This window comes from Propithecus coquereli, unplaced genomic scaffold (assembly GCF_000956105.1).
Source record: "Propithecus coquereli isolate 6110/MARCELLA unplaced genomic scaffold, Pcoq_1.0 Scaffold171, whole genome shotgun sequence".
Lineage (NCBI taxonomy): Eukaryota > Metazoa > Chordata > Mammalia > Primates > Indriidae > Propithecus > Propithecus coquereli.
Genome location: NW_012141747.1, coordinates 6736824 through 6793081, shown reverse-complemented (window position 1 = coordinate 6793081; position 56258 = coordinate 6736824). Strand labels below are relative to the sequence as shown.

Below are 56258 nucleotides of genomic sequence, written 5' to 3'. Positions count from 1 at the left end.
GACCGGGCAGCTTAAACAACTGACATTTATTTCTCATGGTTCTGGAGGGTACGAAGTCAAAGATCAAGATGACAGCAGATTTGCTTCCTGGTGAGGACTCTTTTCCTGGCTTGCAGGCAGTCACCTTCCCACTGTGTCCTCACATGGTACAGAGAAAGGGAGCTCTGGTCTCTTCTTAAAAGGGCACTAATCCCATCCTGGGAGTCCCATCCTCATGACCTCATCTAAACTTGATTACCTCCCAAAGGCCCCACCTCCAAATACTATCACTCTGGGGGTTAGGGCTTCTACATATGCATTTGGGAGAACACAATTCAGTCCATAGCACTTTGATAGCTGAAGGCCTTGCGGAAGACAATTGTGGGGTGAGGGTGCCCAGGCAAGGGATGAAGAAGAGAGAGCAGGAGCATGTACAGAAGGCTGCCCAAGCCACGGGAGAGCTTCCTCCATTTAGGAAATAGTCCTCTGTGAATCCACACAGCTGCATTTGGCTCCCACTGCAGGCAAAGCTGTGTCTCAAATGAGTTTCTCTGATCTGTGCTCTGAGGCGCCCACTGGCCAGAGGCTTATGGAGGAGCTCACAGGAGAAGCAGGATTAGAGGGGTGGAGAGAAGGGGCGGTCCTGGCAGGGCTCCTGAAAGGCCCAGGGTAGGAATGCTGGCTGGGGCGGATTACACAGAGAGAGGAGAGAGGGGAAACCCTTCCCAATCATAACTAATGCTGAGGCTGTCCTTTCTTAGCCACTCATGGGACGTGTTCAGGATAGGAGGGGCTCCTTTAACCCCCAACAAGCCCCTGGGGAGGTACCACTAGGATGCCTGCTTCACACGTGAGCAGCCTGGGACTTCGGGTGTGAAATGGCTTGCCACAGCCTCCAGGTGACAGAGACCGACTGGAGCTCATGCTGTGGGACCCAGCACCCAGCAGGCCTCACAGGGCCCACTGAGGGCCCATTCCTCAGGCCCCTGTTGTTCCTGCCCTCTAAATGCCACTCCACCCACCGTCGGGAGGCCACTGGAACAGGCTTCCCATCCAATGCTGTCGGAGCCTGCGGAGCTGCAGGGCCGGGGCCCACCTCTCCCTCCTCCCCAGTCAGTCAGTCTTGCTGCAGGCTTGCTGTGGACAGAGGGCCAGAGGGGCCTAGTCGCCAGCAGCCCAGCCCAGTGCAGGCCGGCGGTGGCCTGCCCTGTTCCAGCAGCAGAGTGATGAAAGCCCAGATTACATCCCAGGGTTTCTCCCAGGCTATAAAACCTGGAGCCCGCTGGCAGCCCCACCCCGTGTGTACCCAGCTGCCTGCATACCTCCAGCTCCAGCACTTGGGGGCCGTGAGGGCGAGAGGCCTTCTGTGCCTTGGGCCTTGTAGTGGGGGATATGAAATGATGGGGTCGTCTGTGACTTTCTCAAAGTCCTTAGGCTTGACTCCGGGATGCCATCAGCAGCTCTGTCTTCTCCTTTTCCTCCAGCCAATGGTGGTCAATTTGAAAAGAGGCCATCTGACCAGGAGGTGGGTCACACAGAGGGGCTGGCATCAGCAGTCAAGGGCTGCCCTGTGCCAGGCATCACATGCCTCCTTCTCAACTCTTGTGACCCCATTTTACAGATTAGGGGACTGAGGCTCGGGGATGAAGTAATAGCCCAGGCTGCCACGGAGGTAACTGCCCAAGGCATTGGACACCCAGGATGGTGATCAGAAGGAAAAGCAGGCTCTGCATTCCAGGACGGACCCGGGCTCAATCAGGCTCCCCCATTTCTTTGCTGTGTGGGCTTGGGGAAGTCACTGAGCCTCTTTGGGCATCACTTTCTCTGTTTATAAGGATGGCTGTGAGGTTTAGAGATATGGGCAAAAAGCCCTTGGCACTTAATACATGCTCAATAAATGGCCACTTCTATCCTCTAATCCTCAGAAAGGCAGGTGGGGCTTAGAGGACAGAAGCGCCCATCAGATGTCTCCAGCCACCAACTGGAAACCTGGCAAAGAGCTCCTAGTACCAGCGACCTTGTATGGAAGTCACGGGTTGAAAGGAAAAGCCCCCAAGCCCCAACCAGCCATAGGTGAGTTATCTTCGGCCCTGGGACAGGCTGCCATCCTTTACAGGGGCTCCCTTATCTTCCAGGTGCAGTGGCCCCTGGTGGCCCAGGTCACGGGTACTAGCACCTTGGCCTTTTGGTGATGCGGGAAAGTGAATCCCGATGCTGGCAGCCACTTGAAGTCCAGGTGGGTCCTTGGCTTCACTCAAGAAAGAATTCAGGAGCAAGCCAACAAAATAAAGTGAAAGCAAGATTTATTCAGAAACTGTAGAAAGTTAGAAAGGCCACTTCACAGACAGGGCAGAGGGAAGTTCTCTCTGCAGAAGGGAACCAGCCCCCTGCAGAAACTCTAGAAAGTCTACTCCCCAGACAGAGTAGAGGCTGGCACTTCCTGCAGAAGAGAACTGCCCCCTGGTTCCTGTTGCCTTTCTATTTAAGCAGCGGGCCAAACAAGGGGAGGAATACTCATGGGAGGGGCGGTGTTCCTCCACCATCTTGATTCTAACCAGCTGGAACTTACCCTGCTTCCATCCTGATTTGATCAGGGCAGTTAGAAGTTTTGTTTGAGACTTCCTGACTCAGTAAGGCAAAGCTGCAGCAATGGCCAAAGCAATGCCTAAGGTATCGCCCACACCAGTGCCGGACCCAAAGCAGTACCTGCCAGTTCCCTGTCTCCAGGGTGGTCAGCAGTTAGACCATTCCTTAGGTTTTTAAGTCATTGGTGACAACAGCAGAGGGGACAGATGCTCTCCTCTCCTACAGCTTCCTCTTGTCTGGCTACCAAGTACGAGTCCTTGACTCTGACCTCCCCTGCTGCCATAGTGGCCCATGACCCGCCTCAGCCCTGCTGACCTCCAGTCCCTGTCAGAGGTGGGATGTCCCTCCTGAGAGGACCATGCTCTGGCTCTCTGGGGCTGGCCAGCCCCTTGGTGGACTCCTCTCCCCAGTACTCTCTGATGAGACAATGGGGCTTGTATTTTTTGTATCAAACACACGAGACATGCCGAGACAGAGGGAACCCCTGTTCTATGCTCCTTGGCGCTGTGGAGCTAGGGCCCCTGATGTGCACAGAATCGTGCAGTACGAGCAGTGGCCCAGGCTGCATCCGAGTGCAAGGACCATAATCCCAGCCCGAGTGGCCTAAAAAACAAGGAACTTGGTGCCGTATCTCACATAGCAGAAAGGCTGGAGGCACAGCACACCCAGGGCTGATTGATTCAGTAGCTCAACCCTAGTCAAGGCCTGAATCTGCTTCTCTGTCCTTTCTATCGCTTTTCTCTCACTGTCTCAGGAAGGCTGCCACAGCTCCAAGTATCACATCTTCACACAGTAAAGCCCAAGGACATTAAAAAGCCACATTCCAAGAGCACCCTCTGTGGTATAAGACCTAAAACTAATATTAATATTATGTGCTGCCTTGACATCTGGTGAAATCAGGAGGGCCTCCAACGGCCTGTCCACAAGTTCCCCTCCCCCACCGCCACCCTCACTAACAAGGAGCAGGCACGGTTCCTGCCTATCGCTGAGTAGCGGGCTCAGTTCCCTGCCAGCCCACAGAATTATTCAAACAAGCCAATCCCATCGTCAGGTGGGAATCAGGGCATCCCACCCTCTTACTACTGCAAAGCCTCCCCAGGCCCTGGTGGCTCGCTCCCAAGTGCCACACCCGTGTGGCCGAGTCCTCCTCTTCCAAGCTGTGAGTATATGTGATTAATAAACTGTTGTCCATCTCGTCTGTCCAGTGTGTCCATGGTCGTGTGTTGGGCCATCCCCATGACCCTGGGGTGAGAACCCTCCCTCACTGTCTGGGTGAGTGGGAGGCGATTAGCCGACCACGGCAGCCCTCTCCCACCAGAGCATAAGCTCCATGGGGAAGGGCCTTTGTTCTGTTCAGTGGGAACTTCCCTGCACCCACAATGGTGCCTAGTACAGAGTAGGTGCTCATATAAGTGGAATAAATGCATGAATGAAAACCGAACAAATGCATTCTGTCATCGACTAGGGTTGTGTTGCATGCCCGTGCCTGAACTAACACTGGCAGGGGGCGTAGCGTCTCCACGATTGACCTGGACCCGGCATTTCGTCTGCCACGTGGGACTGAGCAGGTCCCAGGGTGCTGAGATGTTGCTACCCCAGGCCTGGAAGAGGCCCCCGTCACCTGCACCCGTTATAATATAATTTAAAACAATAATACTGTCTTGATCCAGTTTTGAGTCTCTGGTTAGAGGCCAGTTAGTTTGCTTTCTTGAGCAGTTAAGTCCATGCCCCAACCACTTCTTCTATGGGGCTGTCACTGCGATAGTCTCTCTAGACCACTACGCACCAGCCCCGATTGCCTGAGGTCAAGCAAGTGTCAGACTGCTAGGGACAGCGCCTCTCCTCCTGAGCCTGCAAAATTATTTCAATTAATGGATTCACAGGGAGCCCATGAAACCTAGCTAAGCCCACCCCACTGGCCATACACAAGCTGCCCTGGCAGCTCCAGTGCGCTGGCATGCTGTCCCGGGGTGCAACCCCCTGCGTGGCCCTGCCTGGCAGCCTGCTCCCCTTTGGCGCTGTAAGTAACAAAGAGTTCTGCCTTTCATCTCTCTGAGTGTCTTTGTGTTGTGTTCCCCATCAAAAGAACCTTTAAATCTTATAAAATAATCAGTGCTGTGAGCAGGATGGCATGGCTGTGGCCACTGACTCTTGCACAGCTTGTCTAGGGACTGCGCTTGGCCTAGCAGTTGGTTCCAGACCACTGCCAGCAGGGTGGGGAACAGAACTTGAACTTGCACTTTAGCCTCGCTGCCTACTGCTGTGTCTGCCAGTGATTGCCACGTCTCTCCCCACCCAAATTTCCTCGGCACAGTAATATTCGAAGTGAACAGTGCTAATCGGTTTAACTCCGGCCTAGACACCAGCCCAGGTGGGGGCCCACCTTAGGGCAAGAGGCGTGCTGGGTCGCTGGAGCGGCACTTCCCGGGCAAGGCATTCGGTATGTTGCTGGCCACAGCCCGCGTTTGGCAGAGGCCCGTTCCGCGGGCTCATCACTTCTTCAGCACCAATAAGTGTTTCTCTATTATTATTTGGGGCCGGACCCTGGTTTACCTGTGTCTTTTGAGTCACCCCTATGGAGGAAGGTGTTTGGGTCCCCTCCAGGGCAGAGAAATGACACCTGGCCTCATTGTCACTGCTCAGGTGGGGTAGCTGCCTGCCTGTCTCCTTTGCTGCTGCATCCCTTGCTGCTGTCACCAGCAAACTGCACGTCACACAGCGCACTCCAGATCCCTGTCACTACTCCGTTAGTGCCCTCAGAGACTCCTTCACTGTACGTACTTTGGCAACCTCCTCAAGCCTCCTGGCCATTCGCCCACCAGCTTCTGATGCAAAATCTGCCCCTCCTGGCTCAACGCTATATACCATTAGAGAAAAAAAATTGCTGGCCGCATACGGGGCCCTCCTGAAAATAGAGGCTCTCACAGACCCCGAACCTGCGAGACTCCACACCAGCTGCCGTTATTCTTCGGGTCATGAAAGCAGCACCCCCACAAGCTCGGCACAGCTGCCAAGGATGGAGCCAAGCCCAGGACCCCCGGTGCATTCCAGCTACTGGAGGGGGTGGCCTCCCTACCCTCAGTTCCTTGCTATACGACAGGATGCTGGAGGAGGCCCCGCTCCCCCAGATCCCTTGAGACTAGCCCAGTGAATAGCAGTAAGAGTTCCTAGACTGTATAGATGGCACTGGCCACCCTCATAAAAATGACGGACCTCAGTGGGCTGCGGCTGCTTTCCATCCCTTGGCCAGGATGTCCCTAATGGAGAACAGGACCCAAGGGTCAGCACAGTTGGCCAAGCTTCAGGCAGTTGTCTTCGCACGGGATGCCCTCACCAGCCAGTGGCCCATCTGCACATGTTTACAAACTGTTGGGCTATCTCCAAGAGTCGTCCCCTTCAGGGCGAAAACTCTGGGGACCTCTTGCCTCACAGATAAGCAGCATACAAATCAAGGTCGCACATGCTCCATATGTACTAAGGCCACGATAGGAGGCCTTGCTAGGACACCACTTGTTCCCGTCCAAGGCTTAGGCACTACTGATAGTAACCAAGACACACATTTCACTCCCGGGACCTACGATGCTGGGCTCTGTAAAAACGTGTTCGGTAGAACTCTCATTTACCCCCAGGCCCCAGGCAGCCGGTTTAACTGAGAGGCCTAAGGGGCTCGTCAAAGAAGTCCTTTCTAAATCAATGACAAATAAACTCCCAAATGTGTCTCTCTCTATCTTGCCCCACGGCTTAATCTCTCTTATTTCAAGGCCCCTGGCCGACTCACACCTCACACTGACTTTTTAAAACCTTCCCATCACTCTTATCTATATTTAAAGGCCTGTGTATTAAAGGCTGCCATGTATCTGACGATTCATTATATGTGAAGCCCTTTAAAAATGTCACCCCTTGTTTTTATGGACTTTTGACCTGTCCCCATCTGATAAGGGCTAGAGTCCTGACAGAGGGCACCTACTCTCCAGAGACCCGCTAGACACAGACAGCTGCCCATCTGGAATGAATGGGACTCCTCTGAGCCTAGATTTCAACCACACAAAAACCCTTCCTCGATATTTGGGGTATAAAGGGTGGATAAGTCATCCAGATTCCCCCTCTGATGCCCTCCAGGGAATTAGAATTAGTTCCTCAGGGCCATTCCCCTAGACAGGAGGACTACTAGCAACAGAGATTTTAAAAACTCCCCTTTGTAAGTAAAACTCACATTCCGGGATAACACCATATCCCATAATGATAAAACCAGACAACCCCTCCTTGGCCATAATATATGCCAGAGGAAAATCAACACCAGACAACAAGAGCCCGACAGGTGCAGCTACACTCCATTAGTGTCAACTGTTGGTCTTGCTCCTGAAATCACCAGCCTGGAGGCACCCACGGGCCACCTCTCCCAAAGTGTAGACGAGCTGGACCCAGGACATTTATTGCTCTTCTTCCTTTGTTACTAGGGATTCTATTATGTTTCCTAAGCTTGCTGCTTGCTTAGCCCGTGACCCTGTGACATTCTTTGCTCTCTCCCAAAACGTACATTTCCACACTCGGCCTAAAGAGAAGTCTTGTAGGTGTTACCACTGTGAGTCTGTGACCACGGCCACCACTACCAGCCCGTTTCCCTCGGTTACTAACAAATATCACTAATCATAGACCTCACTAGCCCATCCGGCCATACCTTCCAACAAGGTCACTGCTAGATTTGCCACCTTGACCCAAGAAATATACCTGGGCATTATTGTCATAAAAGTATAACTCATACTTTTAACACAATTTACATTTCCACCAAGATATTATTAGAGACCACAAAACTTTTATATTCATTTTCTTGGCTAATACCTCATAAATGGGAAGCTTGGTCATGGGCTGGTCTACAAGGACTCCTTATACTTCTACTTGCTTTTTTCCCCTTTAACACTTACAATGAAATGTTTCTGATGAAATTTTTCTCTAAAAGTCTCTTTTACTGTTTGGGCCAATCAAATAATCAAGCTCAAAACTGATGTCAAGACATCCAGGGATCAATTTTAATAGAGGCTTTTTTGTTTTGCGTTAACACTGGCTTGACCTCGTTTTGAGGCCCTGGCTAGAGGCCTGTCAGTTTACCTTCTTGAGCAATTAACGAAGTCCACACCCAACCACTTCCCTTCTGGGGCTCCCACACTCTGGACAACCATGCATCAGCCCTAGTCGCCCGGGGCCAGGTACCAGACAACGAGGGACAATCCTATGCCCCAGGGTTTACAATGCAAAAGCATTCGAGTTATCCAGTCCCCAGGGAGCCTATGAAACGTAGCTAAGCCCACCCACTGGCCATACACAAGCTGCCCTGACAGCTCCAGTGCACTGTACACTGTCCCCAGGTGCAACTCCCTGTGTGGCCCTGCCTGGCAGCCTGCTCCCCTGTGGAGCTGTAAGTAACAAAGAGTTCTGGCATCCATCTGAGTGTCTGTGTGTCCACCATGAAAAGAACCTTTAAATCTCATACAAGAACACTTTCTGACTCGGGAAGGTTGGGAAGCACTGGGCCTGGGAAGGAAGGTGCCATGGAGCTTATGGGGGCCCAGGACCTGACCAAAATCCTGATCTTGACCAAGAAAGAAGGCTAGGTGGGGATGGATGTCTGCAAGGTCAGCCAGTTGTTGTTGCCAGCTCACGTCTGTCCCCTGTGTGTCCTGTGCCAGAACCATCGTATAGGCACCGTGACAGCCAGGAAGGATGGATCATTCACTTACACCCTCACTCAGTCACGCACTCACCTTCACTCGCCCATTCACTTGCTCGCTCATTCACATACTCATTCATTCATTCGCCGGCTCAGTCATGCATTCATTCACTCACGCACTCGCTCACTCATTCACTCACTCACTTATTCTCTTACTCATTTATTCATTCACTCATTTCTTCCTTCACTCCCTCTCTCATTCACACACTCAGTCATTCACTTATTCACTTATTTATCAGACATGCATGCTCTAGGCCTTAAGGATAAAAAGATGACCAAGATTGTGCTTTCCTTGAAACTTAAGGATAAAAAGATGACAAAGATTGTGCTTTCCCTGAAAATCTCCCATGCTTTTTCCATGGGAAAATACATCATTACTTCAGGAGAAGTGTTGTGTCAATGAAGTGCCACAGAGGCCTGGGAAGGAGCCGACCGGGGGGCGCAGGAAGAAGAGGCTGCGGGGCCCTGGAGTGCAGGTGTGTGAGTGGAGAGGGCGAAAGGCATTCTAGGAAGGGGGTCCAGGGCACACAAATGCACAGCCGCAGAGAAGGGCAAGGAAGGGGCTGGTCACCGAGCAGAGGACCGTGGGTGCCACATCAGACAAGTTGTAGGGCAAAATGAGAAGCACGGAGGGAATTCTGACTGTTCTCCATAGGGAAGGAAAGGAGCGCTGGTAGAGAAAGAGACGATGTTGAGCAGGGATTTAAGAAAGTGGGGCAGCCTCGTGGAAGAAGCATGGCTCACGCACCAGGCCCAGCTCTAAGTTCTTACTACACACGAAAAGGTACCTATGTGTGGTGATGGATGTGTTAATTAGCTTGATTGTGGTGATTATTTCACAATGTATACATATATCAAATCATCATGTTGTACACCTTAAATACATATAATTTTTATTTGTCAGTTACACCCTAATAAAGCTGGAGGGAAAAAAAATAAAACGAACAGTTGGGGCAGATGGAAATGTGGTTGTGGGGATGGTTTTGCGGTGTATGCTATGACATACCACTCATCAAGTTACACACTTTAAATTGTCCAGTGCAGTATACACCAGTTATATCTCAATGAAGTGGTAAAATTAAGAAAAGAAAAAGGAGCCACCACCACCAAGAAAGATTCAGGGGAGCATGTGTGAAGTCAGTTGTTCTATCAGGAGTAGCCTGACGGCTCCCCAGGGGGTCCTCTTTGTACTTGAGCCAATCTGTTCGCTCATCCCCATAAATGTACTCCTCACCACTCCCTCCCTAACTCGGAAAGAACAGAAAGAACCGAGCCCCCAAATTAGTACAGCGGGTCCAATGCATGGGTGTGACACCTGCCACCACGGAGCCAGGTGATTCAGGTTGGAAGTGCCCTTGGCAATACGTAGCACCAAATTGTGGTGAGAGCACTATTCCCTTTTTAATTTTTTACATAAAGCATTCTTTTTATTTTATTAATTAGTTAAAATAAAACTAAAAAGCTACAAATGGGTATATGGGGAAAAATAAATTTTCTTTCCCTCCCTCTCCCCCAACCACCCATCTGCCCTCCCAGGGGACAACCGTTGCTACCAGGTCTCTGTGTGTCCAAAATATCCCAGGCATCTAGTAGCAGGTGCCAGGACACTGGGGTAAGACCGGAAAATTCAGCAACTGCTGCTGGGAAAATTGGCCAAGCACATTAAAAAAATAAAGTTGGATCTTTACCCCTCACCATACACAAGGATCAATTCCAAACGGATTAAGTCCTAAGTGAGAAAATAAAAACCACGATCTTAGGATAGGGGTGAATTTCGTAAAACACACACTAATGATGAAGAAGCCTGACAAATTCTACTCCAGTCCTCCTTGGGTATGCTGGGGGATTGGTTCCGGGACCCCCCACGGATACCCAAGCCCCAGGATGCTCGAGTCCCTCACTTGGCCCAGTATCCAAGGGTTCCACAGCCACAGATATGAAGGGCCAAGGGTACGTTAAAAAACGAAAGCAAACAAACCTCAAAACTTCTGTTCCTCCAATGACAAGTCACAGAGTGGGAAAAAACATTTGCAAAGGATAAAACGATTATAGGACTAGTACCTGAAAATATAAAGAACACACACAAATACCACCTCAGACCCCTCGGATTGGCAAACCTTAAAGAACTTGACGAGACCAGCATTGGAGACATGTGGAGTGACAGGGCCCCTTTCTGGGGAGGGAGAGTCGGTCCCCACCACCTCCTGAGATCAGCAAACCAGGCTGCAGCCACCTCATGCTGTTGTTGGGGCCACATCTCCACACTTTCTCAGGTCCCCACAGAGACCCTGGGTTGGCCCCAGAATCTTCTAGAATGTAACCCTGTTGTTTGGTTTTCATGGTATCTGTTTTCAGAGTTTCTTTCTATATATGGCAAATGATGCTGGTTTTCCTTTTAGAATAGTGACAATGTTTCTACCGAAAACGGGCAGTTGTTAGGCAATTAAATGAGAGAGCGTGTAAAACAGCGAACCCATGGAAACGCCTGAGCAAACCGGAGCTGTTGTTCGAGTAACTGGCAACGAGCCCTCCCACCCACACTGCGCCACCAGAAGGCAGACGGAAGCCCATTTTGTGCACCCTAAGAGATCTGGGAGACGGAAAGAGTTTGTGTCTGAGCTGGTTGGGGACTGACAGCAGAGGAGGCACCCACAGATGGTAACAGAGCCGGGGGCCATGGCAGTGCGGTGTGGGCAGGATGGGGGAGCAGAGGGGTGAGGGGCAGTTTATCCCCCCTCCCAGGGCTGGGGCTCAGTGGGCAAGAGCACCCATCCCTCTGGGCCGGCGGTGCCAGAGCAAGAGCCAGAGGTAACCAGAGAGGCAAGATGGAGCCTTCTGGGCCTGAAGCCAGACTCTCAGGACCCCTGAGCCAGGCCCGACCCGAGGGGGTGCCAGTAAGTGGCAAGCCTGTCGTCCCATACATCCCAGCTGGGTGGGCCCCCGTCCACCCTCCCAGGCCCAAGAGGCCACTCGGAGGTGAAACCTCCAGAGCCAGCTCACGGGGGGCCTAAGGTCTGGTGAGGCAGAGAGGATGCATCCAGCTGCCACCCTAGGTGTGTGGCCTGGTCCACACATGCCAGACGTGGTGCCGCCAGGCGGTGCAGTGGGAGCCACAGCGAGGAGGCCTAGAAGCAGTGCGTCCACCAAGCACTGGGTTTCCACTGGGCCTGAGAGACTTTTATTTGCTGATGAAAACTCTAGGACCCTCTGAATGTGTTTTCCTTCCCTAGCATAGCAGGGCCACAGTGACCCCTTAGAAGAGTTCAAAGTTAAGAAACGCTGACACCCACAGTGTCGTCCTTTGGTTTTGTTGTGGGCTCAGCCGCCGGCTGTGGGGCTGGCTCACGTGGCCTTCCCATCTGCTTTGCAAGAATCGGCGGTGTGGTGGCCCATGCAGTGACCAGAACAGCAACTTCTGTGTGTGGGAACCAAAATGTTCTCTAAGGGAAGCTTCATCCAAATAGGGGAGGACACTTTTCTTCTGAGAGTGAAGGTGTGTGACAGGGCCGCACACGTGTGACAGTGGAGAGCCCCAGGGGATTGTGAGCCTCTATTGGTGCCAATGCCAGCTTCCTCTTCTTGAAGTTTACCTCATGCCAGGCACCGTGAGGGGCATTCAACACATGCCATCTCGTTACCTCCACGGGTAGCCCCGTGAGAGAGAGATTACTATCTCCGTTGTATAGACAAGGAAACTGAAGCACCGAGAGGTCAAGTGATTTGTCTGAAGGTGCACAGCAAGTAAACAGCAGAAGGGAGATTTTAATCCAGGTCCCAAGCTCCCGCTGTCATCTGAGGGCTCTCTGAGGGCTCGCAGAGTGAATGAATGTCTGTTGTACATTCAACATGGGACCAGAGGGAAGGCAATGGTTGTGAGAAAACAGCAGCGTAGTCCCGATCCAGCGTGTGGCTGTCTTCGGGAAGGTGAAATACAGAAGAGAAAGCCAGAGGCCAAAAGTCAGAACTGCCAGGCACCTAAATGGTCAATTCCTTCTTGTGGGAAGGAAAGCTAAGGCACAGGGCGGTAACAAGACGATGGCCTGGGGCAGCCCAAGCAAGCAAAGAGCTCAGAGTGGTCACCAGCCAGGGGCCACCTGGGGACCGTAGGCGTGCCTCCCGTCCCAGCCTCAGGTGTGCAACCACCTCTGTCCATCCGTGCCTCTACCCTGTCTTTTGGAGGTTGGGGCGAAGAAAAAGGATGTCCCCAGAAATGGGGAGCTCTGACATCCAAGGTCTCCTGCCCCAGCCGGCTGAGCCTGTAGCAGGCAGGACTTCCCGGGCGGGTAGAATGAAGGGACCGTGCAGGTCAGCAGGCCGGAGCCAAGGCGTGCTTTCCTCTCATAGATTTGCAGTTCCAAGATCTATACTTTCTTTAAGGAAAAAGTGACGTCCCTCTCCCACCCTCAGCCCCACCTCTCCCCATCCGCAAGTCCCGTCCCCAGAGGGAACCACTGTGAAGAATGTGGCTTCTGTCCTTCCAGGTGCTTAGTTACAAGCGTATATTTTCTTAAAAGAAAAAACCATGGATTATGCTTTATGTATGGGTCTGCGACTTCCTCTTTTTACCTCCAAAGGACATTCTCCTGGCCATCCTCTGTGTCAGCACGCAGATGTCTACCGACTTTCTTCCATCCCGTCACAGTGTCCTCCCACGGCATGGACACAGACCCCTGTGCTGAGTGGATTGGACACAGGCCTTTGCGAGAGTGTCTGTGCTTTCCCACATGAGGAGCAACCGATCAGGCTGGTAGCAGGAGGGGAGAGGCTGTCATATCTCAGAGGACCTGGTAGTGCCAGCGTTCTGGGCTCTCTGATTTTTTTGTTTTCAGAGAAAGGGTCTCACTCTGTCACCCAGCCTGGAGTGCAGTGACGTCATCATAGCTCACTGCAACCTGAGGCTCCTGGGCTCAAGTGATCCTCTTGCCTCAGCCTCCCAAGTAGCTGGGACTACAGACTTGTGCCACCACACCTGGCTGATATTTTTATTTTTATTTTTGAAAAGACGGAGGTCTTGCTATGTTGCCTGGGCTGGTCTCAAACTCCTGGCCTCAAGCAATCCTCTTGCCTCCGCTTCCCAAGGTGCTGGGATTACAGGTGTGAGCCACCACACCCAGCCCGTCTCTCTGATATTTTAAGGGTTTTGGAGGAGGCGATGGATCTGAGAGGTGATGGAGTCTGGGTGCTTTGGGAAGATGGCAGGGCCCAGAAGGAGATGGATCTAGGAGATGACAGGGTCTGGGAGGTGACACAGAGGGTATGGGTCTGAGTCATCCCCACAATGTAGTGGCCAGTTCTGCACAGTTAGGAACGCTCCCCAAACAAGCCGAGCTGGTCAGACGTGGGCCAGCCCTCCTCTCCATGGGCCGTGGCCGCCATCCACCCTCTTCAGCCTCTTGTTTCCTGCACACCTCTGAGGTGCCCCTCCCTAGGAGCCTCCTCCTCTGTCATTCAGGTGGGGCAGTGGCAAGTCCCCTCCCTTCCTCTGAAGCTCACCTGCTCTGAATCATAGACCAAGACCTGGGGCGGCCTAGAGCTTTTCCTTCCTCTTCCTTTAGGCCCTACAGCTGAAAAAATGGGTCTGTTTGTCAAGACAGGAACCAAGTCACCCAAAGAATACACATTGTGTCACAGGTGGCAAGTTTAGGAAACCGACTGAAAGCAGCCCTGTGGGGCTGGAGGGCTCCTCAGCTTTCCAGAACCTGTGGACATGTGCTTGTTTTGTCCCTCCTTCTCTCCTTCCCTCCCTTTTTTCCACTCCCTGTCTCTCTTTCAATGGCACTCACGGCCCCACCCATGGCCCAGCACTGCAATGAATCAGCAAGTTCCTACTACTCTCCATAAAAGCCTTCCATTCTTCTTTTGCAGCAAGTTTTTGTATTCTACTTGGTTGAGGTTTTATAGTTTTGTTGTGTTGTCTGATCTCTTACTGTTCCTGATCCCCAAGGTCCCTGGGCCAACTCAGAGACATCTGGGCTGGTCCTTGCACCCTTGTTTCTTTGGGCTCTGTTCCAAGTGCTTGGCACTGGCCAAGCATTGCAAGGACTGAAGAAACGCTGGCACTCACTGGACCCCACTCTCTTCCCCCCACCCCCCCCGGGGACTCACACTGTCTGCAGGTGCAGCGGCCTCACCTCCACCTCCCGTGCAGCCTCCCTGTCCAGTGTGGTTACCTGTGCTTGCGTGTGGCCCTGGAAGAGAGCATTTGAGACTTAATGAATGGACAAGTCACTACATGGAAACAGCAGCTCGGAGAGGTAACGAGTTTGCCTCTCCAAGAGCTCTAAAAGATAATACGCAGAGGTGAAAATAGTAGCCTTGATTTGGAAGAATCAGGGGGCATTAATACAACGTTCTTTTTCTATATTTTCTAAGTGTGGGTGTATTTTTTCCAACAAGCAATAGAAATGTTAAGAACAGTCTGTAGCTGGAGAGTGCCCACTGCCACATAGGGTGGGTGGCAGAGGTCTCCCTTTCACTCTCCCTGTTCAAAGAGCCAAGCGGCTTCTCTAGAAGGTGGGTTCCTGGTCATCCATGAGGGAGTCAGTTCCCACAGGAGGCCTTTGGCGGAAGCCCCAAGTAGAAGTAGAGGTTTGAAAGTGAAAGGGCTGGGGGCCAAGGTCATTCTGAGACGGACTTGCTAAATTCTGATATTTACTCAACAACTGCTCCAGAGCCTAAGAAGGCAGGCAAAGGCTACCCGAGGGGTGTTGTCAGTGAAACCCTGAAGGAAGGTGCTTGGCACTGGAGCAAGCCAGTCTAGCCCCAAACCTGCTGAGACTGCATTCCAAGGACCCACTGGCCCTGCCCTGCTCTGTGTGTCCGATGTCTCAGGCAAGCTGGGCCAAATTCCTGGTGCAACTTGCTGGGCAGGTTGTGAACTCTTGTGTGGAGGTGCACGGTCTGGCCCCTCTGTAGGGCAGAGAAAATGGGCTCCAAGCAGGGAGCAGGAGGGACCACTACTTTTGGGGCTGAATGAGGGAATGACTGAATTCAGTGTGTGCTTTCATACCCTTTGCATTTCACCTCTTTTCCCTGAGCCTAGCCCACTGTGGCCTTTCCAGCTCTGCCCAGGAGCCACCTGGCCCCCAACACAGATCGAAGGCCTTCCTGCCCCCGGGCCCTGACTGCGCCATTCCCTTGACCTGGCACCCCTCCTTCTTCTTCCCCCGAGCATCCAGATTCCACGCAGCCCCACAGGACCCCCTCAAATTCCCCTACCAGCATCAATCCTGTCCTCCTCTACTTCCAGAACTTGCTGCCTGTGCTGTTTCCTTCTGCCCTGGACTCCTGTGACTGTTTGCAGCCTGCTGCCTCCCCCTACCCCATTGCCTTCCTCTAACTGGTGATCTCCCATGTGCTCGAGGCCCTGCACTGTGGGGTGTGGGGCCTGGTGCTGCGCCTGTGTCGGGAAAGCTCTCTCCCTTCACCTGGTAACCACCACCCACCAGCCCAAGGCCACCCTTGGCTGGGCCAGGCTGGGCCAGTGGATGCTCTTGGGGTCCCTGCATGCTCCTTCCAGACCAAACAACATGGTGCATTTATTATGCTGTGCCTGACTGAGAGCTGTTCCCTGCACCTCATGATAAGCTTCAAAAAGGCAGGGGTCATGTCTCCCTGCTCCAGGGCACCTCCATGGCCCAGCACTTCCTGAACTTGGACTGATGGCAGGGACTCTATTCAGTTGACTGTTACATCTGCGGGGCAGGCACAGAGCTGCCACCTACAAGGTGCTCAGAAATGGGGCTCCACCGTGCAGCCCACACCCACTCCAGCCTTCTCATAGAACAACTGATCCATGTGCCACCTGCTATGGTCTGAATGTTTGTGTCCTCCCAAATTCATATGCTGAAATCCTAACCCCCAAGGCAATGGTATCAGGATGTGGGGCTTGGGGAGGTGATTAGGTCGTGAGGGTGGAGCCTCATGAGTGGGATTAGTGCCCTGATAAAAACAGGCCAGAAAGACCCCTGACCCCTTCCACATGTGAGGACACAGGGAGAAGGTGCCATCTGCGAGCCTCAAGGTGGGTCCTCACCAGATACCAAATTTGCCTGCACCTTGATCTTGGACTTCACGGCCTCCAGAACTGTGACAAATAAATTTCTGTTGTTTATAAGCCAGCCAGTCTATGGTAGTTCATTACAGCAGCCCGAGCAGACTAAGACACCACCCCTCAGCGTTTGGCCTGCAGTCTCGGGGAGAGTGTCCAGTGCAGGCCCAGCCCAGAGAAGGCCCCGGCCAGGTGTCTATTAACTTGAGTGTGAGGTCCCTTTTGGATGGAACTCTCCTACAGAGCAGGGACCCAATCTCCTGATTCACACACCTTCCACCCTCCATCCCCGCCCCCAAGACACCCAGACAATGCCGGCAACTGTTTTGTGCTCAGAATCTCAGAACTTGGTGATGACTTTCTCAGATAGTGGCAGAGTGCCCTGTCTCCCTAGAAAAAACAATCCTAGAAGAGGCTCGGGGGAGGGGGGCAGGGGCCTTCCCCTCTTTGTCACTGGACGCAGTGGGCGCACAGTGCCCCGCGGGCCCATCGAAGGGCCACGGTCTGGGAAGCAACACCATTCCTGGCTTCCAAGTTTGTGGATTTTGTGCAGTAGGCACAGCAGCAATGGGAACGAAGCCTGCTTTCTGGAGTCAAGAGGCCTGGTGGCCCACCATGTGGCTTGGGCACTTTATCCCCAATTGTGAGCCTATAGGGTGGGTGACACCTACCAGAAAGGCTCTGTGGGATTGAGTGAGGTCACATGGGCAAAGCGCCTACACCAGTGCTGGGCACTTAGGAGGCCCTCAGTAACAATGGCTCCCCTCCGCCCTCCGAGGCCCCGGTAGCTGTGACTGCCTTTCACCTACCCACCAGCAGGTGCCCCCATTGCTTCACGCCATCTGTGGAAGCCACGGCTGTGGGTGACTGTGTCCATCAGACAAATAAAATCTCTGGGGGGAGGTGCAGGCCCAGGGTAGCCCTCTGAACCCAAGTCTTCACCGCAGATGTAACAGTCAACTGAATAGAGTCCCCTGCCATCAGTCCAAGTCCAGCCTCCCCATCCAGAAGTGGGGGTGACAACCCCCAACTTCCTTGTGTTCCCAGTGGGAGGAGGAAAGGTCCTGTTGGCCTGGCAGAGAAGCCCCAGGGAAGAAGTGCCCAGGGCCATGCCTACGATGACCACGAGGACTGGATTTGGGAGGCTGCAATGGTCTGCATGGAGCATGTCATTGACTGGCAACTGCCCATCTTGATCAAGTCTTCGTCAAGTAATTGCAGCTTTGGAGGTGCAGCATCACTCAGGTTCAAGGCTGAGCTTCACCGCTCAGCCGCTGTGTGGCCTTGGGTAGCTGCTTAACCTCTCTGAGCCTCTGTGACCTCATCAGTAAAATGGGAGTCATCTTACCAACCTCAAAAACAAATTGCACCTGCTACTATTTGTTGGTGACTCCTGTCCCAAGAATCTTTCCCCAAGCACGTCCCTCCCCCTCAATCTCCTCCCCCCCCATTTCAATACACACAAGCTGGGGGTAACCTCTTCCTCCCTCAGGCTGGCATCGCAACCACAACTTTCTGGTTTCTACTTCTTAGACACCCTAGGCCATGTTATTAATTTGACAGAAGCTCCAGATCCGCCCCAGACCAACCCCCTCATTCACACCCACTATACTGCTAGGAAGACAGGACACTGCAATGAGTTATTATTGGCTGAGTTGCTTTTTCATATCCTGCTGGAAACCAAAATATGGCCCTAGGCTACTGATCAATATGAACCCCCTAAATCATCAGCAAGGGTCCCAGAGTGCCCTGGGGAAGCTCTGCTGGGAAACGAAGACAGGCCCATCTATACTCACCAAGGTTCTCGATCTTCAAACAGGGTCATTCCACTTCCTCCTCAGGGGCCAGGCACAGGCAAGGCTGCGGCCATGCCGGCACTGGCTGATGTTTACTGAGCGTTCACTGCGGGCTGGTCCTGGTTAGGTGCTGAGGATGTGCTATGGTGGGGAGGGAGATGGACAGATGGCGGTGGGGGTGGGGGATGCCCTGCAGAGGGTAGAGTCTGGTCAGAAGGTGAACATCAAGCAAAGGCCCCCAAGTGAGATGAGGGGTTCACGGAGACAGGGACAAGCCCCCTTGGCCTTGGCCAGCTGCCTTCCTAGTCCTCTGAAGCCTCCTTAGAGATTGTTTCCCCTTACACCTTACCAAAGGAGGGCTGGAACTGTTGAGCATCACGAAGGGGCACCAGGGAGCCGAGCCTTTTCCCCAAAGTCTCAGACCCAAGTTTGAAGGACTTAGCAACAAAGGCTTGAAATAGGTAGCAAAACCCAAACCAAACCAAACCAAACCAACAAAAACCCTCAAGGCCAGGCAAAGACATTATTAAGAGTTGATAGGACCTTTGTGTTTTCTAACCAATATATACTGATAGAAAAGTCGTCAAGCAGCTTTGGCTGGATTTGCTTGAGGTAGTCCCGGCCCCTATCAGTTGTGGCTTTCTGTGGCTGCCTGGCTTTGAGCATTGTTCCCACTACCGTCTCCTCAGGAGGGAGAAGATGTCCTTTCAGGGGCCAGCAGATCCAACTATAAGATGCTCTAGGTGAATGAGGATCTGGGGGAGGGTCCCTGACAATCCCACAGCCCACTGTGTCCAGAGAGGTCCTGTTCTGGGGGCTGGGTGGGGGGCCTGACACAACGGCATGGAGGTGGCAGGGCGCCAGGGCTGGCAGCTCACAGAGACACAGTGGGATTTTCTCATTTCAAATGCTTGGTCCTTTTCCATAAGCAGTTAGAATGGGGAGCTCATGGGTGTGCATTTTTGCTTTTGAAAATGTGTCCAGGAATGTACTTCTCTCCACAGGGACTGGGAAGGAAGGGGAGCTGTGCAGAGGGAAGGCGTGAGGGCCCCACAGGGGAGAGGAGCCCCTTGCCCTGCTAGCAGGACCTGAGGGTGAAGCCGGAGAAGCCCTGGGGAGTCTGAGCTGGAGGCTGAGAAGCTGTTTTCTTTCTTGGCACAAGGCAATCTGAACTGGGGCAGATTTTAGGCTTTGGTGTTTATGGGAGAAAACTCGGCAATAATACTATTCATACTAAAAATAAACAGGCAACTACTGGAGTGCGACATTTGTTTTAAAATAAAGGCAAAAAGAATAAAGAAATTGTATTACAAAAACGAACAAAAAACCGGGCAAAGGACCTGAGGACAGAGGTCGTACCACCCGCATAAGTGTCTGGGTTCTTCCTTCGATAGAAAGTGATGAATCTCTTCTGGTAAAGCCTCTTTCTGTCTCACGGATTCAATGCAGACCTACCTACCACCGCCACCACGTGGGGCTGGCACGGCTGCCCACTCTCAACCAGACACGCAGCTCCCGCACGAAGCGGTGCGGCCTGGGCGCAGGGCTCGTAGGACGCAGGGAGAAAGGGTAGGTGGCAGAGCCCGGCTCAGCGCCCTCCCTGCAGACCCCCAGCCTGCAGCGCCGGTCGGGACTGGAAGCCTGCGCGCAGAAGTCGCGCACGCACATTAACACACCCGGCGGAAAGAGGAGGGAGACTCAACTTAAGAGTTGGGGGAACCAAGGGCAACACACCTAACCTAATCATCTGTACCACGGAAAGGGCGGCGGGAGGAGGGGGGAGGAGGAAGGAGGGGACGGGTATTTGTATACACAAGGAGTGCAATGCGCACTACCCGAAGGATGGACATATTTGAAACACGGACTTCGGTGGGGGGGGGAAACCAAGGGCAACACACGTAACCTAAACATATGTACACCCATAATTTGCTGAAATAAAAAAAAAAAAAAAAGAGTTAAAACAACGGTGACCCGAGGGTGCCATGGTGGGAAGGTTTCGGGCGGGTCACTGGTGGCTATCATTCTTAAGGGATGAAGCCTTGCACCTGCGAAGCGTGCAAAGCGTGAGAAGCGCCTCACCAAAGTAGCTTTGTCCTGCTCCCTGCAGGAGGTGGTACTCAGGGGTGGGACGCAGGAGTCAGGCTCCCGCGCGCAACTCGGCACGCCCGGAGCGCACCCTCAGTGTGGTTGAGGGTGGTGCCTGTGGGGCTCCTGCCCGGTCCCCTGGGGCTGGGGGCGGGGCGGCCTGCGGCCGGGGCTCCTCCCTCTTCTGCCCCCGGCTCCCCTGCTCTTAACCAGCGCGCGGGGGCATCCAGGCCACTGGGCTCCGCGGAGCAAGCCAGAGGTCAGCGCGGAGCCGGAGCCGCGCGCGTCCTGTCCCGAGGCCGACGCCAGCTCGCCGGCATGGCTCCTGCAGCGGCGTCGGGTGGCAGCACCCTGCCCAGTGGCTTCTCGGTCTTCACCACCTTCCCGGACTTTCTCTTCGTCCTTGAGTTTGTGAGTGGCTCGCACGCCCTGCGCCCTGGCCAGGGAAGGGACGGGATGGGCTGAATCGCGTGCCTTAGTGGGGGCTGTCCCGGCCCGATCCGCAAGCTGCGCAGGTCCTGGGAGCCTTGGGGTAGCGGGGACAGGGTGAGGGAGCCACCACTAGAAAGTCCCCTTCCACCTCCCAGATGTTTATCCCCTTCTAGACCAACAAAATGGGGGGAAACAGTCTCCAGGACTGTGGTGGAAAAACCAAATTCTCAACCTGGGTCAGATGTTGGAAGCGGGCCAGGTGGGGTCCATTCTTTGTTTGCCGGTTCCGAAGCTGCGCATAAAGAGACCCACTTGGCACCGGCGGAGCAAAGGAAGCTCATCCCCACCCTCTGCGGCTGTCAGAGAGCAGTGTCCTTGTAGCAGCGCCCAGCTTTCCCAGGGAGAGAAGTTCGTTTAAGAAAAAAAAAATCAGCAAAAGAAACCTTAAAATCATTAGAAACTTTAGTATTACCAACCGAGGTTTGGAGAAGGGAGTGAACTGAATCCGGTTTATTCTCTCCTGGCCTTTTAAAGTTGCTGGCGAGTGAAATGTATTTGCGACAATTTGGTCTGGAAATAAGAAAATAGAGGCCATAGTTTGCTCCACTGCAGTAATTCTGCCCTGTGTGTGGGGCGGGGGTATATGGGGAGGCCAGTGAGAGCTGTGGGCTGTTCCTCTGCTGACCTTGAGCTGTCTGGAGACCTCTGCACCTGCAGTCCGCCGCCTTGCGCCCCTGCCTGTGGCTGTGGGAAAGCGCTTCCTACTGTGGACTCCTCGTAAAGTGCTTACTGTGTCTCCAGCCGTCAGACCTTCCTCAGCCTCAACTCCCCAGGGGCCACTGGCCCTTGCCTGGGAGGAATCTGCTTTATTTTATTTACTCTGTGGGTGTGGTGTGTGCAGCCACGGGGATATCTTTTCCTGTGTCCCCACCGCAGAAGCAAAGGCTTGGAGAGTTGATTGGGAAAGAAAGTGCTGTAACCTGACTGTTTAAAAACTGGACCCCAGGTTTTTATTGACTGATTGCAGGGTGGAGGGTGTGAACACAAAAGAGAGCAGGCTCTGTCATCCATGAAGGGCTTGGGGGAAGGAGCAAAGAGAGCCAAGGTTCCTGGTAGCAGGGATATCATTGAACCTGTGGTAAGAGTTGAGTTCAGCCCAAACCTGGTTGTATCCAGTGACTTTCTTCATAGCCAGAATCAAATAAGTGACATTTAGAAGAACTCATGGACACCAATGAGCCCCACCATTTGTAGCTAGGGACCCCCAGGCCCAGAGTGGGGAGGGCTTGCCCAAGGGCAGCCAGGTCTCCAACCAACTCTCTTGCCTTTCCACGTTCCTCCCATGTTCCAGGTCTCCAGGCAAAAACCTGGAACAGTGACCAGCTAAATGCATTTGACACAAGTACATGGCAGATGCAGGAACCCTCCCCAGGGCTGGCACATACCCCAGAGCACACACTGGATTGTTCTTTTCCCCAAAGATTCATCATGGTCCCTCTCTTTATCATCTCTTAGCCCATGTTTGTCCAAGGTTGCATTCCTGAAAATGATCGTAGTGTCCACAACCTCTGGATAAGTAATGGGTGGTTCCTTCAGAGACTTTACACAGAGGTATTTACAAAGGTAGTTTTGTGACCAAAGAGATGATATCTAATGGTGAGATGTGATGGAGCAGAGAGGTTTTAAAGCAACAAAGCTCTTCTTAATGTCTCTTACATTGCTCTGAGTGGCTTATCTTGCCTTTGTAGCTGTTTGGGGAGCATTATAACAAGATTCATGACAGAGTGTGTTAGTTGGGCTTTGGGCTTCTGCAGAAGGCTCTTGTGCACCTCCTTCCACTTGCTCTTGGGAGAGCTGGGTTCAGGTGGCAGAGGTGGGTGGGCCTGCCTTCACACAAGGGATGACCACCCAGTGTCCTCTCAGCCAAGGAAAGGAGTGCCCCTGAGGGTAGGAACAGCCCAGCCAGGCAGGGTGATCTGATCTGTGGGGGGAGGGGACAGGAGGCTCCCACCCAACCCACCAGCCCCACAGAGAGAGGTGGCGTGTGGGAAACCTGTGAAATATCAATTAGTGGAAACTTACTCTTCCAGTGTGGTTTTGTGACCTGCAGTAGGAGGGGCTTCCTGAAGAAATAATTCCCCCTTGCAGGGAACACCTCCCTCTCAGCTGTCTTAGAAGTTGTTTCTCCTCTGCCTCAGGTCTGTTCCCCATCCCCTCTCCCCACTTTCTAGGAGGCCTGAATGCTAAGGAGTTGCCTTCTCTAGAAATCTTCCTTCCTCTCTATGTAGGGTGCTGGCTCACAGGTACCTGGGAGAAGAGAAAGTCAATCCCAATCCTTCAAGTTTTCCTCGGAATGGATTGTAAATACGAAGGCATGAGTTTTGATATATGGAGGAAATGCAGAATTAAAGGATCCAAGGAGACACTGGCCAACCCTAGGAGGGTTTTTTAAAATTAGGGAATATTACAACTCAACAACAAAAAGAGAAACCACCCAATTAGAAAATGGGCAAAGGACTTGAACAGACCTTTCTCCAAAGAAGATACACAAATGGCCAAGAAGCACATGAAAAGACACTCAATACCATTAGCCATTAGAAAATGAAATCAAAACCACAAACAGATACTACTTCACACCCATTAAGATGGTTATTTTACACCAAAAAATGGAAAATAACAAGTATTGGCCAGGATGTGGAGAAATTGAAACCCTTGGACATTGCTGGTAGGAATGTGAAATGGAAAACAGCTTGGTGGTTCCTCAAAAAATTACTCTATGACCCAGCAGTTCCACCCCTGGGTATGTAACCAAAGGGTTCAAAGCAGGGACTCAAGTGCATGTGCATGCATGTTCCCAGCAGCCCTATTCACAGTAACCAACAGGTGGAAACAGCCCAAAGGTCTGTCATGATGAACTGGATAAACAAAATGTGATATATCCATACAATGGAATATTATTCAACCATAGAAAGGAATGAAGTATGGATCTATGCCACCAAGTTGTTAAACCTTGAAAACTCTATGTTAGGTGAAAGAAGCCAGACACAAAGGGTGACATATTATATGATTCCATTTATATAAAATATCCAGAATAGGTAAATATGTAGAGACAGAACACAAACTAGTGGTTTGCTAGCGATTGAGGGGAGGGGGAAATGAGGAGTAATTGCTTAATTGGTATGGGGTTTCCTTTTGGGGTAATGAAATGTTTTGAAATTAGATAGAGGTGGTGGTTGCACAACACCGTGGACGGACTAACTGCCACTGAACTGGTTAAAAATGGCTGGTTTTATGATTTGTAAATTTCACCTCAATTCGAAAAAAAAATGAAGAAATATTTCAATTACTACAGAAGAATACATATAATGTTTTAACAGGTATCTGCATAATCATTGCCCAACTTTTTCAAATCTTGATATTTTGCCTTATTTGCTTTTTAGTAGTAAGGAATTAAGGCTTTTCAGATAGCATTTCAGCCCCCCGGACATCCTTCTGTTATCTTATTCTCTCTCTCCTCCCTCCATCCTCAGAGCCACCTGTAGGCTGAATGTGGTGTCCATCACTCCCAAACACAATTTAGGCGATTACTGCACACATACCCATGAACTACATATGGCATTGTTTTACATGTTTTCACACTTTCTGAAAATAGTATCACACTGTACATATCCTTCTGCAACGTGCTCTCCAGGCAACATTATGTTTTGAGATTTAGACATGCTGACGTTGTTTATCCATTCTTCCCTTAATAGACATTTTGGCTATTTCTGATTTGCTACCTTTAGCCATTGCAGGTAGCATTTCCAAGAACATTCTCCTATTTGCCTCTGTAGTTACATGGTGGAATTTTCTCCCAGAAACACATGGAGGATTTGACTTGATGGGTCATTTTCATTTTCCCAGATGTTACCTCTTTGCTGTCTAAAAGGGTTATTCCAATCTACACATTCCAGGAATGGATTAACTGAGAAGCTGATGAAGTTTAATTAAATTCAAGACCCCTCACTTACTCAGGCCCCTTTCAAGACCCTGCTTAATTTGTTTCCTTTTATAAAGATTGTCCCCAAATTGTATAAGCTTCAGGCTAACTCTGACTTTTCCTGGCTCCCACCAGCAGCGTATGAAAGTCACCATTGTTCTTCATCACTTGGTAGTGTCAGACTTTATAATTTTCTGCTAGTCCAATGGGTGTGAAATGCATGATTATTTTTTAAATCTGTAGCCCAGTGAATTGTTGATGACTCACAGTTCAGATTCCCATGCCTGACCTCCCAGTGGCCTGGGAGGCACAGATGGCCAAGGCCAACAGGGTGGAACTCCACTGCACTTCCACGGCAGGGGAACTGCCCACTGGAGCAGGTGAGGATGGAGGCTCAGGGTGGGGCATAGCAGCCTCACCTTGGCCCATCACCCCTATTCAGGAGCTCCTGACCTCTGAAAGCTACAGAGTCCTCACAAGAAGAGGAAGGCAGGCCCAACTAGGTAGTGCAACCCCGCCTTTCTGAGCACCTCTACAGCCACAGAGGCTGTGCTGCTGCTGCAGGTGGTGGGATCACAGGTGCACCCCTATATAGTCCTGGGACGAAATGTCCAATGCTGTCCTCTCCCCCAACAACTCAACCCAGGGCTTTACTTCTGGCCTGTTCCCCTGCAAAAAGTGCCCACCCAGTGAGGGACCTTTCCTTTTGGAGCCAGTCTCTGTCTCCTTCTGCTCTTCGTCCTCCCTTGTAAGCCAGGGGCTTCATGACACTTGGCCACCATTCACAGAACAGGAGGTCCACGTGCCTCAATGTGACCAAGGCCCCCAGGGACAACTCTTCCCATGGATTGCAAGGGGAGATCCCCCCGCCCTTTCAAGACTTGTGAAGGAAGTGCCTGAAAACAGGTGATGAGATCATTAACCCGACTCCCTCCTCCCTGGCCTGCAAAGGAGGTGGGGTCACCGAAGAAAACGATTGGGAATTAAGAGAGACAATGCTTGTGGCAAGAGAGACAATGCCTTGGACCAGTGTGTGCTGGGAATGCCACCCACCCTCCAGGGGTTGGGCCTCTCCTCTGTGCCTCAGGAGCATGGGAGACAAAGAGGAGTAGTGTCATATTTGGGGGTGAGGTGGGGTCGGTGAGCCACCTGGAATTGGTTTGCAGTTTTGACTCTTACAATGAACTAGACATAGCAATTACTAAAATGACACCTCTCTGTGACCCAAAGTGACTAGACTTCTTATTATTTAAGAGCAACCAGACACATCTTGGGACCTGCCCTAGAGTTTTACCCAGCTGGGGAAGGGCTGGCCCCACAGAGCTAGGATTGGGCTGTTAAAGCAGTTTCGTGTTTGGTGGTCCACGTTCTGGCTACATTGGGAGGGGAGTGTGAGAACTCCTAGGAGACAAGAGATGTCAAATCACAGAAACCTCATTTTCAGAGCTGAGAGGAAACTGAGGCTCAGAGAGGGAGTGGCTTGCCCAGGTCACTCCAGGGTCCCGGGAGCACTTCTTGCACCAATGGCAGGTCACCCAAACACCTACTCTAAGGGAACCTGAGTAGGCAGTCCTGCCTGCCTGGCAGCCCCGGGTAGGGCTTGGGTCTTTTCTTTCCCCCACAGAACGAAGGGGCAGCTCAGAGTCACTGGGCGGCTCACACCCACTGGGCCTCCTTGTCCAAAACATGCCCTGCAGATTCTGAGTCACTAGGTCCAGGGAGGGTCCAAGAATCTGCGTTTGATAAGCACTGCACACCCTCCACCCATTAAGCGTGATCTGGAGTGGTCATCTGTAGGTCAGGGCACCCCCTTGACGTTTTCAGGGAGGGACAGAATGGTGGGAACAAGTTCTCAGTGAGAGGCAGGGGCAAGGAGCCAGGTGCTCTAAGATTCTCACGGGTTCAGGCCAGGGGGACCTCCTCTGTTCCTGGAGAAATTTTCCTGCTGCCCCAGCCAGAAACCTCCCCAGCAGTGGCCAGGGAGTGGGGCTGGCCCTCCTTGGCCAGCATTGGACAGTGGCTGAGTTGGTCTTCCCTGGCTGTGTCTGCCAGCTCCTGGCCCTGTCCCCTCTCTGTAGCCACTTAGAGAGGGGTACTGCTTGATACCGCTTGGGATTTTCTCCTTTCCTCCTCTCCAGAGGGAGGAGAAGTATTTCAGATAGAGGTCTCTCAGGGGTTTGGTGGAGTTGAGAAGTGACTTTTCCGGTTTTTCAAGCACCAGAGGCCTGCTTTGATCAGGAGGCAGTGACTGAGCTGTTCTCTGGAAGCTGCTACGTGTGCTGATGGGCTCAGCTGTGCAGGGTTGTCACACGTGTGTCTTCACAACCGAGCTCTATTTTAAAAGTTTGCCTTTTAGCTTTTTGAAAGTAACTCCCCCACCTCACGGGGATGGGAAAATGCCTCAAGAGGTACAAAAGCGCCCTCTCTGCCCACAAGCTTTCAGGAGAGAGTAGGAGGACCCAAAATGCCAGGGAAAGCTCATGCTCAGGTTGGCCAGGGACAGAAGCTGACTGCACCTGCACCTGCCACGCCAGCCGGCCAGCGGAAGAGCCCAGGCCAGTTCTTTGCGGCCTCTGGAGTGGTTGCCTTTGCTCTGGGGCCAGGACACAATCCCTAGGAGAAGGGGCTGGGGGAGGACACTGGGCCACCTGGGGTCTGCCTTGCCCTGGGATGGAGCCAGCCAGTCTGGAACTAGATGGGGGCTGGGGCTGACTCCTCATAGATTCAGTGCCGAGCCCCTGGCTTTCTAGCATGAGGGGCTGGTTAGGTTGCATCCCTGACCTGGGCTGGTCTAGAGTTTCCTTCAAGGCTGTCCCATCACAGTCCCTGGACATGGTGCTTTGGACCAACAGTCACCAGGCGCTGATAGGATACCCCAGCAGGTGTTCCCTTGTGGTGCTGATGGACATAGTAAGGTCAGTGAGTGTTGGCACCCCTTGTCCTTGAAGCAGTGATGCCATGGGGTGTGTGGCCAACTCCTTCTCATGGGTTTCCGATTGTCCCCAGGAGCATGGAACATGGAGCAGGTCCCCGGCAGTCTCTAATCATGGGGACTCCAAATTGCCCTCTACACTCTGGTGGGAAGGGTTGGCTCCCAGTTGGCTCCTGGCTGGGCACCAGCAGCACAACTATTTCCTAGGGTCATAAATGTACTGGCATTCTGTGGCTTCTCTGCCACTCCTGCCTCTTTCTTAGCTAATGTTCTACCTGGCTGAGTCAAAACAACCCCAGTATTGAATCATTTTAATGCCCCAAGGCCCTGGGGCCTGAGAAAAATATGTAGGAAATTAAAGGAAAACCTTGTCGGCAGCCATAACACATCAATATACACCAGTGTGGAAGAGAAAGGCCCAGGGCGACATGGCCAGTCTGAGATGACCTGAAATTCCAGGCCAGAGCCCCAGATTCCCGCGACAATGCAGGGAGGGGAAGAAGGCAGGAAGAGGAGTGAAGTCCCGGATCCAACTTTGAAAGGGGTGGGCACTCCAGGGATGGGTCAAATGCGGAAGGACAGATGGTGATATGCCCTGGCCTGCTAGTGGTTGGGCGCGGTCTCGATGGTGGGCCAGGGGACGGGAACGGCAGGCCCGTGTCTGTGGAAGAGTGACGGCATCCTTCCGTGTTTGATCTTCCACTTGTGTATGGGTCGTAAACACAAACGCTGTCATTCTTTTCCTCTGAAGGAACAGAGCCTATTGAAACTCTGGCCCAGTGGAGGTGGGGGAGGGAGAACCCCCCACACACACACCCCACCCCGCCACCTCCTTGGCAGCTCTCCCAGCTCAGCGTGAAGACTCACGCTATGCTCTCTCCCCATGTTAATAGTCTCATGGCCATTTCCAAAGCCCACCCTAGACATGGGGAGAGGGGCGTTCATGGTAAACTGCTGGGGGGACACCATGGGTAACCGCCACAGCCATGCAAGCCCAGACCTGGGCCCCGGAGCCGAGTGGGCTTGTCAGAGCCGGCCCCCAGCAGCCATGGGAATGTGGGCAGGCAACGGCGCCTCAGCTTCTGCGTCAGTAAAATGGGGATGTAGCAGCACCTACCTCAAGGATTGCTGTGAGGATTAAGCAGATGTGACATACACAAAGTTCTTAAAACTCTGTACACACAGGTACTGCTCAATAGCTATTAGACACGGTTTTTGTTAATGAACCAGCTCTGAGATCAAGTGGCCAATCTGTGCCAACGGTGGCAACGGGGGAGGAGGTCCTCAGACCCATCCCTCACCACTTGTGCCTTAGGTGCCCTCCTGTACCGTCCTTAGGACTGGGGGTGAGTGCGATTTGGGATCGTGCTGGGCTGTTGAGGGCACACTTGACTTATCCTTGGGGTCACCGAGTCCTGCACAGACACCACCTTCTTGGGGCCTTCCCAGTGGCTCTTCTCTCACTGAGAAGGAACAACTGAGGGGCAGAGATCAGTGCGTCCCCTGCTAGGAGCTTCCCCTGGCCAGAGGATGTGGCAGCCCTGTCCTGCCTTCTGCCGTGGTGGCATGGTGCTTCTCGCCCAGCCAGTCTGCTGCTGGGACAGGTACGGAAAGCGACGCAAATTGCTGCATCTGCCCGCAGGCATAGGAACCAGTTAGCAGTGAGCCAGGATTAAACCTTTCAAAAGTGATTTGTCATGTGTCAGTGTGTCTACTGTCTGGAAGGGCACTGGTTAAGGGAGGGGCAGCCTCTGGCCCAAAAGTGTGCCCTCAGCTCCCCCAGCCTCCATCCTACCCCAAGCTGCTTGGCAGGCAGGGCACAGTTGGATTAAGGGGCCTGGCAGGGAGGGAACCACCTAGCTTGTGAGTCTTAGGACTCTTTCTAACACCAGCCACAGAGCTTCCACATCTCCATATGTGGTGCGGCGCATGGGAACGCTTCTGTGTCGGAGGTGGCCTCTCAGCCCGGGCTTAACCATCACCTCTACCTGGAAGCCCACCCTGATAGCCCCCTCTGTGGCACTCAGCATACATTCTGCAAGCTCTTGCTTGTCTGTCTTGTGCCTACACCCCAAGTCTGCCCATGTCCCCAGCACAGACCAGGTACTCTGAAACATTCATTCTCAGCAAGCACTGGTGGGAAAGGGGTTGGTGTCGTGTCTCCCACCTGGCTAGCATTTATAAATCACAAGATGAGTCCTTGACCTCAAGGACAGACAGAGGGTGAAACTGACAATGACCACCACTTCCCAAGAGACCCTGGGGATTCCAATTCCCTGGGACCCTCAAGAGAAGCACCGGGCCCTGGGTGGGCGGTTTCTTCTCACCTTTTGCAGTTATGCACCTGTTTTTGTTTGTTTGCTCACATTACTAACCTACTTGGCGACTCCCATCAATACCTTTTGTTTTTCTTGCATTTAAGCCACTCCTGTTTGGTCTAGCATTTCCACAGATTTTGTCTCTGATGGGTGGCTTGCCTGGTATTTTTCACAGAACCTCCTAGTTTCTGTTTATCCTGCTGAGTAAACCAGGGGTATAGGTGTGGTCGGTGAAATTTTCCGTCCAAAAGAGGACATGCCTGTCGGAAGACCCCTAGATTTGTGGACCTGAGAGGAGTTTTCTCTCACTGAGGAACTAGGGACCGTCCTCTACCTGCTGAGGAAGCCGTATATTAAGCCAGCAGTCATTTCGTCGTGCTGGTGGCAGGCGCTGTGGGAGAGAAGGCTTCCCGGGACTGGCCCGAACAGGGGGCCCAGTCCACACCTGCCTTGTGAATATCATCTACGGCCCGAACTCCGCCCTCCTCTCTTTGAATCCAACTCTCTATTTCTTCACAAACAGATCCAAGGCCCCCCGAGTCCTGGTCTTGCCTTCAGATTAGCTAAAGGGACGCTGTCTAAGCCTACCTGGGAAGGGATGATGGCCTGATAGGTCCACCTGGGAGGAAGAAGCCTGCTGAAGAAGGGGTCAGGAAGCGAGAGCAACTGGCGTGGGTAAACTGAGTCAGATGGCCCACACACCACTCCTGGTGTTCACCTGGGGAGTAGCCCCAGAGGCCAGACTCTCGACAAGCTGCCTTTTCAGCTGGTAGAGGGGGAGAGAGTCGCCACACAGAGACTCTTCTGACCCCTTACCCGATCCCTCCCCATGGGGTCAGACGGGGGGTCCTATGAGAATTACTGGGTGCTGTCCCTGTCCTGTGTGACATTTTTAGCTGGTCACCCTTGCTGGGACCCTGATACTTTCTCCAGGGCCTGAATCTGCCCCTGGTGGACCCAGAGCTGCTCCAGTGAGGTGCCTGTTTAGTGCATGAAAGAACGAATGCATGAGTGAGTGAAGGAAGCCTGCCCCCTGGCTCGCTGGAGCTGGGCTCCCCCACATGGGGGAGGGGCTTATACAGGAACCAGAGAATCCCGCTGTGTTTGCTGCCTCACCTCTCAGACCCATTCTCTGAAGGGAAGAGCCAGGGGACCTTGGGGAAGACTTGAGCATTTAGGGGTCTTGGGTCTTCACCCCCCCACACTCCCGCTCTGTGCGTATTCATTCTCCCACCACCTAGTGCATGGCGACCTCTTGACTTCACCCTAGTGTCAAAGCCTGTTTGTCCTGTGGTGCCATTTCCCTCCACAGTAACTCACCCTTAACCCACCTCTACCTACACCTGCATGCACACACACGTGCATGTGCACACACAGGCACATATACACACCGAAGCACAAGCATATATACACATACATATAGGCACACAGACACATGTGGACACACACACATATACATACCCACACAGGAAAATGCCCCCCACCCTCTATCTAGCTCACAGAATGATTAACTGTTTTAGTCAATCACCCTTTAGAGCTGGGCAGAGATTGCTGAGCCTCTCCTGGGCACACAGTTATTACTGGTCAGATCATCTACACACAATGTCCTCCTGGCGCTGAGATAACCCTTGACTGCTAAACAGTTCAGTGAGTGAGTATATTGCCAGCAACACGAGATGGGTTTGCTGTTTCTGGTGGCCTTGGGAGAGCACCCAAGGGCTCGGAGCTTGCAGCCCTCCCAGCAGATGGAGATGAGTCCTTGTGTGCCCCTCATCTGGCCAGGACATCTTTTCTTTTCCTTCCTGGGGAGGTGATTTTTGCCACTTGACCCGAGTGGCAGGATGGCTTGGCATTTGGGGCACAGCCTATGTTCTGTGGCCAGTGTCCTTTACTTCTCAAGAATGCAGGGCACAAGCTCCTGTGCACATATGCCTTCAAGGGTGCAACCACATGCTCTGAGCTGTTGGGATTTCTGATGCTGGGCTCCAGGGGCCACGCCACCAGGTATGTGGGTGGAAAGCCCTGTGTGGGAAGACCTCTTGGCTCATGTCTTGATGAGTTATTGGAAGAATTCCTGCTGGTGGATACCCTGACCAAGTAAAATGGAGCCACAGAAAAATATGCAGAGAATTTGAGCAAGCCCTCTGCGTTGACCTTGGATGCCCAAGTCCTGGGGCAGAAACACTGGGGATTGTGGATGAAGAGTTCTTTCAGCCACACGCAATGGAAACTCCAGACGAATCTCAAGAATGTGCCAGAGAATTCCTTTTCCCTCTTTTATGACCAAGGCTCATTGTTGAAGGAAGCCTTTCTCAAATCTTTATGCCCTTTGTGTTTCCTTCTACAGAGGCGGGCACATTTTTCTCAACTTTTGGTTTCTGGGAGACCGTAGGTTGTTCTCTTTTTGATGCTTTTGAGGTTATTTTTAAACTCTGGCTCTCAACAAGTTTTGGAGTGGATAATTGTGCATATTGAGTTCATAGACCACTGGAATTTTCACATGGTTACAGGTGAGACTTGGCTTCACCTTACGATGGCTGCGACAGCAAGCACCCCTAGCGGTGGCCATGTGCCAGCACTCTGCAGATATAACTCATTTCATAATTACTGTTCTTGTTACTGTTGAGGTCAGGGGATAGAGATGTTAAATAACTTGCCCAGGGACTGCAGGTCACCCAGCTAGTAAGTGACAGAGCTAGCTTCAAACTTGTTAACTCTGGATCTAAAGTCTACACCTGAACCAACATAGCCTGCCCTCCACGGATTAATTCAGAAAGAGCAAGTGAGAACCCTCTCTGAGCTCATGCATGAGCTCCTCAGAAAACTATTTCCTGAGGGAATTTTTTCACAAAAATCATTTGATTGGATGGATGTGAGCACTTTGGAAACCTTTTGTCCAGTTTTGTACGTTATCCCTGGTTCTTTGAGAACTTCAGCTCTGCTCAGCACCCCAAAGTGGACTGAATTAAAGATGGTGGACTCCAGCCCCAACACACCTGTTCACAGACAACGAGGCTGTATCCTGGCATTTAGAGGACACCCAAGGACCAGCTGGTCTCATCTCATGTTCAAGGAAAGACAGGGATCAAAGCCTGGGGAGAGAAGAGGAAAGGAAAGGAAGCTTTAGGGTGACATTGTACACCGAGAAGCCAGGCAGGAGCTGGAGAAGAGTGCTCAGCTGGCGTTGTAGGGAAGCTGGGCATTTGAGATAGGAGCCATTTCCTCTTCTGTTTGACATGCTTGCATTACCAGAAGATCATCCACAGTCTTATGTCATGAAAACACTTTACAAGACCTTTGCCAAAGAGCCTGGAATATCTGTTTCTTGTCCTGTAACTCTCTTTCCAGTTGAATCAGACTCTGGGCATGAGTCCTGGGCATTGGTGTTCTTTTTAAAGGTGACAACGTATAATCAGGGTTGAAGACAGTAGTGTTAACCCAGGCCCCACCCCATTTCCAACCTGGGGCTCTGGGATTCACACAGAGAGCTCAGCGTATGTGGCCCTCAGGCCACCCAACCTGGAGACGTTTGTCTGAGACCACCCTGCCAGCTGCACCATCTCCGGTACGATGGACAGTGGCCGGGGTGCGGGTGGGGGTGGTGGGAAGACTGGCCTGTTGCAGAGATGCACGGACATGAATAAAGTTTTCAGAGTAATGCCTCTGAGCATTTGCCGCCTGGAGGCTTGAAACCACCTAGAGTTTTCTTGATGAAGGGAAATGCTTGAACCCTCACCTACCCCCTTGCTGTTGACAAATATTTGGCCAGTGGGGTGCTGAGGCCAGGCTGGAGCGATTGCCCTCTGCCCAGGAGTGCGTTATCTCACTGGGTGCGGGTGCTGGGTTGTTCTCTGTTTGCTCTCTGTACACTTAGTAGGTGGAGTGGGGTGGGAACTGGCTTTGGTGCCCGTGATTCACACTGAATCTCAGTTCTCTTTGGAGTGGGGCACGGAGGCTCACCCTCCCGTGAGTCCCATCTCCTGCCACTCCTTGACCCCACCTCTTGCCCGGCTCCCTGGCCTTTGGAAGCCCTTGTGGTTGCTTCAGCATCCTCTGGGCTTGGCATAGGCCCTTTCCTCCCTCTGGAGAACCACTCCCTGACTCTTTGGCCTGGTTAACCAGTTAAGTCCACCACTCCCTTCAAGACTCAACTGAAGCCATGCATAGTCCACACGTTACCCCTCGAGGCTGATTGTCAGCCTGCATTGTAACTGGCTGCTCGCCCTCCCATCCGTGGGTGTTGAGTAGTGCTGGGCATGGTGCCAGACGCTTCACACTCACATCCACAGTCTCAGCCAGTTCACACCAGCCCACAGCATGGGGAGACATCTGCCAATTTACAGAGGGGGAAGCCAGGCCCAGAGGCGAGTCCCTACTGCAGCCTCCTGCAGTGAATTCAGCCCTCTGAGGATGCCCTGTAGGAGTTGGCATGAGAGGAGGGAACCTTCACCCATCACTGCTGTCGCAGCTGCCACCGTGCCCTGCACTAGAGTCTCACAGCGGCCCACAGCTCTTCTACAGAGAAGACCAGAGCAAAGGGACATGCTCCTAAGGGAAGGGGCACAACTCCATGGCAAAGCTGGAACAGGAAGCTGTTTCCATTTCACAGACATCTGGCTGGGAATAAAATCTCTCCTTGCTCAGCTTTGCCTTTTTCTCTTACTCCTCCTGGTCCTCTCAGAGTGGCCCTGCACCATCCCCAGCACCCTCCGAGATGGCCCCCATGGCCCTTCCCGCAGCACAGCCACCCTGCACTCCTCCCTGGGCATCTCCTGGGCAGGGCTGTGAGGGGAAGGCCTGCTTCCCCCTCCTGGGAGCAAAACCCTGTGCTGAGGATATTACCTTCACATGGCTTGTCATCTAAAATATGTTTCTGGGGCAGAGGAGGACCGGTGGCACCCTTCCTGTAAGAACGTCCCTGGGAACTGGGTGTTCCTCAGCTCTTTCTGGCTTGGAGGCTCCAGAGAGATGAGACACACTCCCCAGGGCCCCCCAAATGGTGGAAGACAGATTGGGCCATTGTGGGGGCTATGACAGAGAGATATTTTGTAAAAGTCCCCTTGAGAGAGAATGTATCACCTTGAGGACATTGTGCTAAAGGAAAGAAGTTAGTCACAAAGTCCATATATTATATGGCTCCATTCGTGTGAAAGTTCGGAATAGGGAAATCTATAGAGACAGAAAGTATCCCAAGAACGGAAAAACAAGCACCACGTGTACTCACCAGCAAATTGGTATTAACTGATCAACACATAAGTGCACATATAAGAATAACATCTATTGGATGTCGGGCAGGGGGGAGGGGGCAGGGGGGAGGAGGGGATGGGAATATGCATACACAAAGAGTGTGATGCGCACCATCCGGGGGATGGACACGCTTGAAGCTGGGACTTGAGGGATGGGGAAAGGGCAACATACGTAACCTAAACATCTGTACCCCCATAATATGCTGAAATAAAAAAAAAAGAAAGGAAGTAGATTAGTTGCCTGGGGAGGGGCAGGGGAGCAGTAGCTGAGATGGGATTAACTTCTGAGGTGATGAAAATGCCCTAAAATTCACTGTGGCCATGGTTGCACGTATCTGTGAATATACCGAAAACCATTGAATTGCACACTTTCAGTGGGTGAATTCTATGGTCTATGAATTATATCTCATTAAAGCTGTTTTAAAAAAGAAAAAGAGAATTCCTCCCCTCCATCTCACTATGAAACCTTTTGCTATAGAGAAACCATACAGAGAAAAAAAGTCAGCTAAATTTTTTGAAGGACCTATTTTCAAGGCTGTGCCCCCAGAGGCAGGGTGGGACACCATGGACAGGGGCCTGCCATAGACTTCGGGAATCTGCATGAAAGTGTGGTGGGGGGAGGGAGAGGGAGAGAGAACACAGAAAAGCACACCCCACCCCCCAAACACGTCGAAGTCTGGCTTAACCTAGAGCCCAGGCAGCAGCTGCGTCCAGCAGGTGGACTCTGTAGGAGACTCTGTAGCAGGCCTCAGTGCACCGGCCTCACCCCGACGCTGCCTTGTTTCTCCTGCCCTCGCTTCCTGACCATGGGTCCCATCTCAAGCCGCGAGGGGAGAATGGCGCAAAAAAAGGTGCGGTGAGCCGACTGCAGACCAGCAACCAAGGCCACGTTCTCAGATTTTGCCATTTCCAGGTGCCGCCTGTGCATCAGTTTACCTCCTATGTATTAATATTTTACAGTTAATATATTTCCCAAAATAACAGCATCACTGCGTAAACATAGAAACAACCCGGTTCACATTTGCCTCCCTGTGCTCTAGGAGAACCCCAGACACCTGGCTCCACTCCGAGCACTTCTTGCCTTAGAAAAACCGAAGAGGGTGAAGGAGGGAATCGTTTCCTTGCTGTGGCATTCAGTCATCCTCAATGCCATGCCCATTGGTCACCCACAAGCGCCTCTGGCCCACCAGGCCCCACTGGGATCCCATCATGGAGTTTTTTCCCTGCCACGTGCAACCCAAGCCGCCCCTTTGGGGTTTGGCTCATAAGCAGCTGTAGTGTAGTCACACCCAGCTACCAGGAGACCAAAGGCCAGTTAGCTAACTTGGGCACTGTGCATGGCCAGACAGGGTCCTCCCCTTGTCTCCCGCCAGGGAGGCAGCTGTATGCAAGGCAGACCTTACTTCCACTACTACCTGCTCAGACGAAGTACCATCTCGTCACTAAAAAAATACACTTGTGTTTGTGCCAAGTGCTGCAGAGATGCACAGGACTCCCTGGGAGCATATGAACAAGGGACCCACTCAGATCAGTCCTCCTTGGATGGTCAGGAGAGGGATGTCCCTCCCTCTGCCCACTAGACGGATATACCCAATCTATCCTTCTGTTTCTCCATGCCACACCCTCCTGCCTCCACCAGAAGTCCTCCTCAGCCATCAATGGGCTCGTGTCACTTTGTCGGTGCCTGTTATGGAAAAGGCCAAGTAATCTGTTTGATCTTAAACACAACTGTGCATGAAATCTACACATACATCTTATTCTGTGGTGGTCTGAGGATTTTTATTTAATTGATTTTGCTCCAGTTCTGACAAGGCATACAGTGTGACCCCCTGGCTGTGTCACATGCCTCAGGCAACTTAGGATCCATCAATCAGCAGAGGACATGTTCTGGTCAGAGATGCCCATATCCCATTCACTAGCCACAACCTGTTTTGATAAATCCAGATTCTTTGGGCACTGATTTTTCTACCCAAGTGTGATTGTCTCCTGATGCTTCTCAGCCAAGTGGCTCAGAGAGCACCCGTGGAGAAAGCGGTAGCTCTTACTCAGCAGGTGGGCAGCAGCAGGTCCAGGGAGATGGGGTCAAGGTATTATGTGAGCTCACACCCCAGGGGACTTCAGATGGAGAGGGCAGCCCCGTCTTCAGCCCTAGATGCTCAGAAGATGGTGCCAAGCTCGGCAGTACCTCAAAGACCTTCGGCTGCAAAGCCACCTCCACAGGTGCCCAGCCCGCTCCAAGTCCAGCCCTTATCTGGGTGGGGACAGGTGGAGGGGGCTGAGCTGATTTCCCACTGGGGCAAACAGGAGCGGGGAGGAGGAGTACAGAAAACCCCAGCCAGGGTCTGTGTGTGCGTGTTCACAGCAAGGAGCGCGACTGTGCCATTGAGGGCTCTTACTGGCCCCTCTATCTGTCCTTGTGCTCTTCTTTGAAACGTGGTGCTCACTGACCCTGGGACATCAACTGGGGTGTCTTCTGGATAACCACAGGGGTGAACTTCTCTCATGCCTGTCCTTGGCCATCTGAGGAGACGGCTGACCTGGGCCGTCTGTACCGCAACCCCAACTCCAACAGAGCACTTCTTGAATTTAAGGATATAGGGGTCAAATCTCAAAAAGTAAAAAAAAAGCAAGCAAGAAAGAAAATCCTAATGACATAGTGTGGCTAATTTGTTTGGCCAAGTAAAAACCAAAAGAATCTGCTAGTTGCCACCATTTCATAAAAAAACTGCTATTTTAGTATCAAAGCAAGTAGGAAGGACAGAATCTCAGAAGCCCTTCCAATACTGCAAGACATAAGTCCTTTCTTGAAATGATGTTACTCAATTTCCACTGCCTCAGTTTCCCCATTTGACAAATGGATCAGTACTTTGCTCATAGGGTTGTTGTGAGAAATAACTGAGTTGGTATTTTTGAAGTGCTTGGGACAGTGCCTGACATAATAAGTGTGATATAAGTGTTTGTTAAATAAAAAATTAAAATTGTGTTTAAATTATGAATAAAATCAAGCCCATAGAGAATCGAAGAGGCTGAGATTTGGGATCCAGCGAGGCCCTGGGGGGATGAAAGATTCATTTGTGGTGGTGACGGTGCCTGCCCTGTTCTTTTTGCCTCCCTCCTGTGCTTCCACACCCCAGGCCCAGTGTGACCACTGGGTCTGGGCCCTTCCTGGACTTGGGCTCTCCTCTGACCCGACACTCACCCCTGCCCTCTCCCCTGCAGGTCTTCGGGGGCCTGGTGTGGATCCTGATCGCCTCCTCCCTGGTGCCCATCCCCCTGGTCCAGGGCTGGGTGATGTTTGTGTCTGTGTTCTGCTTCGTGGCCACCACCGCCCTGCTCATCCTGTACATAATTGGTGCCCATGGCGGGGAGACTTCCTGGGTCACTCTGGTGAGTCCCAGCCCAGGCTTTCTTGGGGGGGAGGGGAGGGGCAGCATGGACCCTGGCCCTGGGTGGGTGGCCTTCCCGGTGCTGGGCGAGGCTGCCCTACAGACATCTCCCTCCCGTGTTCCAAGGCGGAGCTGGCCTCGCAGAGGTGGAGGCAGAGGCTGAGGCTTCCGCGCTGGTTCTCACTGGGCCCGCCCCTTGTGCTCCTGCTCAACTGCCTTTTCATGGATAGCCAGCCGCCCACCCTCTCCCCACACCACTCGCACCGGCCAGGTGCCTGTTGGCACGTGCCGTCATCCAGGAGGGCTGTTGTCCCCGGGGTGACAGGGCCCTGGAGGCTGACTGAGGCTTCCATTCCTGGCGATCAGGCCACGTTACTGCCCAGCTCCTCAGCCACGGCCCCCCATGTCAATTCTGCTTGGACACCTATGAAAAGGGTCAAACGCACACTTGGGACACCTGCCTGTTGCCTGCTACAAAGGGCTGGCGGCCGCTTGGTTGAGCCTCCCACTGAGACTTTTGAAATCACTTCTGAATCTCAACCACACAAAACTTGCTTCAGTACTTTTTTGCTTTTAAATATATCAGGAGCCAAAAAACCCAAAAGCAACAAAACAAAACAAAAAAAAACAATGGAAACAGCCTGGGCCTCTCTCACCCAGCACTGGTCAGTGAGGCCACACCCAAGCCAGAATGCGGCCACGCATGACACTTCCCAGGTGCAGAACCAGCTTCTCCCTGTGGACGTCCCAGGCAGCCAGGCGGCGCTGGGTGAAGAGCCTCTGTGAGGACAGAGGCTGGGAGGGGGATGCAACTCAAAGGCAGTGGCAGGAGACAGGAGGGGGCCATAGCCATGCGATGGGGGGGTCCAGGGCCCTGCATCCGGTCCGGTGCATCTCTTTCTCCCGACCCCACCGACACCCTGTCTGACCTGCAGGACGCAGCCTACCACTGCATCGCCTCCTTGTTTTACCTCAGCGCCTCGGTCCTGGAAGCCCTGGCCACCATCTACATGCAAGACGGCTTCACCTTCAAATACTACCACGAAAACATCTCTGCTGTGGTGAGTCCTGTGGCAGAGGGTCTGAGCAGAAGGCTACCTAGGCCCTCGCTTTTTCTTCAGTTCACTAACTTTTGAGTGAAGTCAAACCTCCCCTCCTTTCTGAAGCAACAGAGTCCCTGAGAAGGGAAGTGACATGCCCAAGACTCCCTTAATCTGGGCAAAGCTGCACTGCCCAGGCCTGGGTGGGCTTTTCAGAGGGCAGACGATGACCGCTGAGCCCCCAGCACTGTCTGAGCACTCTGTGACAATCCTATTTAACCCTCGTGACAACCTTTCGACATAGGGTTATTGGACCCATTTCACAGCTGGAGAAGCAGGGCCCAGGGGCGTGGGTAACTGGCCCACCGTCCCCAGTCATTGGTGGCACCAGGTGTCAAGGCCAGGGGCTCCGTCTGCCACACTCTTAGCACCAGTCTGGCACCGTGTCTGGCCTCTTGGCCCCCTGACTCTCCAGGAGTGGTCTTCCACCCAAGCATCACCCAGGGGCAGGTGCCCTGAGGCCGGGGGTGGATTTTCTTTTTCGTGGTATGGCTCAGAATGACAGGGAGTAAGAGAGTTTATTGTTTCATAAAACATTTTTTCAGAGTTGTGTGTGTGTGCCCCTGCAGTGTACTAACTCACAATGCCAAATGTGTTTCTAACCATGGGTATTGTTTCAAAAGTAAGAAAAAGTTTCAGAAGTAACACTCCTCAGATTTCTAGAAATTGACCTATGATTTATGCGAATCCCAAGGTGGAGTGTGGTGGTAGGTCCCAGGATGCCAGCTCCGGTGGGCCAAAGCTGTGTCGCCCCTCCTTTTGGAAAGAGCATGGCAGAGGCCAAGAGAAGGCCCATAGGATGGGCATCACTGGGCATTGGAAGGGGTTTGGCGAGATGCCTCTTCCAGCTCCCAGGGAGGTGTCTGGGGAAAGTTCCTCAAAGGCTCGTCTGCCAGTCCCTCTGGGACTGTCCCCTGCCCCAAGAAGTCACACGCTGCCCTTGAGCTCCCAGCCTACAACCACTCCCCTAAACATGGCCCCTCAGGCTCCCTGGCACCCCCTTAGGGGCCCCACAGCGTGGGAACATATCCCCACAGGGCTGGTTTCTAAACAGTAGCACAGTCTGGTAGCACCTTGGGTGTCCTTCCTCCCTGGGAGGCTGGTGACTTGCCTGCTCCAGCATCCTTCAAATGATGCTGTGTCAGCTCCTCCCCCTCCCACCTGCAGAAGGCTTCTCTCTTAACAGACATCAGCACAGCATTTGAAAACAATTTCCATAAAATCGCTGTGGTCAATGATAGTGAAATGTAGACGGAATACGGTTAGTGGATCAGCTCTTGATGGAAAAACTAGATGGGGTGAATTACTGCCCCTGCCCACTGGGCAGATCTCTAGTTGAGAACCACCGGGCTCTGTCTACTGAACTCAGACTTTTCGCTTTTATTTTTTATCAAAATGCAGCATACAGCCAGAGAAGTGTGCAGGCTGTGGACAGCTCGATGAATTTTCACAAAGTTAACGCCCCCGTGTAGGCAGCATCTGTGCTAAGAATCATGATAAACAGCTCCCTGAAATCCTCCACTTGTCCTGTCCCTGTCACTGTGCACCGCCCCACCACCACCCAACTTCTGATTTCTAGTACCCAGCCTTTGAACTTCATATGAATGGAATTATACAGTGGGTATTGTTTTATGTGTGGCTTCTTTCTCTCAACCTTACATTTGTGAGATTCATCCACGTGGCTGGGTGTAGATGTAGATCTTTTATTCTCATTGCTGTAGAGTGTTCCATTGTAGGGAAGAGTAAACCAACAGCTATTTATCCATCCCACAATTGATTAAGTCCCGCAGTTTTGTTAGTTGAGTTGGATAAACATGAACATGCCCAGGCAAAGGCAGGAATGTTAGAATCAAGAATCAGAATGTTCTCAGCAGGCAGGTGCACCAGGAAAAAAACCGCCAAGATGAAATATGAACCAGGTTGGAGGTCAAGTCATGCCTTTCCATTCAAACACCAGTTGCATCAGTACATGGGGGAGAAGGAGTCATCATTACTCAGGATTTAACCCCAGACCCTGCCCAACCACAACATGCCCTTAGATGGTCTTGGGGGTGGCCAGTCTGGGGCATATGAGGGTACAGGAAGGCACCTCAAAACCTCTCTTGCACACCCTGGCCTTTGGGAGCAGCCAGCCTGCCTCGAGCCCTGTGGTTCCTAATCAGCACCTATCTCAGAAGCCGAGCTTCTCCGCTCTCTCCTTTGTTGGTGGCAGAGCTTCTTTGCCAAAGGGATCCCTGGGATTGGTGGAAGTTGACTGAGGAGAGCTGGAGATTTCTGGAGAAATTTGGGGGTTTCTGGATCTTAGCCATGGTGGGCAATCATGGCAGCAGGTTGGGGAAAGGTTTCTGAGGAGCCAAAATATGTCCATTCACTTCTCCAGCTCTAAATGTCTCCAGGAGGACAAAGAGCCTCTGTTCCTGCTCCTGTTGGGGACTGCTGAGGCGCTTCCTCCGCCCAAGGTTCTCGCTGGGCCTGGAATTCCCACCTGGTGGGGAGAGGTGCTTTTTGGGGGGCTGCTCACCTGTGTATGACTGATTGCTCCTCTCAGACAGGGTACTCAGTAGTTCCCGGATGAGTTCTCCTCGGTTTGTTATTAAATAACTAGGTTTACTCATCACCGCAGCCAATGAGGGGTAAAGAGTTCACCTGTGCGTGGCTGCAGGGAGAGCAGGCGTGGTGATGGCTGGTGTTTATGGGCATTTTCAAGAGTCACAGAAGCGTGGCCGCCCTACGTGTTGTGCCTGGGTCGAAACTCTTGACCCCCGCTCAAGTCAGAGAACCAGGTGCAAATGTTGGACTTGGGGCAGGCCAGCCTGCAGGGGACAGCCACCTGGAGTAGGGCACTGGTGCCCAGATGAACACAGCAAGTCACAGGCAACTGTTTGTCATATTTCCAGGCTTTTGTTCCCAGAGCCCAGATGGCTGACTGGATGGTCCCAACAGCCAGCCCTCTCAGGAAGCTCCTCCTTTGGACAAAAGCTCAAATCTTTGTCCCTTACTTGCTGTGAAGCCGGGCTCCCTCAGCCATCTCTGTGAAATTAAAGGTCCTAGAATAAAATCCTGATAGGGTCTGAGGATGTCCAGGTAAGCACGGAGCCAGCAAAACCAGGTAGTCACAACCTCCCAGCCAAGCTGCTGAGACCACAGCTGGGGACACTGGTCTTGCTGGTGTTGGGGGAGGAAGTTTTCCAGGGAGAGTGGTTAATGCCTGCTGGCATGCTTTCATTGGAGGGGCCTTTGAGGGCCCCATTTCAAGTCAGCTGACACCAATGTGACATTGTGTGATGGCGAATAGTTCTACCTTACACGCAAGTCCCAGAGATCACTGGGATTCAGGGCACACACGGCTCAGCAGGAAAGGATGTCTGTGTGGGCAATGGGGAGCAGCTTCGGGCCTGTCCTCCCCACCCCAGGATGCAGTGCGGACAGCCGTGCCTCACCCCGTCCCCATGCACTCCTTTACTGTTCCTTTCTCTTGGTTCCAGGTGTTTGCCTACGTAGCCACTCTGCTGTACGTGGTCCATGCGGTGTTTTCCTTAATCCGATGGAAGTCTTCATAAAGCAGCAGGAGCACTTGAGCTGAAAACCCAGACGGTGTTAACTGATCGATCCACCTTCCAGCATAACTTTTTAGAACACGGAAATGCTCTCGATGGTGGAAAAAAAGAAAACGAACCTCCCCCCAAAATAGCCATGCTCTGTTTCTGTGGGTGTCACATTTAACTTTCAACTACTGCGCTATCTTTCTAGGGTCACTTCCTGTTTGCAAAAGGGGGGCTTCCTGTCTGGGGGTGGGACGTGGGAACCGTGATCTGAGAAGGAAACAAAGATCCCCTGCTGACCCCTGGAACAGATCTTGAGAACTGCCCATTGGAATGTTCCATGGGCTCTTTCGAGCACCTCATCTTGTGGCGTGTTTCTAAGTCTTCGTGGATATTCTGGTGTCATGGGGACTAACATGCATCCAACAGATATTTCCAGATGTCCGTGGTGGAAGATGATAACCCTTTCAAATACTTTATAGAGTGCCTTTATGTTCAGTACTTTTGTGGGGTGTTTGTTGGGTTTTGGGTTTAATTCCCCAGTATCAGGAACGCCATCATTTCAGCTTTCTTTCTGAGGAATCCTTTGACTTCCTGAATCTCAAGGGGTAGCATCAAGTGGCAGTTCAGGTGATGCCGTGTGCACTGGGCCGTGGCACTCTCAGAGCTCGACGCTGGGGGCCCCACCCTCTCAGCCACGTGCGCCTGGATGGCTTCCCTGTCCCTGGAAACTGGCCAAGCACCAGCCTTGGGGCCCTCTCCGCTTTCCTACAAGACACAGTGGTCTGTGCCCAATTAGAACGTCCTTAAGCCAAAAGAAAACAAGGTGCAAAAGTTTCGCCTCATGCTTTGCACAGCTGATCAGAATGATCTGGGCAGTGTGCTCTGTGCTCTGTTCCAGTTAGTGATGCAGATAATAAATTGTTGTCAGAATTTCCTTGAGCCATTGCATAGGAGAGGAAGGGGACCAGATTACAGAGTGAAAGGAAGTACAGGGACAAGTAGGGAATGCCACATTTCAGGTATGAGATGTCTCGGTTGAAAGGAGACAGATGATTAGGAAGGAAGGCACTTAGTTAGGAATCTTGGGAAGTCCAGCTGCCCTGTTATGAAGTGTTCCCCTATCCCATGGCTCAAAGAAGCTAATGACATTTCAGAGATGGGTCACCAGAACTGGTGCTTCAAAGACCTGTCAGTTCGCAGCCAGGGAGGTGTGAGGGTAGAGGCTTCACGGCCTCCTGCAGACAGCCGCGGAGAGCGAAGAGTCAAGCCTCGGGTGGAGGGTTTGATTGGGTGGCATTTTACTACCTTTCCAACTTGGAGATCCCACAACTAAATTGGATCTTAGTGGCATGTTCGGGAGGTCCTTTGTTGTCCCAGAGCAACTGGCACCAGAAACCAGCCACTTCTAGGGAGTCCACTTAAAACAGCCAAAATTTCATAGTAAATCGTGAGCAAAAGGTTTGATTGAGGTTTTATTCTGAAAAATTAAACTACAAATTGAGAAATGATAGGAAGTTTGTCACGTATTTAACAAAATGTGCAATCAAGTGTTGGTTGACAGAAGTCTCATTTTTCAACAAAACTTCCCAATCGCATTACAGGAAGCCAGCAACATAATGCTAATGTAGCTCATTTTTGACCCCCATTAAAAATAAAAAGGAAACGAAAAGCTTATCTTCCCAAGAATTTCTCAATGTTTTGAAATTTTTATCACCCTCTTTAAAGAAACTTTCATATAATCTTTCTCTATTTTCTCTTTTTCAGTTGCAAGTTGGTCTGACTATAAAACCTTTATTAATCAAAGGCTTTGCAGATGACTCTGTGGCATGACTTTCTCATTCCTTCTATCTCGAGTCATTTTTTAACTTCGCAGTTTCATTTTGCATTTGACTTGCATCCTAATCTCATTGGACGTGAATGGGATGGCCAAGGATTCACCCCCAGCCTCAAAAAATGCCTTCTCCTGGCCTTGCTCTTCCTCCCCTGTCCCTGCCCCCTCTGACCTCCCTGCTGTCTGGTGTCCCTGCTGCCACTTCTCAGAGCTCGCTCCGTCTGTACCAGCTATGCGGTGATTGCAGCTGCAAGTGCTTGCCTGGCTCCTCTGGGAAACCATGATGCCTGGGGAGGAAGGGGATGGGAATGGGGACATTTAAGGAGGCTACTCTGCAATAGCCAGAGGTCCTCAGATCACAGAGAATGGGCATCGACTGAGCACCTTCTGTGTACTGGGACCACTGTCCCCCAAGGATGTGGGCTGATATCTGGCCCCTTAAGCTTCTTGTTGCTGGCACACCTCACCTCTCTGCCTCTGGGTCTCGCACAGGAGGGTACCTCCTCTAGGGCATATCCTGGTGTCACCCCAAGGGCCGGTGGATATTTCTTAGATGCTGCCTGCTTGGTGGTCCTAACTAGGATCAAAGCTGAGGCAGCACCAACTCCATCGTGACTGCCCAAAAGACCCAAATTCACATCTGTCTAGCCATCTTGCCTGCCACTTTCGGGGCTCTTGCCCTGGACCAGGCAGTGAGTGAACACCTGACATATGTATAACCTCCTGTCATCCCCCCAGTGGCCACATCATTGTACAGGTGGGGAAACTGAGACTCACGCAGCTGGTGAGACGTGAAGCTGGGTTTAGGGCCAGCTCCTTCTGCGCTGGAGCCCTGCGCTTGCTGACTACCATAGGGTGCCCAGACCTGTCCCTAGGCACAGCCATCTCAGGAAGTGACAGTGAGATTTAGTGGTGGACCTGATGCCACGGACAGGGGCCTCCCAAGGGGGATTAGGCTGGGCATTTGGGACTGTCCCTGACTGCCACCAGGGCCTGTGGCAGGCCACGTGGCCGAGTCCGGGCCCTGGACCTGGGTGTCCTACCCAGAGGAGCTGGCTGCTTGGTGCTGCAGCCACAACACAACCGGTTCAAGCAGCGACTGAGTTCCACTTTGCAGCCCCCACAGAGCCAAGGGCTGCCCAGTCCAGCTGATACTTTGCAAAGAAGATGAAGAACTGAGGGTTTTGAAGCTCATAAATTAAAGAGCTAAATCTTTCCACTGGCCTGAGAAAGGATTAAGAGGAAGCCAATGTCTGTGATGTGACCAAGAGCCAAAGCTTGCAGAACAGGCTGAACCATAGCCGGCCGCCTCGCTGTGGACACATAGGAACACTGAGAGCCTGGCCAGGGGCCAGGAGGCACACGGGGCCAGTGGTCAGCGAACGCAGCTGCACTAGTGAGTGGGCCCAGCGCCCTGGGGCTGTTCTAGCTGACCTGTCCTCACGCTGGGCTAGCCTCTGGCCTCTTGGGAAATGACAGTGAGAGGAGACCTGTGGTGGGCAAATGCCAGCTGAAAGTGGGGTTCAGGGACGGGTACAGCCAAGTGTTAGCTACAGCAGTTGGGAGTGGTCTGACATGGCTTTGACTGGACAGTGATTTGGTGAGTCAGTACACACCTTCCGGCCTTCCTCAGCCCTTAGGGTAGCTCTGCAGGGCTTTCAATTATTTATGGACATATGTGTGTGGGGGGGTGCAGGCTCTGGCTTGTGACTTCACAGGCTGTGGCCCCCTTGCTTTGTGGGGGCTCTGGGGCACCTCCTGGGAGCATCTTCCTGGTGGCCTTCCCTGTACAGGACAGGGGGCCTGGGGCTCTCCCCTGGGAGCCAAACTCCTGCCCCCCTATTCTGTGCACATTGGATCTTCCCTTCCGGAGAAGATGCAGTTTATACGAACTGGGCTGTGTCAACATTCTAGAGCCACATTCTAAAAATTGTCTCTTATCCCTGCAGGTTGTAGGGCTGTTTTTGCAAAGCAGCGCAAATGGAGGATTTCAGGCCTCCTTGCGCTGACCTTAAAGAGACAGCAAAGGGTTTGCGCTGCCAGCCATGGGCTGGAGCGAGCCTGCCGTGGGGCCCACACAAGGGCCTGTTGTTCTGCGAATCAATTGGGGCCGGTGTGGGGTCACAATGGGGCCTTTCAAAGAGACAAAGCGCCTCTGGCCAGGCTGAGTGTCCCTGCACACGTGGGCATCCGCCCAGGGCATTTAAAATAACACAATTTGGAAAAACAGATTTCAAGTGATTTTCCCCACTCTCTGTGTGATTCAATGGTCTTTGTTCTGTCTCCATTATACTCAGTCGTGGAAGCTTCTAAGAGTTGGGACACTGGAGGCAGACACTGGGGTTCCTAGCTCTGTCTTCTTTCATAGGTAACTGGGGATAATCACAGTGCCAGGCTATCTAGTTGGTACCAGAGAGGCTTGGTCCATGCAGGGTGCTCAGCTGCCAGGGCTTCCTTCAGCCTCACACACTTGCCGAGAGCTGCCAAGGAGGCAGGCACCCAGGGACACGAAGGGCGACATGACTTGCCAATGCCACACTGTGTGCTGGGTGCTGCTTGAAACACTTTGCTTCTTCGCCTAATCCTTATGACAACCTTATGTGGTAGAAACCATTTAGAAAGGTTAAGGATTTACCCAAAGTCACACAGCAAGTAGGTGTGGGTTCTAGTCCCAGCAGAGTGGCTCCAGGGCCCCAAGGTGAACTGTCATGCCCCATGTCTCACCGTGACAGGATCCCCGTCCCTCTGGAAGCAGGGTGCACAGACATGCCAAGAAGCCCCTCACACCCACAGCACTGACTTCACCAATGCTGAAGGCTCCAAATGACACTGGACGAGTGTTGGGGAACCCAGCCAGGAGCCCAGCCTGGGAAGGTGTGTCTGAGATGAGGGTGACTTTGCCAGACAAAGAAGTCAGGAAGGGCTTCCCCAGGGAGAGCAAGGGTGATCCAGGCCAGATGTGTGTCGGGGGCAGGGGTGTGTCTCGGGAGGGTGGGAGGGCCCTGGGCGCTCCTGAAGGCAGAGCTGCAGCTCGGCTTTTACCCGAGGGCGAGTCCTGCAGGGGCTTTCTGTTGGGCAGCAGCAGCCGTCCGGCTGAGGGACGCTGTGGGGATGGTGGCAGTGCGTGGGCAGGCAGGGAAGTGGGACAGACTTGACTAGATCTTGGTGAAATGAGAGCCAGTGGAAGGGAGTGGCCGAGGGCATGGATCCCCCAGCCAGCCTGTGTGTGGCCTTCCTCAGCCTCAGTTCCCTTGTCTGCAGAATGGGAACATCAATCCTGCCTCATAGATCATTGGGGAGATTTGAGGACTTGGTTCAGGTCAGCTCCTGGGACCAGGGAAGGCTCAGGAAGTAGCAGCTGCAGGTATCATTACGGGAATGAAAAAAAAGAAAGGTCTAGAATGATCCTGAAGTTTCTAACCTGGGCCAGTGATGGTCAGTCACATTGTGCTTATTCATTAACCATGTTCCTGGCATTCTGTCATAAACTTGGATTGATACTTCTGCTTTTTCCCACAGAACTGAACCTTTAATCAGCCATGACATGGTTTAAAATAGTCCCACCTAGCGAACCAAACTTCAGCCCTTGGGGAAGGAGGCCATTCTGGCCACAGCCCTCTGACCACTACATGAAGTGCTCCATGAGGGCTGCTCTCAGGTCAAGGTCGCTGGGCCAGGCCTCTCAGCTCCCTCTGTCTCCTGGGCACAAGTCATCAGGCCTGAGCAGCCTCACCCAGCAGGGGACAACAGTGCGAGGAGGAGTCAAGGAATTTACAGAAGATGTACCTGAGCCCCAAGAGGGCAAGAGCCTTGCCCAGAGCACCAGGCAGGTTAGCACCAGGCTGGCAATCAGCTCCAGGCCTCCCAGGCACCCTACCCTCCCAGCCCCTGACCTTGTCTTCCCGCCCTGCTGTCCTCCTCTCGTAGGACAGCCCGCAGCCCCCTGCACTGAGGCAGATGAGGCGGGGGCTGATCAAGGAACTGGCAGCCCAGAGCAGAGACAAGGCGAAGGGGTGAGAGGAGCCCAGGGAGGCTCGTTGGGTGCAACTTCAACGTCTATTGTCCACGGGGAGTCTGGCCCTCCTGACCTCCAATTTCTGGGGTTAGAGCTGGTGACAATCTTGTGGATCACACAGGATGTACATCCATCAACAGCTGGAATGAAGGGCTGGCTGTCCCCAAGCATCACACACAAATCACCAGCACACTCTAGGTACATTGCGCCCTGCATGCCAGTTAGCACGATGATGATGATGATAATGTTGATGAGGGTGTCATCCACTGGCTTGAACCCTGCCCAGTTCTCATGCCACCTCCTCCAAGGAGCTATACCTGTCCTGCTCCTGCTCCTTAGTATCCTGGCTCCCTGCCCCCCACCCTCTGTCCTGGAGCCTGCAAGCCCCACCCCCACCTCAGCCCCAGGACCCCACTGCCTCCCAGGCAGACGCCCTGGCTGGTTCCCCGTGATGCTCCCCCGTGCCCACTTGTGGCCGCCCTGGGCAGGACAGCATTAGGCTGGAAGGACTGAGGGCTCTACGCAGCCCCCAGGACCAGTTGTGGAAGAGGGAAAAAGACATGAATTGGCCCTGAGGACTCTGCCTGTGACTCATTCCTGTCACCAGAGCCAGGAAGGATGGCCAGCAGGAGAAGTGCAGGTGGACAGACAGCATACTTTCACGGATTTCTCACTTCTACAGTCGGGGTTGGGGCCTCCAGTCTCGGCCTGTGCCCCACCTCAGGCAAACAATGGCAGGAATGCACGCTGAGACGCGGGCCCAGCCAAGGCCGCCTCGATGGCGAGATGCTGCCAAAGAACCTGCCCTGCCCTTCACCCCACTTACCCAGGTTGGGCAGTGGGCTGGTCTCTGGTGCTGAAGGTGAAGGGTGCCCAACCCTCTCTGTGGATCTCCCCAGAGGGTGCTCTCTTGTCCCCTGGCACAGCCCTGCTGTGATGGAAGAGGCAGGGTTCCTGACCTCACTTGGCAGGAAGGCGGGAGAGAGAGGTTATGGAGGGACAGAGAAACCCGGCCATGGGTCAGTGCCCAGCCTTATCCCACCCCACACCATCTGCTGAACATTGTTCCCTCCTGTGTCAAACATGAGGTCCTTAGGCGGTCGGGGTACATTCTCCACACGACTGCAGCTAAGAGCTCCACACATGCTGTCACCTCAAGACAATCCTACTGGGGAGATGCTATTATCATTTCCACTGTGCAGACGAGGAAGCATTTGAGGGTGAGTCACAGCCAGCCAATGCCGCTGCTAAGTGGCTGAGCCAGGCCTTGTACCAGGCTGGGCCAACCCAGAGCCGGCACAGATGGAGCCAGGCAAGAGTGCCGCATAGGTCCATGCGTCCTCCATGTTCCTTGCCTCCCTGTGAGTCTCCCTCCTCTTGAACACGTGTCCCCTTCCCTCCAGTCCCCAGGCCCGGCTCCCTTTTGAGGCTACCGCTAGCAAAGATTCTTGCATTTTATTTTAGCCAGAGACCCTCGAAAATCTGCAAGGAAGGCTTTCATGGTGGTGTATGGAGTACCAGAATGGACAGTATTTGGAGATTTGGAAGGCAGAAAACTAACTTTCACCGAGTGCTTCCTATACACCCCAAATAGGAACACTGCTAATCTTTTGACCTAGGGGACCGGATGAGACTTACTGTGAAGAAGACAATTGCCTGGTTCTGTTTTGTAGTCTGTGTTGTTGGGCAGGGAGGAGTGAGGGGGGGAATGGGCAGAGGATCCAGGGCTCGGCAGAGGCCAACTAGTTCAGGTCTGCCCACTCTTTCCTGCCCCAAATCTTCTGTTTTGATGAGACTATTATCCTGCTGGGGTGGGGAGCAAATCCACAGGAAATAGGCCCCTCCACCCAATCTGAGAGGAGCAGTGACGAAGCCCCCAGCCAGCTTAAGGAAGCTCCAGACAAGGTATTCCCCACACAGGAACAGGTGTGATGCAGAAGCCGGCAGAGTTCTGCAGTGAGTGTCGGGGGCGGAGTGGGGTGTAAGGACAAGTGGGGGTAAAGAGCCCCCTCCTTCCTCAGGCACCACCACCCTGGCAGCTGGCAGCCGTAGGTTTGGTGTCCTGATTTCTGTGCAGCCTTGGCTTCTTGAGGCCTCCACGTCAGCACTCGGACCAATGTGAGGTACAGGGCTGCTCTCCCACCACCTGCCCAGAGAGTGGGCACTGAGGGCACTTCCTCCCTCCCTCTCTTTCTGTGCTCCTAACCAGGGTGGTGGGAAACTCTGTGGCTTCCCAGAATTGGAGCATCCCCATCTCCAACCTCAGCAGAGCCTCAGCTGACAGCTGAGACATAATTTGAAACTCTCTCCGCAAGCCCTTGTTGGTCACCCCCTTTGACATAGTAAGTAACTTCATCTACTACTTCTAAAAATAAAAAATTTTAGATTTAGAAAAGAAAGAGAAGCTGGGAATATAAAATGGTACAACCATTTGGGGAACCATTTTGATGGTTTCCTATAAACCTAACTATTCACTGACCATATGACCCAACCATTCAACAACTAGGTATTTACCCAAGAATAAAGAAAACATATGCCCACACAAAGACATTTAAGTGAATGTTCTTGCGGTTTTAGTCATAATAGCCAAAAGTGAACCAACCCAAATGTCCATCAACAGATGGATGGATGAACAAAGCCATATTCATACAATAGGATACTGGGGAAAAAACCAGCGCCAGAGAGAAATGAACTGCCGAAGCACTCAGCATGGAGGAATTTCACGAACATCACGCTGAGCAAAAGAATCCAGGCACAAAGGAGTATATTCTGTGAGATCTTATTTATATACAACTCTAGATATGACAAATCTAATCTATAGGAAAATGGAAAGTAGATTAGTGGCTGCCTGGGATTGAGGGGTGAGGATGGTGGAGATTGGAAACGAGCACAAGGGAACTTCTTTATGTGACGAAATGTTCTCTAGTTTGATTGTGATCATTGTTACATGGGTGCATATATTTGCAAAATGTATGTGCAAAATGTTTGCATTTTATTAAATGCAAATGATGTCTCACTAAAATTGATTTTAAAATATGAGCTATTAACCAAAGACTACCAGACATCTCAGGAATGCCTTTAATATAAAATAGACATTAAAACAAACAGAAAAAGCAAGTATAAAGAGAGAGGAAACTATGCATACAATTATTACTGTCTCAAGAGGAAAAAAGAAAGATAATAGATCCATGAAGCAAGAAAGGATTCCTTTAAAAAGGAAAAAGTTGACACTAAACATGTAGGTCTATTTCTGGATCCTGTTTGTGTAGCTTGATGTATGTGTCCAACCTTCTGCCAACACCACACTGTTCTGATTATTGCACCTTTGTAATAATTCTTGAAGTCAGGTATTGCAAGCCCTCTGTTTTCTTCTTTTTCAAAATGGTTTTGACTCTTTTAGGTCTTTTGCATTCTTTAATCAATTTCAGCAAACAAGCCTGATGGGTTTGTGATTAGGATTGCATTGAATCAACAGATCGATTTGGGGAGAATTGCCATCTTAACGATATTGAGTCTTCCAATCTTTAAATGGGATATCTATCTCCATTTATTTAGTCTTTAATTTCTCTCAGCAATGTTTTGTTGTTTTCCAGATGCAGATATCGTACATATTTTTGTTAAATTTCTTTCTATTTTATGATACTGTAAAAAGTATTATTTTTAATTTTAATTTCTAAATATTTGGTGCTATATAAATACACTTGATTTTCACATATTGATCATGTGTGACCTTGTTAAACTCACTTATTAGCTCCAATTATTTAATAGTTTTTACAGATTCCTTAGGATTTTTACAGATATATAATCATATCATCTGTGAATAAAAACAGTATTACATTTCCCCTTTTATTATAATCGGATGCCTTTTATTTCTTTTTCTTGCCTTATTGTACTGGATAAGGCCTCCAGTACAATGTCGAATAGATGTGAAAATGGGCATTCTTGGAGAGAAAGCATTCCATCTCTCACCATCAAATATGATATTTGTTGCAGGTTTTTCACAGATGGTCTTTATCAGGTTGAAGAAGTTTCCTTCTACTTCTGATTTTCTGAGAGTTTTTAACTTGAACAGTTGTTTGAATTTTTTCAATTGCTTTTTCTGCATCTGTTGGAATAATCATACATATTTTCTTTGTTCTGTTAACATGATGAATTACATCACTTGATGTTCCAATGTTAAACTAACTTTGCATTCCTTGGATGAACTGCACTTGGTCATGGTGTATTTATTTTGCTGGATTCAATTTTCTAATATTTTGCTAAAGATTTTTATGTCTGTGTTCATAAGAGTTATTGGTCTTTAGTTTTCTTGTCTCGTAATGTTATTTGTCTAGTTTTGATAGTAGGGGAGTAGGGTACCTTCCGGAAGTTTGTGTGGGGTTAGTATTATTTTATTCTTTAAATGTTTGGTTGAATTAATCTGGACCTGGGGTTTTCTTTGCATGTCAGCTGATGTTGAAAGTGGGATCTAAAAGCTGCTTGGAAATCCTGAAAGTGTAAGGGTGAGATTGCCTGGAGCATCACTGTCAGGTGGTCTGGATTGCCTGTTTAATGAGAGAATCTCAAACATCACTATCTTACGTCTGTCCGAGGGTCCGGTCAGACTCCTCAGAGCAGGAAGAAAGTCTGGCCGTCTGCTTGTGGGAGCCCGGAGTGAGTGCACCCATCACAGACACTCCTGGACGCCCCTAGATGCAGATGTCCCGAGGTTCACAAGGGGGTGGGTTTGAGGGCTGGGAGGAAGGGCTTGATTTCACTCTCTCCAGAGAAATCTCCCAGCTATACGCAGCAGAGGAGGGAATTTGGGGCTCTTACTCTTTATTAAACAGAACGTCCGACAATTCCTATTTTACACTCCTCTTGAGCCCCACCTCCAGAGCTGCCTGGTGTGGACAGTTCCTGAGCCTTGTGAGGCTTCTGTGCTGTAGCTGGGTTGGTCCTAGCCTGTCCCCACTGCCTCCTCAGCATTCGGGGCTTTTTCTAGTCTGAAAAACCAGCTACATTTCTCCATCTGATTTCCTGCTTCCACAATTTTGTTGCTTTTGTCTCCTATTATCCCTGTGTTTGTAGATTTGTACTTTTAGAACCAACCTTCCTGTCACTGGAGTGTAGTTTCAAGAAGACACTAAAGTAAATGTGTGTATTTAATGTGCCATATTTACCCCTCCCCCATATTTACCCCCTTTTTATTTTCAGTCCACTGCAGTCTGGCTTGGGATCCCACTGTTCTACAAAAACTGCTCCTTCCAGGTCACTAATTAACTCCTTCTTGCCAAATGGACCCCAGTCTACCCTTATCTTCCTGGACTTCTCAGTGCTACCACCAGGCCTTCCCCTGACACGCCCTCCTTCCTGGGCTCCAGCGAATTCACAACGTCCTGGCCTCCCTCCTGCCTCCCTGGCTGCCCCTGCCCACGTCCTTAGCTCCCTTAAATCTTGGCGATTTCCAGTACTCCATCTGGGACTGTCTTCTCTCCGCACCTCCCCCCATTCTCCCCTGGAGAAATCACTCAGATGCGTGCCAAAGACACCCAAGTCCATTCCTCACCTGCCGCCCACCCAAGCTCCAGATGCACAAAGCGACTGCCCACCCTCAGGCTGCTGATCTGGTGGGGAGTCTGGGAGGCTTCCCTGAGGTGGTCTCACTGGATCTGAGCAGGTCAAGGGAGGAGGGAGGAGGGAGGAGGGAGGAGGGAGGAGTATTCCCCACACAGGTAATGGAGCCACAATGCAGAGGCCACGCATGAGGCAGGAGGGAGCACATAAACTGTTAAGGACTTCCAGAGGCCAGTATGCTGCTGGGGGGCTGGGGTAGGAGGGTATCCCCAAGTCTCATCAGTATGGCTGCCTGGGTCCTTGCAAACTCTGTCCCTCCTCTCCCTGCCCCACTGTCGCTGCCCTGGCTCCTTCAGAGTCTCCACACTCGCCGCCTGCATTCCTGCGACAGTGCCTTATAGGTATGTGCCTTTTAAAGGGCTTCTGGTTGAATCTGTCTCCCCTTCCATCCAGCCAAATTGCAAATCTCAGCTGTCCCTGCTCCCAGTCTAACAAGGCTCCCAGCCCCTTAGGATCAAACCCACACCCCTCACCGCCCAGACAAGCCCATTTCTGGGATGGCAGCGCCTGCCTCACCTCGAGCCCCAGTCCTACTTGCTGCCGAACTCCTTGTCGTCTTAGAGGAAACTCAAGGGCCTCAAGACTTCCAGGCCCTCACACACCATCCAGGCCCTCCTGTGCTCACACCATTCCTCTGTGGGGACACCTACATTCTGAGCCACAGGATGTTAGGACTTCAACATGTGAGTTTTGTGGGACACAATTCAGCCTGTAATGTGAATAAATTGACCGACGAAGGGAAGGGAAGGAGGGCTCGCCTCAGCTATGAGGGAAAACATGGCGGCCATAACCTAATTGTTTCCTAGAAACAAATTAAACTACTACAGATCAACTTAAATTCCTCTTCTCCCACCACTCCCCAACCCAGAACTTCCCAGAGGTGGCTGTGGTCATCTGTTTGGTGCAGAACCATGCAGCCCTTACCTCCTAGGTTGGAGGATTACCTCAGCTCCTATCTGTAAAGCAAAGTGCTCTTAAGGTTGATGCATTGCGAAGGTCTGGAGGGACACATACCCACATCCCACGTGCTTATATTCAGGGATATGTTTGTGTCCCACAGTCTAAAGCGTGCTGTGAGATGGTTCTCCGACTTTTCTCTCCACACAAGCATGTCTTAGAGGACTCTGCACATCAGAATAGATGCATCTAGGTGGGTTGCAACACTGTAGGCGTTCCGGGAGGTGTTTGTTGAGAACCTGGCTGCTAAGGGCATCATGGTGGGAGAGGCTTAAAAAAAAAGGATAGATGCATCTTATTCATTGTTGATTAGGACTTTCTGTCAAGGGTCATTTACTTGTTTCATGTTTTACCACTGTTTAAAAACAGTATTGTGATGAATTTCCTTCTGGGAGCATTTCTCCAGGTTAGATACCAAGAAGAAAAATTTGAGTAGTAGGTAGTACATATGCATTGTAAGTTTTAATAGATAACATTAAATGTGCCTCAAAAGTGTGTAAAAAAGCCTATTTTTTCTACCCCCTTACCAACACATATTATCAATATTCTTAATCTTTGTAAAAAAAAATGTGTTATTTGAAATCACGGTTTCCTAATTGCTAGTATCAACATATCTTCCATATGTATATTGCGTATTTGTGTTTCTTTTTTCTTTCTTTTTTTTTTTTTGTTTTTTTTTT

At 51.8% G+C, this 56258-nt stretch overlaps 1 protein-coding gene across 2 annotated transcripts; it reads left to right on the top strand.

The window, feature by feature from the left end:
* Positions 1-20460: 20460 nt before the first annotated feature.
* Positions 20461-43174, top strand: MAL (mal, T-cell differentiation protein). Of its 2 annotated transcripts, XM_012641898.1 has the most exons (4): positions 20461-20632; positions 38348-38515; positions 39450-39575; positions 43100-43174. In XM_012641898.1, the coding sequence occupies exons 1-4, from the start codon at positions 20540-20542 to the stop codon at positions 43172-43174; spliced, it is 462 nt and encodes a 153-aa protein (XP_012497352.1). In that variant the 5' UTR covers positions 20461-20539. The 2 variants fall into 2 exon arrangements, with proteins under 2 accessions (XP_012497352.1, XP_012497353.1); XM_012641899.1 differs by lacking the exon at positions 39450-39575 and having other exon boundaries at positions 20540-20632.
* Positions 43175-56258: the final 13084 nt, after the last annotated feature.

Coding starts and splice junctions, on each gene's coding strand:
- MAL (XM_012641898.1), top strand. CDS start 20,540: ATGGCTCCTGCAGCGGCGTCGGGTGGCAGCACCCTGCCCAGTGGCTTC. Junction 20,633..38,347: donor TTCTCTTCGTCCTTGAGTTT/GTGAGTGGCTCG, acceptor TCTCCCCTGCAG/GTCTTCGGGGGCCTGGTGTG. Junction 39,576..43,099: donor ACGAAAACATCTCTGCTGTG/GTGAGTCCTGTG, acceptor TCTTGGTTCCAG/GTGTTTGCCTACGTAGCCAC.